The sequence below is a fragment of the Rattus norvegicus genome, chromosome 7 (genome assembly GCF_021556685.1).
Source record: "Rattus norvegicus strain SHRSP/BbbUtx chromosome 7, alternate assembly SHRSP_T2T, whole genome shotgun sequence".
NCBI lineage: Eukaryota > Metazoa > Chordata > Mammalia > Rodentia > Muridae > Rattus > Rattus norvegicus.
In genome coordinates, this window is record NC_141540.1 from 99196102 (window position 1) to 99259614 (window position 63513).

Consider the following 63513-nt stretch of genomic DNA (forward strand, 5'->3'; position numbering starts at 1 on the left):
GTACAAGTGTGGTCACCAACAACACATGATGTCACTTCTTAGAATTTATACTCTAGAACTGGGGAGATGACTCCCCGGATAAAATGCTCTCTGTGTGAGCATGAGAAGCTGAGTTGAGCCCCCAGAACTCGTGTGAAATAGCAAGTGTGCTGGTGTGCATCTCTGGTCCCTGCACTGGGGGAGTGGTGACAGGTATATCCCAGGGCCAGTAGAGCCAAATCAGAGAGTTCCAAGCTCAAGGAGACGAAGAAAAGATAGAGAAGAAATGAAGGAAAATATCCTGCCATTAACCTCTGGCTTCCACACACTCAGCAGGTGTACAAACACTTGCATATCTATGTGTGCATGCGCATACACACGCACACACACAAGCTTATACATCAGCGGTGTGGAACAACCAGTCTCCTTTATTGCTGATGGGCATAAAAAGTGGTTCAGACTTTGCAAGACAATGCAGCAGTTTCTTACAAAGTCAGAAAGACACCTACCATGGGGTTGGGGCAAGGCCCTGGGTTCAGTCCTCAGCTCCGGGAAAAAAAAACCAAACACACCTACCATGGAACTTAGAAATATTGTCCTAGATGTTTACCCAATTGATATAAACTTGGTTTATATGAAATTCTGCATACAATTATTTATAGCGGTTTTATCATGAACCTATCAAGTGAGACCCCAACAGTCCTTTCTCTGGGAAGTGGATAAACAAACTACGGGACTAGACAATGGCTACCAATGCACAGGATAGGTGATCACAATGCATCATGCTAAACAAAAGAAGCCAGAAGCCATTTTCGGAGATCTAACCCTGTGTGCTTCTAATTATATGACATCTAGGGACAAGCAAAATGTTTTAGAGACAGACAAGTGGTAGGTGGTTTCTCGGGGCTGAGGGAGAGGAAGCTGTGACTTTGGAAGGCTTTAGTGGTGATGAGAACATTGTTTGGTTGTGGTCTCAACCTGGCAGCTGTACATTCATGGGGATAAACTTTAGTGCATGTGAATGATACCTTAATTTTTAGAAAGCCCCTTGGTGCTCGCTAAGGAAAACTAGGAGAGCGTGTGGTCTTTACGCATGTCAGGAACCTCAAGCAAGGGGCCTAGAGTCAAAGGTGAGAAACAAAGAGTCCCAAGACCTTGCAGTGGGGCATGCTGGGAAGGCCTCTGGGGTTTTGTAAGATACTCAAGATAGGACCAATGGAGACTAACCTGGAGGGAGAGGCCTCACTGTAAAGCAGCTGAAGAAGGTTTTGTGGGTGAATGGGGCTTGGGGCACCTGGCAGAGTCCTCAGACACTTCTTTTTCCCACCTCCTGCCTGGCCCCCAGCAGATACACGTTGGAGAACCTCACCCAGCCCTGCCTTCACTGTTCTGATTTTATGCTGAAAGAATAGATTGGTGTTGACAGGGAACGATGTGCTTGTCTAATTAATATGCCAAGTAATTTTCAATTTAGTGTCACGTCTCGGGTCACTGGGTAACAAGACTGTATGCTTCTCTCACTGCTACAGGCCTTGATGTGATGTGGCAGGGGAGGTGCTGTTCCCCCAGGGCTCAGCCACAGCCTCTAGATGTTTCCCACCCAGTACGCAAGCAAGCCCTGGTCCCCATGAGAGTGTCTTCTATCCGCACCACCCAGCTTCTCAGTCTGGGGTTCTTAACCACGTGCTGTTCCAATAGACATTGACTTCCTGCCTACTTTGCACTAATCCCCAACTTGGATAGAAACTTGGGGTGCTAAGAAACTGAGACATGCCTTGCTTGCCCCTACTGCCACTACAAATTTATCAGGCTCCTAGAGAGGATTCTCACTTGAACTAGTAATTACAAAACCAGGTGTGGTTAAGATTGTGCTGACATAGGAGGGTCACTGTGGGTTTAAACCAGCGTGAATCACATGGTGAGTTCCAAGCCAGCCTGGACTAAAGATCGAGACCCTGTCTCAAACACACATGGGCACACACACACACAATCTAGCAGTTAGAGAATCAGGTTGCAGAGAGGATCAAGAGCCTCAGAGAAAAACCCAGTCCACCCTCTGCTTCTGAATGCTTGAGGAATTTAATTAATCTCCCTGTGCCTCAGTTTCTCAGTTTCTTTCTCTGAAAACCATCTCTGCTCCTGTCTTATTGCCCCAATAGTCTGTCGTGTAGATTGCCTCATGTTCTAGGATCTCTCTTGATGTTTCCAGCTGAATTCTCTGGTCCCCTGTAAGCTACACTTGGGAATTACTTCCCAGCTCACTCAGAAAGAACTCAGTGATCAATTAGTAATGTCTGCCAGGGGTACAGGGACAGTGGGTAGGGTGATGAGTGGTACCAACATTCACGTCTTCTGACTCTTCTAAAGGATTTGACTAGAATATCTGGAATCTGTGAAGGCCAACTGGGGACAGGTCTCTAAAGAGGTAAGTTCCACTCGATGATTCTTCTCAGCATTTATTAAGAGCTGCTTTCTGAGGAGACAGTGGGGAGTGGGGAGGGAAATGGTCCCTATAGGTTACAAAGAGCTACCCCTCTCTCAAGGGAGGCATGCAATCATTTATCAAGCAAACACAGAATCATGTCCAGGTAAAAGTAATGCCGCATACTTTCTTTCTGCCCTACTCACTCTCTGGAGCTGAGGAGAGAGTCTACAGAGCTTGAAGAGTAAAAATGGAAGCAGAAAAGTGGGGTCCACAGAGAAAGTGTGTGGGCTTTGGAATCCCAGTGCCTGGGCTTTGCCACTTTCTAGTTGTTCGACCTTGGGCAAACTATTCAGTCTTCCTGGTCCTCGGTTTCCTTTGTTCTGAGGTTCAGCAATTCATCTAGCCCTCAGTATTAGAGAGCTGGTTTGCCTTAGTGTTCCAGGATTGCCGAGTGTGGAAGAGATCACATGAACCATTTTAGATGGTCTCTAGTTGGGGAGGCACAAAATACCCGTTGGCATGGATAGTGAAACCCATGGGTACTCCCTCTGCCCAGGGTCTGTCTCACTAGAAGGGGAGTGGACTTGGGCAATGCAAAAAAAAAATCAGAGAATGGTGAGAATGAACCAAGCGGGACCCAGGAATCAGGAAGAGGGAGGAGGCTATGGGAGAGGGGAACAGGTCCACTTTCAGGAGCAAGAAGGGAGAGGGCAGAGAGCCAAGGAGGGATTAGTGGGTTTGTCCTTGGGGGACAGGAACTGAGGGAGGAGAGAGGATAGAACAAGGGGAGGCTTGCCTGAGATTGTGAATTTGGTTCCTTGGTTGTCTGTCCTAAGAGGAAAAACATTCCTTTTTAAATTGCTTTTCTGAAGTGCACTCTGATTTAAGCAATGTGACTTGTCCTGCTGGGCCAAGTCTCCAGGGTCACTTTTCTAAGGTCCTAAAAGCCTTAATCTGCCTTCCTTTGGAGAGTAGCAATGGCCCAGAGGCATCAACTCTTCCCATATTCTGGCTCCTTGACAGCATACAATTGAAGTTTCCTGGCACAGGTCCTTAGCAGGGATTGCCAGTTCCTGGCTTTTGTCCCCTGGTGTCATCCCTCCCATAGTTATAGCTTCCTACAACCACCTGCTGTTTTGTCACCTCATGCACTTAGTGGGCTCTTAGGCAGGCCAGCTGCTGGGGTAAACCCTGGCATGAGAGGCCCTCCATCCCGTCCATCGCTGCTGGGGTAAACCCTGGCATGAGAGGCCCTCCATCGCTGCTGGAAGGTTGGAAGGTAAAGCACCTCCAATGTTGGAAAGCTGAGGTGTGACTCTATCCTATCACACAGTTCTCCGAGAACTGAGCCCCTGTGTGTCCTATCATGTCCATGACCAAGACAAGTGCCACTCCATGCTGTTCAACTCCCCCTGACCCACTCAACATTTGCTCTCTGGAGTCCCCTTCCAAGATGCCTGTTATCCTCTCATCTTAGCCTATTTCCTGCAGAGCCCAATTCAAGCCAGTCAGGCTCCCACATGTTCTATCCCACAGCAGGCTGGGATCTGGTCTGGAGAGAAAGCATAGGTTACTCCCTCAGAGGTCACAGAGTTCATTCATAGAGGGTGCCCCTCCTTCAGCCCCGAGATGGATCCCGTAGGTTCCCAGGCCATCAAACAGTAGCTCGACCAGCGGCCACACTCCCCAAAGGTTGGCATGATCCCCTGACCTGGAAACTCTTTTCAGACTGGACAAATAGGTCAATGGCAAATACTATATAGACACTCTTTCAGGGGATGGGGAGGGAGTGTGCAAGAAAAGGAGGGGTTCCTGGGGAAGTTTTTGTTGGCCTTATATGAACCCAACAGAGTTTGAGCCAAGGAGCACAAAGCCCAGAGCACAGTCCTCCTTGGTCCTGTCTATCCCTTGGGCTGGTTCTGTGGGGCTAGAGGGGTGGATCCTCACTGTTACAAAGGCCCGAGGGCTTCCAGGCCCTCCGCGTTGTGCAACCAGGTGGGAAAGCCGGCTCAGCCTGAGGCTGAAGCAGAGGAAATATCCCATGGTTGACTGTGCCAAGGCGTTGACTGATGAGCCCTCTGACTTGCGGGCAGGGTGGTGGCTTTCAGAGATAAACCAATCCCTGGGCTGCAGGTGAGGATCCCTATGAAGCATTGTTGGGGCAGTAAGAATCATTTTTCCAAGTAGGCAAGAGGGGAAGACAGGACTCTGCAAGCCAGTATGGGAAGCCCATAGCGTCTTCCTAGGAATACTGGGAGCCCGATTCCTCCCTGGCATTGTCTGCATTCTCCCTACATCTGGAAGAGCTCCAGGATTGGCCACCCCTCCACGACTGAGAGACGCGGCAGCATGAGCCGGTCAAGGCATGTGGGCAAGATCCGGAAACGTCTGGAAGATGTCAAGAACCAGTGGATCCGGCCAGCCAGAGCTGATTTTAGTGATAATGAGAGCGCCCGGCTGGCCACAGATGCCCTCTTGGATGGGGGTCCAGAGGCTTATTGGCGCGCTCTCAGCCAGGAAGGAGAGGTAGACTTCCTGTCCTCGGCAGAGGCCCAGTACATTCAGGATCAGGCCAAGGAGCCCCCCGGTGCCCCAGATCTTGCAGGAGGGACCGAGTCAGGACCCAGAGGACTGGACTCCTGCTCTTTACAATCAGGTACCTACTTCCCTGTGGCTTCGGAAGGCAGTGAACCTGCTCTGCTACACACCTGGACCTTGGCTGAGAAGCCCTACATGAAGGAAAAGTCCACCGCCACTGTCTACTTCCAGATGGACAAACACAACAACATCAGAGACTTGGTCCGCCGCTGCATCTCCCGGGCCAGCCAGGTACCCACGCAGAGCTGGCGTCTTGCTGGATGGAGCGGGGCTGGTTGAACAGGGCTAGGGGCAGTACTGCATCCTGTTCTCATAGGCTTGCCCTGGAGCACAGACCCCCTGATCCCTGTAACAACCTGGGTCCTAAGCCACTAACACCTATCCCTGGCACTCTAGGCTCTCCTGTGGGAAGAATAAACCCCTTCCAGTGCTCCCCAACCCCTTTCCTACTGCTTGCTACTCAACCCCGAGTCCCCTGCAGATTTGAGGCTCTGGCCTCTGGCTTCACAACTTTGTAGACTCTGCCTGGTCCCTCCACCACCCCTGCTTTTTTTTACTTGGATTCATGCTACCCTTTCTTTTGTGCTTCCAAATGAAGGGGTGTGGGGGACTTCATTGGGATATATCCTTGTCCCTTTGTCCTTCGACCTCTATTTAGATACAGCTGCCCACAGGTGACCCCGTAACCCCTGTATCAGGCAGCTCTATCTAAGCAGAAAACGAGGTAAGGAGGGATTCAGAGAAAGTCCCCCCTCTCCCGGGAGTGCCCATGCAAAGTCCTTCAGGACGTGGGCCCAGATGACAGGACTTCAGACATCCCATCGAGGCAGATGGGTCAGGAGTACACGGGTCTGCTGTGGTTGCCAGTGTCAACTGGGGGCTGGGTAGACAGGGTCACTCTCTGCTATCTCTTCTTTCCCTGGTGCACAGAGTTGAGCCTACCTACCCCTCCTTCCTGAAACTGCAGAGGGGCAAGGGAGAGAGTGAACGCCAAGGAGGAGAGAAATCTGTCATTCAGGGTTGGGGGTGTGGCTCTGTGGTAGAGGGTTTGTTTAGCATAGAAGAGTTCAATCCCCAGTATGGGGGGTGGGGGGGTCAATAAAGATCTCTCTCTCTCTCTCTCTCTCTCTCTCTCTCTCTCTCTCTCTCTTTCTCTCTCTGTGTGTGTGTGTCTGTCTGTCTGTCCATCTGTCTGTCTGTTTCATAAAGCACACATTAATGTTTGTGCTCACTCCTAGCTATCATGGTCCTGGGGTCATGACTGGATCCCCTCCCAGGGTCCCAACATTGTATGCCTTTTTTTTTATTGGATAGTTTACGTATTTACATTTCAAAGGTTATCCCCTTTCCCAATCCCCCTCCTCTCCCATTCTCCCTCCCCCTTCTTTTATGAGGATGCTCCTCCTTCCACCCACCCACTCCTACCTCAACACCCTGGCATTCCCCTACACTGGGGAAAAGAGCCTTCACAGGACCAAGGGCTTCTCCTCCATTTGATGCCAGACAATGCCGTTCTCTGCTACATATGTGACTGGAGCCATGGGTACCCTCCATGTGTACTCATTGGTTGGTGGTTTAGTCCCTGGGAGCTCTGGGGGGTCTGGTTGGTTGGTACTATTATTCTTCCTGTGGGGTTGCAAACCTCTTCAGCTCCTTCAGTCCTTTAACTCCTCCATTGGGGTCCCCATGCTCTGTCTGATGGTTAGCAGTAAGCATCCTCATCTGTATCTGTAAGGCTCCGGCAGAGCCTCTCAGGAGACATCCATATTGGGCTCAATTTTAAAGTTCTGGGGAAAGCCACCAAGGCTGGGGACCTGAAGGGTTGTAAAGAATCAGAGTTCTGAAAATTTAAATAGAAATAGAAAATTTAATAGAAATGGTGGCTCATTGGGTGGAGCCACTGTGTGGCAGGTCTGCTCGGGAACTATTTCATGACATGATGAAATCACGCCTTGACAGAAGGGCCCAGGCAGGCCGTCAGGAGGGCTAACCTGTGACACCTCAGGCAAGTGCCATGCCGAGCTGAGATTCCTTTTGGGGTACTGCTAAGTGTACTAGTGCTGCTCTCTTGAGGGTGGGGCCGGTGCCCTGGGAATCCTCAGCCAGAGCCCGGACTCCAGGACCAGTGCAACACCCTGGGAAGTAGCTAAGGTTAGCTGGGAAGCCCAGCTCCCTGTCTGGTCTCCCTTCTTCCTTCTCCCCCCTTGGCAGGGTATCCCCACCCAAGTCCTACTGAGGTTCTTTGTAGGACATAGCATGGTATGGATTTTAGGACACTGGAACATCAGAAGGTGTCACCTAAAAGTGTGGACTTCTGGTTCCATTTAGCAGGTAGGAAGACCTGGGTCCTTTGTAGCAAGTTATGGTGACCTCTTTGGCTAGGCCACCTCTGCCACAATCCCCTAAATCTCCCTGTTGGCCTGAGCCGACTGAAGCTTCATCCATTTTTATTGCCTACCAGATACCTACAGGCTGACTTTGCTATATCCTTCAGACACGCAAAGTTCGTATGAGAGCACATGCTGCCAATAACACACACACACACACACACACACACACACACACACACACACACACACACGAGAGAGAGAGAGAGAGAGAGAGAGAGAGAGACAGACAGACAGACAGACAGACAGACAGACAGACAGACAGAGACAGAGAGACAAGCAGGCAGGCAGAGACATAGACAAAAAGGTTGTCCCCACAGAGATGATGGCAGAGATGGATCCAGTCACATCTGTCGTGGAGGTAGGTGATAAGAAGGGGGAAAGCTAGAGCTCCCCCATCTTCTATAAGGGCAGACCCTGAAAGGAAAGGGAGGCAGGCTCAGGAGCAGCTTGGCAAGTCCTCTCTAGAGTGTTCCCCACCCTAAGAAGCAGGATCCACCCTCCTTCCCTTCAAGCTGAATTCCCTCACTCCACCCAGCCCAGGATAGCAAAGCAAAATGGAGCTCCCCCTGCCTTGGGGAAGCCTCTGTCTGCTGCCTCCCTCTATAGGAGGGATTGGAATGTGCTGCTGTGTGGGTCAAGCTTCAGGTGGGGCAAAGCTCAGTACCTAGAAGACTGTGACTAAGGCTGGCTGCTGCCTCTCAGTTGACAGTCAGAGGCTGAGTAAGTATTTTCCAGGTAGAGAAGGAAAGGAGAATTCCAGGTCGAGAGAAGCCAAGTGCAAAGGTCAGGTTGGTCAGAGGAGGGCATGTATCCTGGAGGTGGGGAGATCCATTGGGACCCCAAGGCATCACAAGGTCAAGGATAGAGGCTGTAAGGCCAGCGACTGTGTGTGCCTTTACATTGGATGTAAGAGTAAGACTAGCATTTCCCCAACTGGGTCACAAGACCCTGAGGGTCCCGGAGACTTCCTAGTGATTCTGTGAGGCTCTGCTTTTTCTGAGCACTTATCTGCATGGGAAGAAGACATTCTCTTTGTTCCCCCTGATGTAGGATCTCATGTAGTTCCTGATCATCCTGCCTCTGCCTCTCAAGTGCTGGGATTACAGACATGCACCACCACACCCAGTTTAGGCACTGCCAGGAATTGAACATGGGGCTCCCTGCATACTAGGCGGTCTATCATTGGAACTACGTCTTAGTCCCCTAACCCTGGTTCAAAGATTGTTTTCTATGCTTCCATTCACAGTGTGATGCCTCGACTGATGTGGAAGATAAGAGAAACTGCTGTGCTCTGTGCAGGCAAACGTAGATTAGCAAAAATGTAAAGCGTCAGGTTTGGGGGCTGCTTAGAATGTGGGAGGTCCTGGGTTTTGTCCCCAGCACAGTACACAAACATACAACACATGAGGAACAAGGTCATGCTACCTACTACAGCTTTTGAAAATAGTTATTTCCTGGAACCTATTGTTTTATGGTATTTATTTTATAATGGGATTGATTACTAATAATTTAAAATAGCAAAAAGCCATTTTTTTTCAGATTTAGTTTCTCATCTCAGTAGGTATACTATCCATACACAAAAATTCTTGATGATCATTGATAATTGTTAAGAGTGCAACAGGATGCTGTGTGTGTGTGTGTGTGTGTGTGTGTGTGTGTGAAGTTTACTAGTCAAATTCAGGGCCAGTAGGGAAACAGAACTGAAATGTTTTTAATTCTAGAATATTCCTTCTTTACCCTTCTTCCCTTGGGTTGTCACTGTTGTACACAGACAGACAGACAGACAAAAAAGACAATCAAGAGTCCTTGTGGGTGTGGAGCAGAATGTTGAGGGCATGGGTTTCCTGGTTGGGGCGTAGGTAGCTCTGACCACATCCCCGTCCTGTGGGTGTGGAAATCTGTCTGCACCCCCAGCTTCACCCTGGGAAACTGGGGACTGATGTTGAGGAAGTCACGTGAGACAAACCTGGGCTGACAGTAGGTGTTCATTGAACCTTTGCTGTTGTTACTGTTTGGTGGCTTAGAACAACAGGAATGTATTCTCATGGGCTGGGGATTTAGCTCAGTGGTAGAGCGCTTACCTAGGAAGCGCAAGGCCCTGGGTTCGGTCCCCAGCTCCGAAAAAAAAAAAAAAAAAAAAAAAAAAAAAAGGAATGTATTCTCAGACAGTTCTGGAAGCCAAAAAGATGGCATGGTGGTACTTGCTGGGCCTTACTGTCTCCAAACTCCAGGAAAGAATCCTTGTTGCCATCTCCCAGCCTCTGGAGGCTCAGGCCTCTTGGCTACCCAACTCTAATCTCTCTCTCTGTCTCTATATGGTCTCTCCCTCTTCTCCTTGCTTCTCCCCTCTGCTGTCTTTTGTTTTGGTGCAGGGTGTATGCATCCCAGGCTGTTCCAGAACCCATGATCTTCCTACCTCGGCTGAGATTCTGGTCTTGCACCATGGAAATCCACTTTCTCTGTTACCCCTTGTCATTGGATCCAGGGCCCACTGAGTAATCTGGGAAGAATTCACCTTCAGGTCTCTCACTTAATTCCATCTTCAAAGACTTTTTCCCAAATGAAGTCTCCTTTACAGTTTAGGCTATGACCATATATTTTTGGTGGGAGGAATTGCAGTCTCTACTCTTTAAGATTACCACACTACACTCTTTTTTTTTTCTTTTTTCTTTTTTTCAGAGCTGGGGACTGAACCCAGGGCCTTGTGCTTGCTAGGCAAGCGCTTTACCACTGAGCTAAATCCCCAACCCCCACACTACACTCTTTAAAATGACACCTCCCCACCCCAGCCACCACGAAGGGAGCTTAAGAAGAGTAACTCAAGGCAATTACTGGCCTTAGATTAACCCAGCTGGAAGCCCATCCCAACAAGAAGCAAATGAAATAGACCCAAATGTTGTGTACCAATCTCAGCAAGCATCTATAACCTATAAATCAAAATGTTTTATTTATTTATTTTTTTGTTCTTTTTTTTCGGAGCTGGGGATCGAACCCAGGGCCTTGCGCTTCCTAGGCAAGCGCTCTACCACTGAGCTAAATCCCCAACCCCAAAATGTTTTATTTTTATAAACCTGTCACCAATACTATCTCAGAGAAACAGCTCTGCTACTCTGGAAAGGGCATGGTGTCTTCTGTCTAGGCCTTGGAAGGGAAGTACTATCTCACAACAGAGAAAAAAGACCCTGGACATTTGAGTGTTTATAAATTTAGTTTACACACTTTCGGCTGTGTGACAACCAATCATAGTTCTAATGGAGTATGGGCCCTGATTGCTCAAGAGTAACTTCTCCATCGTCCCCTCCCTTGCACAGATATCCCCATCAGCAAAGTAGTCAACCTACACAGGGCCCAAGCACCTCCTTGGCCCACCCATGAGATGAGGTGTTCTCTTCCCTTGCTACCTCCCAGTTGTTAGCGCTTTCAAAACAAACAGAGCAAAAAGACATTGTCACAGGGCATACTGACACAGGCTTGTAATCCCAGCACTTGGAGGCTGAAGTGGAAAGACTGCAAGTCAATGCTTGCTTTGGCTGCACAGTGAGACTCAAAGCAAAATGAAACAAAGTGCCCACGCTCCCACAGCAAAATGAAACAAAGTGCCCATGCTCGCACATGGACTTATTATTCCTAAGACAATGAAACAATGTTGCTATATCTGTGCTGAGAGAAAAGAGTCTCAAAAGTTCTACAACCTCCCCCAAACTCCCCACCATCTGGTGGTGATCAGGTGTCCAAGCTTCTGAGCCTGTGAGGGACTTTTCACTGGCAAACAGCAACATCTAATGCTGAAGAAGAAACTCTACCGCCCCTCCTGTCATGACTACTATCTGTGGCGGTTACAAGGGAGATGACATTTGGGTTATTTTGCTTTTTTTTTCTTTTCTTTTTTAAAATGGTTTTATTATTGTTATTATTATTATTATTATTATTATTATTATTATTATTAATTTGAGTGCACATTAGCTGTCTTCAGACACACCAGAAGAGGGCATCGGATCCCATTACAGATGGTTGTGAGCTACCATGTGGTTGCTGGGAATTGAACTCAGGACCTCTGGAAGAGCAGTCAGTGCTCTTAACCACTGAGCCATGTCTCCAGCGCCCCCCACCCTTTTTTTCTTTTCATTTCACTTGTTACTAACACACATTTGTTGCATGCCACCAGGTCTTGCAATTTTAACACAATCATCATAATGATCTTTTAAAATGGCTTCCTGATAATGGAATTGTCAATATACCACAACTTAGGTATTCGGAAGGGGAATCAATAAATCCAAGCAAACTGAAAGAGATTTGTTGACATCCTTTGTGGGAAGGTCAGAAGTAGCTTGGCACAGGGGTGGAGCCCTGTAATCCCAGCACTCAGGGGGCTTCAGGTACAGCTGAACCCAGGCGTTCAGGTACGGCTGCTGAGGATCCACGCCCACCGCCTGGTCCTGCTTTCTCCAGGGTGGCTTAACCTTTGTGCATGCTTTCCACAAGGAGCAGCACACTGGATCTGTAGCTCATCAACTACTAACTAAACAACTAGGTGGAGTACCAATGGACAAACAAACATGTCTCCTTTTCTCAAGAGTTCCAACAAATGACCTGGAGCAGTCCTCATTAGAACAAGATGGATGCTGTAACCATCTCTGGACCAGTCTCTGAGGCCAGGGAGGGATGCAGTGCTCCCATTGCTCTGGCCTTGGTCTCCTGCTGAGGATCCATTCAAATCTAATTGGAGTGCTGTTGACAGAAAAAGAAGGCATGGAGATTGGGTGGGCCCGCACTCCTCCTCACGCCTCCTCTTTGTAGGGTACCTCAGCCAAGTGCTGAGGAGACTGCCGACACAGAGGCTGCTAGGACACCAAGACTCTGCCATCCTACTGGGGCAACTCGTTCATCTAATGTGAACATGGTTCTTCTACATGGTTGTTGTTGTGTATGAGGACTCCAGGGCCAGGGTGGGGAGGCATTAGGGGACAGTGTGATGGCTCAGCCACCAAACCTGAGAATTTGAGTTCAATCCCTGAGAGCCACAGAGTGGCAGGAGAGAACCAGCTCCACACATTGCCCTCTGACCTCTACATTCACACAAAGGCACAAGCTACCTGTCTCTGTGCTCTCTCTCTCTCTCTCTCTCTCTCTCTCTCTCTCTCTCTCTCTCTTCTGTGTGTGTGTGTGTGTGTGTGTGTGTGTGTGTGAGAGAGAGAGAGAGAGAGAGAGAGAGAGAGAGAGAGAGAGAGAAACAAATAAAATTTAAAAGATTAAGAACACTCAAAAAACTAGTCTCGGGGTTGGGGATTTAGCTCAGTGGCAGAGCGCTTGCCTAGCAAGCACAAGGCCCTGGGTTCGGTCCCCAGCTCCGAAAAAAAGAAAAAGAAAAAGAAAAAACAAAAAAACTAGTCTCATGTGCCTTCTACCTCCAAATGCCCAGGGACACCATTCCGTTTTCTTTCTCTCCTCTGAGCCTGCTAAGCTGCCTGTTTGTTTTGCTTTTTTGCACTTCTCACTCCAACTCGCCACAGAGGCAAAGACATGCCTAGTCTGGTACAGTGGGGCCAAGACAGGAGCAGGCCCTCCCCTTTGTCTCTTCCTTCCCCTTCCTCTAACCCTGCCCTCTCAGACCCTCCTCTATCCTACCCAATCCCCTCCCTCCAGCTCAGCCATTTAGAAGTTTCAGCTGCAATCTGGTCGAGCTGCTCTGACTTCTTTGGTAACGGAGTCCTCTCTCCTGACCCAGGTCCTGGCCATCCTGATGGATGTGTTCACGGATGTGGAGATCTTTTGTGACATTCTAGAGGCAGCCAACAAGCGTGGGGTATTTGTCTGTGTGCTTCTGGATCAGGGAGGTGTGAAGCTCTTCCAGGAGATGTGTGACAAAATCCAGATCTCTGATATTCATCTCAAGGTAGGAGTTCGGTGACAGCTCTAAGGGTGTTCTGTATCCATCAGATAGGACAGTGGTAGCTATGCCCTAACTCAATATCTCAAAGAAGTCACCTCTTGCTCAAATTCCCATATAGGCCAACCAGCCCTCTTCCACCTTATGCTATGCTATACAGAGTCCATGGCTTATGAAACAGTAGTGATGAAGAAAGAGGGAGAGAGAATCCTGAAGGTTATTGTTAGACTCTGACCCGGAGGAGATTTCCACTATTTCCACCCATAATCCTTTGACCTTGATGAATGGATGTATAGGCCTCTGAAGTTTTAGAGTGCTGCCAATAAGCAGGCTACCTCTTCCTTTCCTTTGATCACTTTTGGGAACAAAGTTGATAGACCTGACGTCACAGAGCTACTCAATGGAGCAGTAACGTGTGCTTTGAGGGCAGGATGGTGGTGGTACCTGCTTTTTATCCCACCACTTGGGAGGCAGAGGCAAGCACATCTCTGTGACTTCAAGTCCAGCCTGGTCTACACAGTGAGGTCCAGGACGGCCAGAGCAAATACTGAGACCTCGTCTTTAAAAAACAAAAACAAAGCAAAAAGAGAGAAAGATGTGTTTTGAGCACCCTGACCCTAAGAAGTTGGTGCTCTTAGTTTTAACTGGATCCTCCCTGAACATGTGTACTCAAGCACACACATTTCCCTCTTCTGGTGGGAAGAAAAGAAGCACAGACATGGGAATTTAATTAGTCACACAAACTTGAGAGCATTGAGTTGAGGTCAAGAGTTTCATTCATGCTTGGGTCTAGCTGAACAGCTGATGTGTGACCCTGGGTTCCTCTGACATCTCCCCTCCAGCTCAGACCCATCATCAGCTTCCAAAAAAGCCATCCCTTCCACACTGATGGGAGGCAGATAGGTTCAGGAGTCCCTCCTGATGCCCCTGTCTACAGCCAGTCCCTCGAGGTCTGCCTAGAATTCTCTGGGTCTCTATTTCTCCACAAAGGGTCATTATAATAGACTGAGAGCATTGGAGCAGGCCTTGCCTTCATGGGCCACACCTACAGAGCAGTGGATGTATACTCTTGCCACCAAGATGTTAGGAGGGGCTTCTGGAAGAACCGGAGTATCCTTCCCAGAGCTGGGTGACCATGGACAGGCAGTACTAGGATCCTGGCCATATTCCACAGTCCTTGGCTATAAAACTAAAGTAAATCTCCACACATCCCTGATTTGTCATTTCTACTGTCTTCCATGGGAGCCATCTGAGGCATGGTCACCAGATGCTGCCAAGGAGACCAAGATATAAACAGAGTTGGTATTGGGGTTGTGAACACCTTTTCTCTAAATGGTCCAGAATCCATGGGGCCTTCACACCCCTATCTCCTCTTGTTATACTTGGCCAGCTCTCTGATCAGCTTACAGTAAAGAATTCCTGTCACTAAAGCTACCTACAGACTTGCTTCTCTGTAATGCAGACCCTTTGTGGCCCATGAGGCCTAGACAAGGGTCTTATTGGACCATCAAATCCTTGTCTTTCTTTTATTTGCTGCTTTATTTTTGTTGGAATTCTACTTTTTTCCCTCATTACCATCTATTGCCAGAGCAATGGAAAAAAACTTGAAAAACTAAGCCAACAAAAAATGTAAATGATACAAAATCTCTCCAAGCTTAGATAAAGTCTTGGTGAACATCCTTCCAATTTCCTATGCAAATTGTCTCTGTGTGTTTGGGCTGCTGTGGCAGACTGTCATAGACCAGGTGGCTTATAAACAACTGAGATTTCTCACAGTTCTGGAGACAGAGAGATCAAAGATAAAAATATCTGCAAAGTCAGTGTTTGGTGAGTTGCTCTGCCTTGTGTGTAAATGACGGTACTTCACATGGCATACAGAATGAGGGAGCTCTATTACATAGGGCCCCCTAGGGGCTGGGGATTTAGCTCAGTGGTAGAGCGCTTACCTAGGAAGTGCAAGGCCCTGGGTTCGGTCCCCAGCTCCGAAAAAAAAGAATCAAAAAACAAAAAAACAAAAAACAAAAAAACAAAAAACAAAAAAACATAGGGCCCCCTAATCCCTTTATGAGACCCCACCCTCATGAGCTGATTACCTCCCAAAGCCCAGCCTCCCAGAACCACTGCACTGGAGACTATGTCTCAACATAGAGTTGGGGGTACATGTTCAGTCGTAGCCCGCACGTTTATCAGTAAATGTGCAGTTAGTAAATGATGCCTTCACTTTGCCTCCCACAGAACATCTCCATCAGGAGTGTGGAGGGGGAGGTGTACTGTGCCAAGTCAGGCAGGAAATTTTCGGGCCAAATCCAAGAGAAGTTCATCATCTCAGACTGGAGGTTTGTCTTATCCGGATCATACAGGTGAGTACTGGTTTCATCTGATACTGAAATTGGACATAGACTTCATTTTTACTCTCCCAGGTCTCTTAGGGATAGTTATAAGACAGTAGGTTTGTTTTGTTGTGTGTGGGCATGACCCACTTTGCTTTTAACTTTTTTATTTTGTATATGTGAGTACACATGCATGTGTACAGTTGGAGGAATATGTTATGGAGGTCAGAGGCTGTTGTGTCTTCTTCCTGGCTCTCCGCCTTAGCTTTTGAGACAGGCTCTCTCGCTGAACCCAGTAGTCAGTCATGGTTGCAGTAGCTGGCCAGTGAGTTCCAGGGATCTTTCTGCCTCCACCCTCCCTGGGTTGGTTTACCCACACATGTGACCACGCCTGGCTTTTTCACAGGGGTGCAAGGGATGCTAAGTAAGTTCCTCATAGTAGGCTGCTTACTAACTGAGCCTTTCCCTTCCAAACTTTTATTGTTTTAATACAGCTGATTTACCAAAATGTATTCACACACAGTTTACCTACTTAATGCGCAGTTCCCTTGGCTTATTTACATCATTGTTTAATCGTCAACATAGTCAATTGTCAATTGTCACCATAAGAAACCCCATTCCTACTGGCGGCCACTCCCAGATCTACTTACCCAGAACCAGTTAAGAACTGGTTCACTGGGTAACCACAAATCTACTTCCTGTCTCAATGGGTTAGCCTCCTGTAGACTGTTTGTGTGAATAGAGCTATAGATGTGGTCTCCTGAGACTGGCTTCTTTCCCTGAGCGTAGTGTCTCAATGGCACGCGGTATGGGCATACCACATTTTGTTTATCCACTCTGCAGGGGATGCAGTGAATTTGGGTCGTTCCCACTTTTCCAACTTTGTGAGTAATTCAGGTGTACCGGTTTTTTTGTGGAGTTATTTTTAATTCTCTTGAGTGTGTTCCTAAAGATGCTGGGTATTAACTTGAGGTTTCTATCTGTGGTGAACTGATAGAGATCTGTGGTGAAGTAGCTGTCTCACGTGTGTTTCTCCAGTGTCTGAAGGCCCCAGTTTCTCTGATCTTGGACAATGCCTGTTATTGGTTGTCCCTCTGTTCCAGTCACCCTGGACATACACACTCTCTCTTTGTTGTTTGGTTTGAGTTTTCCTGTGGGCTGAGAATGTGGTCTGCCCCCTCTGTGCTTGTGGACCCTTTGCATGTCTTCTTTAGGGGTTCCATTAGTTTTAAAAACACGTCAAGACTTGGACACTAAATATCTGGCTATCCCTTTAATTCAATGATGCTGAAGAATCAGAGATTCCATTTTGCAGTCAGGGGGAGGCCACCGCTGAGGGGCCTGCTGAACCCTCACTCAGGGAAGGATAAGTGAGCAGAAAGGGAAATGGTGGAAGAATACGTAGAAAATGAGCTTTCTTTGGCTTGTTTACGCATGTTAGTACATCTTACTTTTCATGACATTGATATCACTAGTGTCTGCATAATGTCTCACTCTACTTGTGGAGCTATAACAAAAATACTGTCAAGTTGGGTAGTTTATTAATAAATCAATTTATGTCTCACAGTCTTGAAGGCTAGGAAGTCCAGAGTCAAACTGGTAACCAATATAGTGTCTGACAAGGGCTCTCAGACTATTGTCTTTTTATTAGTAGCCTTTGGTACCTAGCATCTAGGCAAAACCAAAAATGTCAGAAATAAATCTTTACTGAGGAGACTGTGGATTACCATCCCAAACATGTCTCCTATCTCATCTTCAGCCAGCAGATTATAGGGGAAAAAGAACAAAATCTATCATTCTAAATTAGTTCTTTGTCAGGTGGTCTAGCCCTCTGTCCGGGGGTCTGCCCCTCTGTCAGGTGGTCTGCCCCTCTGTTGGGTGGTCTAGCCCTCTGTTGGGTTGTCCAGCCCTCTGTCAGGTGGTCCAGTCCTCTGTCAGGTAGTCTAGCCCTCTGTTGGGTGGTCCAGCCCTCTGTCAGGTAGTCTAGCCCTCTGTTGGATGGTCCAGCCCTCTGTCAGGTGGTCCAGTCCTCTGTTGGGTGGTCCAGCCCTCTGTCAGATGGTCCAGTCCTCTGTTGGGTGGTCCAGCCCTCTGTCAGGTAGTCTAGCCCTCTGCCAGGTGGTCCAGCCCTCTGTACAGTGGCCTGCCCCTGTCAGGTACAGCGTACCTGAGGTTCTGTTTCTCCTCATTAGGATTTCTCTCTGTATAGTGGGAGGGAAGGCTCCCATTCATCAAGGCCACTGAGTTTTGCATTCAGCTTGGGCCTGATGTTTGATACATAGAAAGTTAGCTCAGAGTATCGGGATGTGGGTGCTAAGCCACATGTAGATCCCTTCCTACAGATTGAAGTACAAATGCATGTTTATAATTGAATTTTAAGAAAGAAATAAAAAGGAAAGGAAAGGAAAGGACATGACTGCTCCTAGGTATGGTGGAGAAGAAATTTTATTATAGATATGTGACATGACATAGGCAGTCAGGGACATCCGGCAGAGTCCTGAGTGGACATGTCCAGATTGAGTTGGGCTATGTGGGAAGGGGAGATCAGAGAACCAAGTGCCAAAAATAAAAGAAGGGTGGGTATCCAAAATGTCTGGATTATAGAGGGAAGAGCCTCTGGGGGAAGGGCAGCCCAGCCCCTGGGCTGGAGAGTTCAGGGAGAGCACAGGGAGTGACAGCCATACCCTGTAACAGGTAGGGAGTGAGGGATGCTGGGAAGACTTGAAGGACAGGTCCACTTTGATATGTTAAGTAGACACCTCAGCCCTTAGTCTCAGGTTTGAAACTCAACAACAATATATACTATAAAATGCCTCTAGCATTTTTCCTAGGAAAAGCTGTACTCACTCCCCTCAGTAAAAGCGATGCACGTTTGTCCCTTTTGTAAGAATTACTTTTCTTTTTCTTTATTTATTATATATAAGTACACTGTAGCTGTCTTCAGACACACCAGAAGAGGGCATCAGATCTCATTACAGATGGTTGTGAGACACCATGTGGTTGCTGGGAATTGAACTCAGGACCTGTGGAAGAGCAGTCAGTGCTCTTAACCACTAAGCCATCTCTCCAGCCCAAGAGTTACTTTTCTTTATTGTGTGTGTAACGCTTGACAAGGCAATTTCAGAGTGGGAAAGGATTTGTTTAGGCTCATGGACATGGGGAGGCTACAGTTCATCATGGTGGGGAAGGCATGGTGACTGGAGTTTCATGTAAGGCACCAGAAACTTACAGCATAGTCCTTTTTGTCTTGGTGGGTACATTCATCAACCCTTTTGATGCTAGGACCAAATAAGTTTAAAGTGAGCAAAGGTTTATTCCGGCTCATGGTACATACATCCCCCATGGTGGGGAAGGGACAGCTGCAGAGGCTTGAGGCACCTGCGTGCATAGTCAGGAGACGGGAAGTATGAGTGCTGGTACCCAGCTTGCTTTCTCCTTTATCTGTAATACAGGACCCAGCCCACAATTCTACCACCTACAGTTAAGGTGGATCTTCCCATCTCAATTAGCCTAACTTAGCTAATACCTCACAGGCTTGCACAGGCTTGTCTCCTATATGATTCTCGATTCTATCAATATTAATACAATATTAATCTCCACAGTGGATCTGGAAGAGGAGAGGATGGTCAGGTTAGATGCAGGTTGGGCTGTAATTCCTAATTAATGGCCTCCATCCCAGCAACCCACTTCCTAGCTTGGCCCCACTGTCTAAAGGTTCTACAACCTCCCAAACATGTGCCATGGTCTGGGAACCAAAGGTCAAACAGATAAGCCCCTGGAAGGCATTTCAGATTCAAACCATGACAGGCACTTAACCTCATTCATGAGGGGTCCACTCTCTAAAGCTCTACCCCAAAATAGCATCTCATTAAGGACAAGGATCGTTTAACTTGTGGATTTTGGAGAGACCAACACTGAGCTCTGACACAAACATCCTTTTCCCAGATCATTTGTATATTTTTACAGCAAAATATCAGAGGCGATATCACTGGCTTTATAGAGAGAAAAGTTTTCTTTAGGTTACAGTTTGGAAAGACCAGCCCCGCCTCTGGTGAAGTCACATTTGTGGTAGGACTGTGAATAGAAGCCAGTGCTCACACCGAAAAAAAAAAAAAAAAAAAAATATATATATATATATATATATATATCGTGGAAAGTTGGGGTCACACTGCTTTTTATTATTTAGCGTGTGTATATGGGTCTTTTGCTTGTATGCATGTCTGTGCACCATGGGGTGCCTGGTGCCCACAGAAGCCTGGGAGGACATCAGATCCCCTGAAGTGGAGTTTAAAGATGGTTGAGCCACTACGTGGTCCTCTGGAAAAGCAGCCGGTGCCGTCTCTCCAGCTGCTCACAGTGCCTTTTAAAATTGTTCCCAAAAAACCCACAGTTCCTAATTAAATCCAGCCCCCTAAAATTTGACCACTGCCCTATGCTCTCAGTCAAGGCCCTTAATGCATGGGCTTTGCCAGACACTACCCCTATCCAAACCACAGAGCCAGCGTCTTCAAACTGTTAGGTTTTGACAGTTGCTCTTGACACAAGAGCATGTCTGAAGGAGTCTGTGGCTCAGTGGCTCTCAACCTTCCTAATGGTATGGTCCTTTAATAACCACCACCTCGTGTTGGGGTGATTTAAATTTGTTACTACTACTTCATAGCTGTAATTTTACTGCTGTTATAGATCACGATGTGAATATCTGATATGCAGGATATCTGACATTCCAACCCAAAGGGGTCATGACCCACAGGGTGAGGACTTCTGTCCTAGTTAGCCCCTTTCCCCCATTCCTGTTATTATTATATTAAAATTCACACAACTTAAAATTAATCATTTTGAAATGTTCAATTCAGTGGCAGTTAGCACATTCACAACCCTGTACAACCATCACTGTTTAGTTATGAAACGTTTTCATCACCCCCAAAAAGAAATTCTTAAAAAGTCACTCTCAATCCCCCTCTCCCCTACCCTAAGGACCCCAGTCTGTCTTCTGATGAGTTTACTTATCATAAGCACTATATCCACGGAGTTATGCACGTGGTATTTTATGACTGGATCCTGTTACTTAACTTAGCGTTTTTGAGATTCATGCCAGCTATGATGTGCATCAGTAGTTTTATTCCTTTTACAGCTAAATAGTATTCCCCTGTATGGAGGTAACACAGATTGCTCAACCGTATATCCATTTACAGGGATTTTCCCAGTCCCCAACTTCTGACAATATAAGATCTGGGAGTCTCATTCTCCAGCATTTTCCTTTGCTTCTATGGAGAGAGAAGAGGCGATTACAGCCAACGGCTGGACGAGCTGACGGTTGCTCTAACCCGAGAGATTTGCCTGTTAGAACCCATCAGTGCTTTCCTTCCACAGGACCACGGAGTAGTTAACGTATTACAAGGACCGTGAAGAAAATGGCTTCCAAAGCCGCGTATTCCCCCAGGGGATCCCGTGCTGGATCAGAGACCAGGCTGAAGCTTGGGCACCAGCGAAGGCTCTCACTTTCCAGAAAGTTCCGATTACCTGTCTCTCGCTGCTGAATCACAGGGAAACCCCTGAACTAGACCACTCTGTGGGTAGAAAGAAAGGTTTATTGGGAAATCAAACTGTCAGGGCTATCTTTCATGGGCAGGGAGAACAACGAAAGGCAGTCAGAACCTTGCCTTTTTAAGGAGACCGGTTGCAGCTGACCAGGCAGGGGTGTGTGAGGGAGGGAACAGCCTGGGAGTTAGAGTCGCAGGAAGTGGGGTCGCAAGGCGGAAGAACCTGGGAACTCATGGGGACTTCGATCTGTTATGAGCTTGTCTGAGTTAATCTGGGGTGGGTGCTCATTGCTGGAGGTTGTAGGCTGTAGGAGACAAGGGACGTGATGGCTTTCCCTGACAAACAGAAACCAGCTTCTCAAGGTTCCTGGGGAACACTGAGTTTAGATTATATTCATCCCCTCGCAGTGAGTCCAGTCTAAGTGGAGGCCAGACTGTCAGGGCTTGCTACTGTCCGCAGAATGGTGTGGGGACCTTCTTTGGCTTCTCTGTGCTTCCTAAGTCTTGTTTTATCTCTTCTGTAAGACGCCAATACTGTTAACAAAAGAGGCAGAAAGAAACTAAAAACTTTCCTCTCACTAGCGAAAACTGTAAATGAATTCGCCTCCCTTTGTTAATTCTTGTCTCCCGGTTTTCTGTGACCACAAGGCGCAGATCTTAGATTCCAAACACTGTTAACAGTTTCTGGGGAGCTGGGCTGGAGTGTGAAGTCCAGGCTGGCCAGCCAAGTTTGCAGTTGGAGTACTGGGAAATTCCTAGCAGCTGGAGGGATCCCGACATTTTCTCTCTCTTGGTTCAGTGTTGGCTGCATATACATTTTATATATATATATATATATATATATATATAGAGAGAGAGAGAGAGAGAGAGAGAGAGAGACAGACAGACAGAGAGAGACAGAGAGAGACAGAGAGAGAGACAGAGAGACAGAGAGAGAAACAGAGAGACAGAGACAGAGAGAGAGACAGAGAGAGAGACACAGAGACACAGACACAGAGACACAGACACAGACGAAGACAGACAGAGAGATAAAGAGTCACAGAGACAGACAAGGAAGAGAAAGATGCGTCTCACTGATAAACTGGTTAGGGAAAAGACTCTTCTTTTATCAACTCATTCTTTCATCTGGAAAGGAAAATCTCTGGTTTGTGGTGCATAAACTCTCACCGTTCGTGCTTCCTGTGCAGTCGCCACTCATTTGTAAAGAGGTTTGAGAGAACCGAGGGTCATTTGGAGCCCTTATCATTCAGGACCCTCTTTCATTTCATTTGGAAATTGTGGAGTAAGGATTTCACACCTGGGCCTCTGTAAGCCATTTGGTTCTACATATGTTTTATCCGCTGTTGTGGCATAAAGATTGCATATTTGGAGCAGTGTGGAAGTCACCCTTGGATGGTCGGGTATTAATTTGAGCTATTTTCCACTTTGATTCTATAAACTCTGCTTGAGTAAGTGGCTGGGGAGGGATCTGGCGAGCGCTGACTGCTTCAGTTGCAGACACATATCCATTAGACAAAGGCTTGACCTGCCCTTTGAATTCCTAAGAGTCACTTAATGCCGGGGGACGTTTTCTTTTTACATTTCTTTTCTGAGCTCCATCATTGGCAAGCTGAATTTATGTAATTGCATGTGTTATTTTGTGTGTTGTTCTGATATGCCTTTCGCTGTAGTGGTGATTTAGTTAAGAAGGGTTAAAAGTTCTAGTGCCTTGGAAGCAGCTCTATTAGAAGGGAGAATCTGTTGGTGCTCTCTCTGACTGTTCTGGGTGACTCCAAATGACTAGGGCTACAAAGAGGTGTCAGGATGTCTGATCCCAGGGTACCCCTGGGGTGTCATAAGGAATCATGTCATGAGTGTCCTGGAAGGAAGGAACTTCAGTCTCTCATATCAGGGTAACAAGGGCTGGTCTACTACTCTAAACCCTTAAGTGTTAAGGATTTCAGAAGTCACACAAAGAGGGGTCTTCAGTGTATTAATGACACTCTAGGAAGGAGTCCCCACAAAGCAGCATAGTCCACTGACCCAAAATACTTCCCTACCAAGTGCTTCAGCCATCCTGAAACTCTAACCAAACAAGTCTAGAGACAGCAAAACTTAATGTAATGCTGTCATTGCTGGAAATACTAAGTGGCCTCCTCCTGCTGCCACACTTGCTTTTCTTTAGTCTTAAGCTTACTAAAGTTGCTATTCTTGGTGGATCTAATTTAAACATGTTTTTGCATCTATATGGAGTCACTCTTGCATAATTTTTAGACTGCAGTTAAAAATTACATAAGCTATTCCCTCTGAGTGGCTGTCTATGGTTTCTCTCCATTTCTTCTGTCCTCTCTTCTAAACACCAGTTATTCAAGGCTAGAGTTGTCACAAGGAAGAGAGAGGGTCAAGGGACATTGTCCTTTGGAAATGTGCTGAGGTAATGAATGGAGATAGAAAGATGGATGATAGATAAATGATAGATAGATAGATAGATTGATTGATAGATGATTGATAGAAGATAGATAGATAGATAGATAGATAGATAGATAGATAGATAGATAGACAGATAGACGTGCATAGACATATAGGTAGACAGATGCAGTATAGACAGACAGACAAAACGGACAAATGTTCTTGTGAAGCAGCTATGAGAATTGAAACCAAAGAACTGAGCAGAACTGGGCCGTGCCCTCCAGCATCAGAGGATACACAAGCTGTGGATCTTTAACTTCTCAGCTGTGGACCGTTTCACCATCTAATCTCCAATTTGGCTCTGTTTTCGCTTCTAAACTAGGTCAGCATAATCTTATGTCACATCTTCCCTCAAAAGAATAAGAACTTGAGCTTGTTAGCGCATGTTCCTGCCCAGAACACTCCTCTGTCGGCTTCCTCTTCCAGGCAAAATGAAACCGTGCTCCATTAGGTTGCCGGGCAGATCAAGTAAATGACAAGGGCAGATACTTAGCTGGCATGGGATAGAGACACAAAAACATCTCTTTAAGACGTTGGTATTAGGGCTGGTGTGATGGCTCAGCAGGTAAAGGCACGTCTAGCATAAGCCCAATGACCTCAGTTCCATTTCTGAAACCCACAGTGGAAGGAAAGAACGAACCCCTGAGGGTTGGTCTCTGGTCTCCACACATGTGCTGAGGCATGCGAGGATACACACTAACACACATCCCACAACTACCATCACCATGCCCTCCCCCACATTTTGTTTTTTTTTTTATATGGCATTAATGCTAGAAATGGTGGCTGTAATCCAAGTATCCAGAGTGTTGAGGCAGGAGAATTGCTGTGAGTTCTGGGCAGTCTTGGCTACAGAGTGAAACCCCGTCTCAAAAACAAAAACGAATTGGCATTGTGTGGATTCTCATGTATTGTGCTAACTACAACTCCAGGCAGGGTTTGTCGAACAGGAAGTTCAGTTTCCCAGCCCAACACAGCTAGGTCTCCTATACAGGGTGCTCTGACCTCCCCAAGGATGGGTTGTAGTGAATAAGTAAAAACCGCCATTATGAGCACCTTAGTTTAATGACTTGAGCATCATTATCTCAGGAGCCGAGGCTCCTTTCTATATACATGATCCCTTCTGCGGGGCTTATGGGGGAAGTGCCAGGAAGTGTGGGCAGGTTCCCCAAGACAGTGTGCGCCTGTCAGCACTGGGCACGTGTCCGCTGGAACCACACCAAGAGCACTTTCTTAGGGGCAGTCTGGGGAAGGAACCTGTTTGGGCCGGAGAGAAGAGGGCGGGGTGAGAAGCATGGCAAACGTGGGGTCAGAGGCAGTCTACGTGAACCAGGCATGTTGCTCTCTACACTGGTTGGGGTCGCAAGCATGGGGAGGGTGTGCAGAGTCAGAGTCCAGGGGAGGTTATTTTGGTTTGGGGTACTGAGGACTGAACCCAGGGTGTCATGCATACTAGGCAAATGCTACCACTGAGCTGCAGCTTCTCTTTTTGACTTTTTGTCTTGATACACAATCGAAATTGCCCAGTCTGGCCTTGAACAATCTACCCTCCTTCCTCAGCCTCCCAAGGAGCTGGGATTTTATAGGCCTGTGACGACATAAGTAAGATTTTTAACAAACACTGAAAAACTCGAAAACACCTTTGTTTAGCTTTGGAATTTTGGGGTTTTCTCCTCGAGGTGAACATTTATGGTTTATAACCCAGCAGTTCTGCTCCTGGGCATATATCCAAGAGACTTTGGTTCACGTGTATGTGGCAGGCACACAGGAGAATGTTAAAGTAGTTCTGCTGGTGACCGGAACAAGCCAGCACTCCCTCATCAGTGACATGACCAGTGGAATATTATATAGTCAAGAAAAAGTACAAAAGAAGTAACAATGGAGCCTGGCAGTGGTGCCATACATTTTAATCCCAGCATTTGGGAGGCAGAGGTAGGTGGATCTCTGAGTTCAAGGTCACCCTGGTCTACAGCCAGGGCTACAAAGAGAAACCTATCTCAAAAACCAACCAACCAAACAAACAAACCAATAATGTGGACACATCGTAGCAATGTAAAATTCAAAGAAAAATCTAAAAGATTCCATATATGTTTTTAACAAACTAAAATTAAAATATTTACTTAAATAGAAGAGTAAAGTACTTTCTAACCATAAAGTGGGAAGGCAGGGATTGGTGGTATGGTTTGAATCTAAAATGTTCCCCCACGGCTTGTGTTTCCGGACTGATTCCCCACCGTAGGAGGGCTGAGGAGCCTGGGGGGTGGGGCCCGGATGAGGTGTGCCTTTCGCAGGTCTCTCCCCTCCGTCCTTCAGCATCAACAGCTCCACCACTTGTTCCAGCTGCCTCGAATACTGCCGTGCCTTCCCCATGACAGGCTAAAATCTTGTTTGTCTCCAATGGACGTTTTGGTCCTAGCAATGAAGGAGTATCTAACACACATGCTGTAGTCACAGAACACATTACACTGACTTTTCCTAATTCAGGACCCTAGGACGAGGCTAGGCTGGTGAGATGGCTCAGTGGGTAAAGGTACTTGTGCAAGCCTAATGCATCAAGTTCTATCCCCAAACCAACCAGGAAGGAGAGAACCTACTCCTGAAGTCAGTCCTCTGACCTCTACATAGGCACCGTGGCAGGCCTCTGCCCATGCACATAAATGGATCATGCACACGTGAACAATAACGATTCACAAACAAGATTTTTAAGGAGGCTGGCTTTAATTTCAGGCCATGCTCATAACATTATGTAAGCCAGAAAAACAAGTAGATCCATGCATTAAATAGGTCATGGAGAGAGAGACCAGGAAGGAGAGTGGGTAGCTACTAGACAAAGATTATGAAGCCTGCCTTCAGGGCCCAATCCCAGCAAACAGGAGTCATCACTTCTTCCCCTGGGTTTAGTGAGGGAAGTATGAGCAAAGTCGAGTGATACACAGATGCACTGTGTGTGTGTGTGTGTGTGTGTGTGTGTGTGTGTGTGTACACATGCTCTCATACATACACGCTCAAGAGCATGTGCACAGGAGATGAAGGATCATGAATGGCCCAAGACAATGAACAGTTCTTAACCTGTGGGTCATGACCCCTTTGGAAGTCAAATGACCCTTTCACAGGGGTCACCTAAGACCATTGGAAAACAGTTATTTACATTAAACAGTAGCAAAATTACAGTATGAGATAGCAATTAAAATAATTTAAGGGTTGGAGGTCACCACAACATGAAGAACTGTATTAAAGGGTTCCAGCATGAGGATGGTTGAGAACCACTGGCCTCAGAAATTCCTAGGGTGTTATTGTCCTTGTTTTGTGGAACATGCTATACACCTATGTGTCTCGAACGTGTCTGATTCCAAACAACACTGCAAGATTGGTTTCTCAGTCTAAGCCAAGCCTGTTCGCTTCCTTCCTTGCCTCCTGGCTGGTCCTGAGCTCAGCCTCAGAAGCTCGCTTCTCCTGCCTGTGGGTGCTCTTGGGTGGGAGGAGAGATTTAAACAAAGCACCCCAATTGTTCCACAGATTATCCCAGCCTGTGTGGGCCTGTCCTGACTCACAGTGTAGGGAGCCGCACCCGGGGTCTGGGGCCAGGACTGAACTACAAAGCAGGCAGGCAGGCAGAGAGGGCTGGAAGCTGGAGGCCTCTCTCATCAGCTCTGGCATTGCCCACACTTTGGGGACGCTGGCTTTTTCTGGCCATCCCCCTGCACTGCTCTACCCTAGGGATGGCCCATTTGTGTAAGTAGCCCAGGATCCCTAGCTCCTCTTGCCCCCAGCTTCTGAGGGGTGTTTTCCATCCAAGAAAATAGTTGGTAAAGTAAGAGAATCACAACAACAAGGCATAAATGCCTTAAGTATATTGTTTTCTCTTAACATCTTAAATTGGATGTCAGGACCTGTCCTTGAAGGCATTCAGCGTTTGAGGGGCTTTCTTTCATAAATTGGAGCTATAGGTACTCAGGTCCCCTTGGGCTCGCTCACCCTGTACCCCATTTTGCATGGCTCAACAAGTAAAATGGGCTAAGTCCTCCTTCAAGAGCACTATTTACTCATTCATTCACTCATTTTTATTATTTACTTATTTTGTGGGATCTTATTGTATAGCCCAGGCTGGTTTGGAAGACATCGTGATCCTCCTGCCTCAACTTCCAGAGCACTGAGATAAAAGGCCAGTGCCACTGCTCTGAGCCTGAAGGACAGTTTAGATTTTCACAGAAACACAGCAGGACCACCCAACCTCAGCCACCTTTCTGCCTGTTTGGGGAGGTGTTCTCAGTAACTATTGGCAGGAGGCAGGTACCCCGTCTTATAGGTGGGGACACTGAAGACCCCTCGCTCCAACACGGGCTCCCATCAGGTGACTCCTCTGAGGAGAGCAGAGGCAGAAAGGACTCAGTCCACACTTAGCCATTTTCTGACCCTTGAGGTGTGTGTGTGTCTTTGTCTGTCTGCCTATTTGTCTGTGTGTCCTTCTGTCTGCCTTCCTGTGTCTCTCTGTGTGTATGTGTGTGTATCCGTCTATCTGCCTATGTGTCCGTGTGAGTGTTTGTGAGTGTGTCTGCCTATGTGTATGCATGCACAAAGTGGATGGGCGGGTGCATTGTCAGAGTGAGGAACCTCGAAGCCTAAGATTTACTCTGTCCACTGAAAGGCTCCTCTGCAAGTATGTCCTGGTCGCAGTGCTGCCATTTACAAAGGGGAGCCAAAGCTTTGCAGGGTTAATGAAACCAGTTATCAGGGCTTCTGCCGGGATGAAATGTCCCTGCTTGTGCAGAGGAACAGTAGCCCTGGTGAGCGGCTCTGAGGGTCGTGCAAAGGCTGATCCTGTGGTCCTTCCCTGTCTCCTCTCCCCCTCCAGCTTCTCTTGGCTCTGTGGACACGTGCACAGGAACATCCTCTCCAAGTTCACGGGCCAGGCGGTGGAGCTGTTTGATGAGGAATTTCGACGCCTCTACGCCTCCTCCAAGCCCCTGATGGGTCTGAAGTCCCCGAGGCTGGTCGCCCCACTCCAATCCAGCAAGGGCCCAGAAGCCCCCAATGGCCGCCTCAGTGGCAGCAGTGACTCTGCCAGTGACCGCACCTCCTCCAACCCCTTCAGCAGCCTGTCGACTGGCAGCAACACCCACAACCGGAGTCTATCCACGTCTTCAGGGCCGGGCAGTCCCCTGGCCCCCATCCCACCCGTGGTTCCAAGGCTGCAGCCCTATCACAGTACCCGGAGAGCCGTGGCCCCACAGGATCTCTTGGTCCCCATGAGACCCCATAAGGGAGCACCAGCTCCCTACAGCAGCCTCATGGCCTACAGGCCCACCCGGCTGCAGCTGCAGGAGCTCGGCCTGGTGCCCAGGGTGACTCAACCCTGGAGGCCTTTTCTACAGGCCTTACCTCATTTTTGAAGGGGCCTTTCTCCTCACTGAGCACTGCTGAATTTTCTGGCTCAGAGGCCATACCTTAAGGACCAATATGATCGAGCCTGATTCCCTGTGAGCTAAAGCACTGGGGGGTGGGGGTGGGGGTGGGGTGGGTTATTGCCTACCTTTGAACGTAGGCCATTCTAGATGATTCCGGCAGGGGAGAGACCTCAATGCCAAGATGCGGAACCCCTATCTTCCAAAGGCCATTCTGGATTCGATATTGATGTCTCCACAATGTACAAATGACCAGATGCAGCCTAAGTTTTATAAACAGGCTCCACTCCCTCAGAGATTCAGAAAGGAAAGATTCAGGAACAAGTGTAAGAATATTCTGGCTGTTTCTGGTAGGAAATTCTCCTCCTCTGTTAAGTGTCTTAAAACTGGGGTTCCCCGGACCTGTATGTTCCCCAGAAACTGTATGTGATTGTGTGGGGTCACCTGAAGCTGCTGCCTACAGGGATGGGACAGCCTGAGGAGGCTGAAGTAATCCCACAGGCACGTTAGCAGACTCTGGCTGTTGCTTAAGAGAAGCCTGGTCTATCCCGGAAGTCGGAGCTGGCTCCAGAGACCTGAGTTGTCATGGCTGAGAATGGCCTTCAGCAAAGCCCAGGGCAGCCAGCCACCTGCTGCAGCTCTGTGGCCTCTTCTTGCCCTGCTGATGCCCTGTGAAATAAATGTGGAACCCTCACAAGCCTTTCATTGGCTCCTTCCTAGAGAATGTGACAGCTACTCCTCTGTGGGAATAGCTGGAGGGAGGGCAGAAGACAGGGCAGACAGATATGCTCTGGGCTAGCCCAGGCAAAAGAAGGGGGTGCCTAGAACCTGGGACACACACACACACACACACACACACACACACACACACACACACACACCAATCACGCTTCATGCTAGCTTTAACCCATCACAACAAAAGCCGGACTGAGGAGCACGGAGGAGTGGAGCCCTTCCTCCTGTCCTGTTTCTGAGAGCTATCCAACCCATCCATCCCTCTGTTCAAATTTACCCGGCTTTCCTGGCTCAGGTAAGGCCACCCCAGCTTCCATTTCCCCTTTACTTTCCTCTCTCTCAAACACTTAAAAAAAAACACTCATATTTGGATCCTGATTTTTCTTAAAAAATAACGTGTGTGTGTGTGTGTGTGTGTGTGTGTGTGTGTGTGTGTGTGTTATAGTGCATGTGTGGAGGTCAAAGGACAACGTGTGCGGCTTTCAGGTCTCTTCTTCCACCATGTGGGGCCCTGGGATCAAAACCAGGCTGTCAGGGTTGGTGGTAAGTTGCCCTATTCTCTGAACCACTGGGCCAGGCAGCCCAGGTTGTTACCCTGCCGACACATGAATGGTGGTGGAATTATTAGGGCTGGCTAAGTTCTAAATTGGATTTCACAGTAGGCTGAGAAAGTTGAAAACAGAGAAAGCTCCCAGGGTTATAAAAACTGCCAAAGTCTTCATTCTGAGGTGGCCTATGTATGCCTGAATGAACTCAACATTGGAGAAGGAAGAGCCAACCAGTTCCCGGCCACTCCCAGCCAGTGGCTTCCCTGAGCCCTGTTGCTATGCTAGGCTATTAAAAATGGGCAGTGGTGGTAAGTGCCTTCAATCCCAACACTCTGGAGACAGAGGCAGGCAGATCTCTGAGTTGAGGCCAGCCTGGTCTACAGAGCAAGTTCCAGGACAATAGCCAGGGCTACACAGAGAAACTCTTGCCTTGAAAAACCAATATATGCATGTTTAAGACAGCATATATATGTATATACCTGGGTGCGTATATATATTACATATGCACACACATACCCAGGCAACAATATATATGATTATATATAATCATTATATATATGATTTATGTGTATATATATATACACACCCAGGTGAAATATGATTATAATATATATAAATATAATCCATATATATAAATGGGCATCACTGCCCATTTTTAATAGCCTAGGATAGCGACAGGGCTCAGGGAAGCCACTGTCTGGGAGTGGCTAGGAACTGGCTGGCTCTTCCCCAGTGTGTGTGTGTGTGTGTGTGTGTATAATATATATTTTTTTTCATATATATAATATATATGATTTATACTTTATTGAGCCCTCGTAGTTTGGTGACAGTCAAGTGGCTGGGAGGTAGGACAGCAATGCTCTGATTAGCAGCATGTAAGACTCACCTCCAGGCAAATCCTGTGGTTTGCAACCAGAAAGATCTAGCAGGTTGAGGCCCTCCTCTGCCAGCCACACTTCAGCAGCAACCACAATCCACAAAATTCCCCCATTCGCACTATTGCCTTGCAATGGATCTATAGTATGAAGTTAGAATAAGCCTGTCATTTAAGCCACTGGGATGCGGAGAGTTTCCCTTTTACATCATGGCTCAGCTTAACCTGATTGATATGACCTGTAAATCCCACTGGCTTGATACAGCAACATCCTTTGGGGTGAGCAGCTCTTTCTGGGGACCCAACTCCCGCCACAGCCCAGCCAAGTTTTCAGCACCTGGCCGTGGATGGTGGAAAATCAGATGAAGTCTCGCCAAGCCTGTCCTTGTAAGTGGGCTGCTGGAGCTCTAGTTCCTGGCCACCAGAAACAGAGAGACAATCTGAGTATTTAAGCACTATTCCGAGAGCCTGAGATCCGATTAGGCAGCGGCTTAACAACTAGGAAAATAACAGCCTTAGCACACCCTCTCCAATCAGCCAGCTTCAGGGGAGACGGTTCAGGAAATCAGTCTTGCCCCCTTGGTGCAGTAGGCAGCCATGCTTTGTAAAGAATCTTTTTAGTTACTCTTTGACAGTTTCAAACATGTACGCATGCAGCTTGATCATCTGCACCCAGCTCCCAGCTCCCACTGAGTCCGCCTGGCACTGGGAGGTTGGCTATTCTTGCTGGCTTGATCTTATACAGGTCGTGTGCGGGTAGTCATAGCAACGGTAAGTTCATGGGTGAACTACTGGTCATGCCATGTCCAAAGGACAGTATTTCACAGCACTTCTTCCTAACTTCCAGCTCTTAAATTCATTCTTCTTCCATAATATTGCAGTGTGTGTGTGTGTGTGTGTGTGTGTGTGTGTGTGTGTGTGTGTATGCAAATGTCCCATTTAGGGCTGAGCACTCAACAGTAATTTATTCTCAGTACTTTGAAAAGTCAGAAGTCTCTGCATTTACTGATGACCGCTGCAGAGAGAGATTGAGGGTAGCTATGATTGATTGATTGATGAATATAAACATCGACAGTTGGAACACAGTTTGACAATATGGCCACTTAACAATACAACAGTAGGTTTTCCCTAAGCCTTAGGACCTATGGTCTCTCCAGTCATTGACTTTTGACAAGATTTATGGTGCCAGGCATGAATCAATTCCCATGGAGCAGGGTTCAAATCCAATCCAAAGCAGTTGGGTACCTCCTACACATCTGTGCCTCTATTGCATCAGTGAGCGCATCCTTAGTAGGGTGCAGGGTTGGCCACAGGTATAGCATCGATATCTTTTTTCTCCCTCATCACCTACAACCTGCACAATACCTTTCAGCTCCACGAAAGCAAGCCAGCAGGGAGGAAATCTTCAGGTAAGTTCCAGCTTAATTCATCTGCCCTAAAAACCAAGTATGTTGTCCCCTCAGCACTAAGGTCTTACCATCTAGTTCTTGTGGGCAATGGCATTAAAGCTATGCCTTGGGGGGAGCTCTGGGGACTCTCTGACCAATAGCTTCTAGGGAAGTAACCCACTCCCGGCATTGGGATTTTCTCACATTTCTGAGGCTGGTGCCTGAATCCCTCTCTTAACCCCAAGTCCCACACTCCTGCAGTTCTGAATACAGTCAGTGTTTGCTGGTACCAATCCCATCTGTACTACCGTAGGAGCCGAGTTAACTCAGAACACGTGGGGCACTAACAGTGTGTACACGCTAAGGTATTAATAGCGTGTATGTGCAGCTTTCGTTCTATTGTATGGAATGTGAATGCATTTTTATAGTTCAGAGTACAAAGGCTCACCGACCCATTCCCCACCCCTATTGTTTCTATGCTAATTTTAGTTCCCCTCGGAGTTATAATTACCTGTGGCTTTCCCTCACTCAGGCCTGCTAGCAGGAGCAGTCCTTGACTGGTAGTCACTACTACAGAGTGGACTTTAACAATGGCATCTGAACACCCTCGGTGGGTACATCTCTCTGCTCTGTGGAGCTTTAGGAAGGACCTGCCCATGAAGGTCACCAGAAAGACCTGAAGAATATGGCAGGAGTTTTGCATTGTAGAGGGTCCAAGAGAGAGAAGGGGGTGCTTCAACCAAGCGAAGGTCCACACTGACTACACATGGTGACTGCTAATCACCATATGCTTCTAGAACCGCCCCCCTCTCTCTCTGGCCCATTGCAATCATTGGTTTGCACACGACACTGTGTATTGTTCCATCCACACTGTAAGAGCCCAGAGACCAACAGTGTCTCTACAGGCCCCAGCAGACTGGTAGCAATGCTCTGCTTAGACAACATGTGTTAGCCACGGCCCCTCAGTTGAGTGCTTGTGAGAAGCTTCATTCCTGCAAGGCAGATGGCCATTGTGACACCCCAAGGCTGCTTCAACGAGACAAGCAAAGGAGCTCCCACCTTCATGTGGCTTGACAGCTTGCCCTGCTGGCCTGTCATCCGAGTGTCAAAGCAGCTTCTTCAGATACTTCGTTTTCTGGACTTCATCCAAGAAGCTGTTGGACACAGAGAAACTGAGAAACTGCCAGTCACTTTCTCAGCTTCTTCCTCGAGAGAGTCTGCGTGTCAAAAAAACTGTTATTAGGAATGTAAACACTGCAGACATTTGAGCTAGCAAGCAGAGATTCAACCCCTCTTCACTGTTGTTCAATGTATTCCAAGGCAGATGTGGTTGATTCTTCTAAGAGCACCCAGCCATCCTTCCTCTGCAGAGCTGGTGAAGGTAGCTGGGTAATACTTCAGAGTGGGCTGGACAGAAGTCACGAGGAGACAACCATAGGATGGTGGTTCCATGTGTGCACAGGGCTGAGGGGTGACCCCTTCGATGTCTTCTCCAAGATGTGAGAGGAAGTCGCTGCCTTCTACATTCATAGCCCTGGCTTGGGAACAGATTTCTGGATGTCCCCACTGAAATAGGTGAGATCAAGTCTCCCGCCTCCCCTGAGCAGCACCACCCAGGCCTCTCTCCCTTGGCTTCCCAGGAGTGCAGAGAAAGAAGCTGAGCAAACTTTGGGGCCAAGGGAGATGCTACACTCCGAGCCAAAAGGGCAGGTGAAGACCAAAGAGGGTGTGAGTATGTCCTCTCAGGGGACAGGCCAGGCCTAGAACCACTGTGCCACAAATACTATGCACCAGGTGCCTCAGCATGTCCTCTCAGGGGACAGGCCAGGCCTAGAACCACTGTGCCACTGTGCCACAAATACTATGCACCAGGTGCCTCAGCAGAGAGCAATTTCTATTCTTACAGTTCTGAGTCACAGATCAAGCTACCACCATTGCTCTGGTGGTCTCTCTTCTTTGCTCACAGAAGGCCCCTACCCTGCACCTGCGGTGACTGAAAGGTGCAGAGGAGACTGGTAAAGCACATCTCTGGGTATCTCTGAGAGGGCTTTTCCTCCCACGGTTGGTTCCCTGAGGGCCATGATCAACCAGTGATTGACTTCACTGAAGGAAGTATGGCACCAGGAGAGCCCTGGGTCGTTCCCAGCATGCTCTCTGCTTTCTGTCCACTTGCAGATTAAGATGTGAGCCCTTAGCTTCTGTTTCAGTTACCGTGGCTGCTGCTCCTTTCTTTCTGCCCTTTGGAGCCATAAGCCCCAAATAAACTTTCTTTTATAAGTTATCTTGGTCACGGTGTCTAATTACAGCCACAGCAGAGTAATTAACATAGGGGTGTGTCTTTGAAGGAGCCTTTCTCTCTCTCTCTCTCTCTCTCTCTCTCTCTCTCTCTCTCCCCCCCTTCCCTCTCCCTCTCTCCCCCTTTCCCTCCCTCTCTTCCTTTCCCTCCCCCCACCCCCATCCTGACTGCTGTTCTACCATATCTTTCTATTGTGATGTTTGATGTTTTTTACCTCATACACTGCCAGCTCACTGTTCACTGTCACCTCATACACTGCCAGCTCACTGTTCACTGTCACCTCTAAAATCCAAAACACCGTCTTTCTCCCTTAAAGTTTTTTTTTTTATAGGAGTTTTGTCATTCACAACTACAAAAAAAAAAAAAAGAAAAAAGAAAAAAGAAAAAAAAACCCACAAGATGACTCCGGCATGCACGTCCCTGGACGCCCTTGTATTCTAGTGGAAGTGGAGATTGGAGTGGGAGTTTAGGGAGTTGAGGTGGGAGTGAGATACGGGGCGAGCTTAAATGGTTTCTTTTATGTGTTGACATGACTAGACTGTGGGTTGCCCAGATAACTGGGAAGACATCATTCTGGGTCTCTGGGTGGGATCAGCTGCTGGACTTGGGAAACCAGACTTCCCTTCTTAGTGTGGGTGGCTCCGTCTAGTCAGCTGAAGCCAAATGCAGTAAAAAGATCCTCCCTTCCACGGTCAGGAAAGAATTCCTCTGGTCTGGTGGCCTTCAACCTAAAGCACTATTTTTTTTTAACCTGACTTAAAATGGTTCTCTGGCCTTGAGCCTGTGGCCAACATCCAGGAAGTACGCCGCCGCCGCTGCTCTTGGAGAAGCATCCAGAAGCTCTTGGGACTTGCCAGCCTGCATTTTCACATGATCCAGTGTTTTCATCAGCTACTCCTTATTTGTCTCTTCCTTCCCATCTCCTTCTCTTCCCCTTCTCTCTTCTTGGTTCCATTTCTGTGAAGAATCTTGAGTAATACAGATTTTGATACTGTGAATTTAAAGGTCTTGCTTCTAGACACACTCTAAGGTATGAGGGGTCAGGCCCTACTATGGGAATGTAGGGTAGACTCAGTCCCCAACTTAGTCCCTAACGAGCAGGCCTTTTGTGGAGGTTCTGGTGCCAGAGGCTTACCCACCCCAAGGTGCTTTTCCTACCTTTGCCCCTTGGCTCCCTCCCATCCCCACTGCCCAGAACCTGGACTGATACGAGTCCCCTCCCTTTTTCCAGCCCGGCACAGGGAAATCTGAGAGTTGAGTCACCTCAGCCAGGTCTCTGAACACAGCATTTCCTGATCTGAACTGTGTCTCACTCTGCATGGTGGCACCTGCCTGTAATATGAAATGATATGATATATATGATATGATATGATCCCAGTTCTAGAGAAGCTATGGCAGAAAGATCAAGCTAACCAGCCTGGGTTGTACACCAAGTTACAAGCCAGCTTAGGCCTTATAGCAAAGCACTATCCAAAACAAAATAAAAAATTATCTCCACCAGCAGTGGAAGGGTTACTTCTGGCAGCTAACCTCAAATATGCAGTGGCCCTGAAGTTAAAGGAAAGACCCAGGGCTGTTCTAAATATGAATCATCTCTTCCTCATCTGGGTCAGGGACACTTCTGCCAAGAGGCAGAGAGCCAAGAGTACCATTCTGGGAGTCTCCATTGTCACCGTATACAGACACATGTAGGAAATCATCTCCTTCCCGAATGTTCCTTCCACATTCTGCAATGGGTAAGTCTGCAGGTCTGGGCCTGGGAGGTCAGGTTTAACTGCTGCTGTACAGGACCTGAAGCATGTGTCAATCTCCAGGAGTCAGCAACATATTCCTGACTCAAAGAGCTGGTATGTTGGCACCAAGATCCCAGAACTGCTGTGCTCATGTTCCCTGAACTTTCTTAGCTTGAGGAAGAAGGGCAGGGAGACAGAGCTGGGGCTGAGGAAACACAGGTGTTGAGGTATAAAAGTGAGAAGCCATCGACAGATTAGGCAGGAAGACCCTGCCAGTGGACATGGGCCTGGGAAAGAGTCTGGTCTGCTCTTTCAAATGGAAGGCAGCACCAATACCATACCATAGCCTCAGGGGATGAGGCCACCCATCCTACGAGGAAGAAAGAATAAGGAAAAAACAGTATCTTCTACCCTCCTCCGCCCTCCAATTCCCCCGTTCTCCCCTCCAGCCCTGCCCCCCAACTCCTGCAATTTTCCAAGTGCTGGCAATTGGGGAAGATTGAATTGAGCTGCCATTCACTGGCCTGTCATTTGGCCCACTCAGGGCAGTCCCATTAGATTTGTTGGGTCTGAAACACCTACGTCTGATTCAGCCAGAAGATGGAATCAGGGAAAGAGAAAGCAGTCACATGCACACGAGGCTGCCCCTGATTTAATGAGTGTGCAACCCCGCAGCAGCAGAGCCTCATGGGGTTTTGCGTTCCCTCTTTGCTTCTTTGCTAGTTCGTTTGCTTTCCTATCAGGCCCCAAAGCCCTGGAAAGCTGGGTGCAAATAAACTACTTTCTGAGATTACGTCTTTCGAGAAGGTTCCTGTTTAAAACCGTCTCTCTGTAAACACTAGCTTGTATTCATTTGCTAGCGGTGTATGTATGACCCGCGGCTTCTCCAGAGCAAAGCTCATCTTTTATAAAGTTCATGCTGCACGGGGGTTGGAGACATCTGAGACACTGGTGGCTTGGTTCTGCAGGAACTGGCTTCTGAGTTACAGGCCCTCCGTACCTCAAGTAGCCTTTTCCAGGGACTGACCCTTTAGAGGAAGGGCAGCCATGGGGAAGGGCTGAAATGAGGACATCACCAAGAACAAAAGGTCTATTACAGCTTATTGGCATTGCCAAGGTAACAGGATCTGGAACCCACCTAGGCTAGGAGACAAATTCCTGGGTGTAACTGAGGAGCTTTTCAAGAGAGGTGTAACTGAAACTCGAGTTCAACGTTCCTGCACCATCCCATGACCTGAGGTCAGAGCCAGCAGAAAGGAATGAGCTAAGCACACGTTCATCTCCCTCTGCTTCCTGACTGAGGTGCAACATAATCAGCTGCCCCAACCCCAGTTACCACGTCTCCCATCACGATGGACTGTGCTCGCAAACTGTGAGGCAAAATAAACCCTTCTGTTTTTTTTCTTTTTTTATTAACTTGAGTATTTCTTATTTACATTTCGAGTGTTATTCCCTTTCCCGGTTTCCGGGCAAACATCCCCCTCCCCCCTCCCCTTCCTTATGGGTGTTCCCCTCCCAACCCTCCCCCCATTGCCGCCCTCCCCCCATAGTCTAGTTCACTGGGGGTTCAGTCTTAGCAGGACCCAGGGCTTCCCCTTCCACTGGTGATCTTACTAGAATATTCATTGCTACCTATGAGGTCAGAGACCAGGGTCAGTCTTTGGGTAATGGCTTAGTCCCTGGAAGAAACCCTTCTTTTTTTAGATTGCTTCCTTTCTGTTACTGCAACAAGAGAAGTAACCAATCCAGCGTCCGGCCCTTGCTATAGAGCAGACAGCCACACCTGTGTCACCATACGCTCACTTCCCAGTGATTCACTCATTGGCAAGTAGAGATGTGTGAACACACACAGCAGGGAAGCCTCTTCCCAAGCAGAGTCATTACCCAGCCCATTACCTTCCCGCCTGTGCTAGAAATGACCAGGGAGCCCTGCCCTCCCGATGGCCCTCCTGCCCTCAGGGAGAGCTGAGGCTTTGGACTTCAGTGATCCTGGTTCTCACATCAACACTTCACTGACTGGAAGGTGAGGTGCGAGTGAGTTATATGCAAGATGTGGAAAACACCAGGCCATCAGGTGTGGGTGGAAGTCAGGAGGGAGACCAGAGATCTGAAAGAACGAACGCCCACAAGGAGCTAGGATGCAGCTGCAGCCCAGGGCTGGGGGAGAACAGGGAGGTTTCCAGGAAACTCAGGTATACAGTGCAAAGGGGTTTGGCCTCAGAAAGAGAAGAGGCAGGCAGGCACGTTAGCTTTTAGGAAAACCAGAAACACCAGCAATTATTAACAAGCCAACATTTAGCAGGGACCCGTGCATTAGCTATCTGATGAAGATGGGGTGGGGGGGTGTCCACAGAAAGTTAACAAAAAAGAAATGTGGACGGGAGAGTTCCAGATGGCCACAGCTACACTGGCAGGCATGGCAAGCCATGTTGGTTTATGTCCCTGAGAGTGATCCACTGCTAGACCACAAACTCCAGCCCACATCTCCTTAGAATCACAGTGAGCAGGAAGTAATGTGAGCTCAGTGAGTGATGGCTGACTGGTGCTCCATCGCTGATGGAGTCTAAAACCACAGCGCCTGTCAACTGTAGTCTTGTTTCCCATTTGAGAAACTAAACTTGCACTTGCTGGTCAAACTGACCAACTCCCTGAGAGTCCTCAGACTGAGCACAGTCAGCCCCTTTCTGTCTGGGGAAGGGCAGTGGAAGGACGGAAGAGAAATCCTGAGGGCTGCACCCTTTGTCAAGGGCTAGAATTATCTCTCCATGAAAGTCTAAATAAAAACAACACAGGGTGAGGTTGGCCTTATTACATCCACTAGAAAAGAGCAATTCTACCCTGGGTAACTCCTTGAGTAAGAGAATGGACCTCTGTACATGCAGACAACGTTAGGGACCGTGGTAAATGTGGCTAAAGGAGACACAGAGATGGGTTGCCTCTGGCTCCTGTGTCTTTTGAGCAAATGCTTGTTCCAGACATCTTTCAGGATGTCTGCAGAGCAAGAGCAGAAGTGTGAGAGGCAGGCACACGACCATTCTAGCAACCCGGACTTCCTAAAGCCAGGGCTCCTCTCCACAGGGCAGGCTGGATATGTAAGTTACAGGAGACAGTGACGCACATTCGGTGTGACGGGATGCATCATGTGTGCCCGCACATGCAGCCAGCCTCCTTCTGACCTGGAGACAAAAGCAGCTCGTCCGCTGGCTGGGCCCTGAGTGATGGCTTCCGGTCTGACTCAAGTGTCCTGTCTTCTGCCACACACAGGAAGTTAGTAAGCAGGATAGCACCTGACTGCAGGTCTTGACACGCCCGCTGGACTCTTAACACTGCAGCATTCTTGGTGGCTCCTAGCAGGTGCGCTTGAGCAAAGGTTCTTGCTCATAGTAACTGTTTTCAAAGGACCAGAAAATCTTAAAAAGTCTTTTGCTAAGGCTCAAATATAAGATATGCTCCCTGTTGACTATCCAAGACTGTTCATGTCCTGGTCCCCAGCTGGAGGGTAGCATATGGGGACAGTGGGGACCTTAGGTGGTGGTCTAGCTGGAGGAAGTCCCCTCAGGCATGTCCCAGAGGGCTGTATTGTTCCAGGCCCTTCTCTGTCCCCCTCTGCTTCCTGGCCACTGAGACTGAGCCTTGTCCTCTGAAACCATCAGTCAACTTCAACCCTTAGAGCAGTTGGACAGCAGCAGCAATAGAACCTAGCACAGCCCCTTCATGTACTTTCCCAGCAGGTGCCCGCTACCGAGGCAGAGGCCTACAAAGACAGCATTGAGGGCACCGAAGACACAAAAACAAACAGCAAAATCCACAACAGCTGAAATTTCTTGGGAGACATTTCTATAAACAACGTAAAGACTCCTCTTTGCTTTAGTTTTCCATGATTGCACAGACTGTGTAAGTAAACAAGGATACTCAGTTCTGGATGGTTTCCTAAGCCATGATCTGAATGTCCACATGCGACTGCTTTTCCAAGGGGCTGAAATGGTCTCTGACCTTTCTGAACCACTTGTCTTCAAATTCTTTGGAGGACGCAGCCACCGAGGCAGTCAGGGCTGCGGGGCCCACACACTGCACCTCCGGATGAAGCTCCTCTTTTATCCTTTCTGGTACAATATCTTCCCCCATAGCCTGTATCGGGACAAGAAGAAGAAAAAACAAAACATTACTCCAGTCAGAGGTGGAAGACAGATTATTCACCAGCTGTAAAGCCTTTTACACTAAAGCCCTGGGGAAGGTGCAGAGCAGGGTGAGAAGCCCTGTTTTCATTATCTGGGATGCCACCAGCTTTGTTTCTGTTCTCATCCCGAGTCCTAAGGTGGCAGCTGTCCCGCCTGGGCTCCGAGGAGCACTGAATCAACCTTTCTATGCCAAAGACTGTTCTGATGACAGTGTAGCTGTGGGCTTCTCCCTCCTGGTGAGAGGCTAGGGCTGAAGAGGTAGGAGCAGAGCTCGATCAGAGTAAGATGTGAGACACAAATCCACACTGTCCAGAAGTCCAAAGACAGCAAAGATCCAACCCTCCACAACCAAGGGTCTCTCAGGGCCATAGCACATCCCCCTAGAGGCACAACACTGCCCCCTCCTGGTCACAATCACAACTGCAGCAACACAGACTCAATCCTGGAATTTGATGAGACCACTCAAAATTAAGTTCCAGGAAGCCTTTATGTAACCTCAGTAAGTGGTCCTTCGGTAATGAGTAACAGCAGTGGGGAAAGTGAAGTCCTAACAAGCTTTCACAGCATGAGAATTTACACTTAGACAGCAGGGAACAAGGTACTAATTTAGGCTCCTCTGACCTTGACATCTAATGTGGCCATGAAAACTATAAGCACAAAGAATGGCTCTTTGTGTGTGTGCACACATGTGTGGTGTATGCTTGTGTGCGCATGTGTGTGTGGACCTATGTGCCCTTGCTTGTGCATAGCAAATCCAAAGGAGGAATTCTTGAGTCACTTCCTGCCTGATTTCCCCGAGGCGGCTTCTTGCTGCTGACTGTTTGGCTAGGCTGGCCAGCCAGCAGCTCACAGGACCTACCATCTCTGTCCCAGTGCTAGGGGTCCAGGCATTTGCTCCCATGCCTGGCTTCTATGTGGAGGCTGGGGATTAGAACAGGTCCGCATGTTGTGCTTGCAGTGTAAGAGCTCTTATCCACCCGCCTCCCCAGCCCCAGATCACAGTCAGCGAGTGCTGGTCTCTAACTCATTAGTTCTGAGATGCTACACCTTTGCATTCAGTGTTCTAAAATCGTGAACTGACATGGCACATGCAAATGGCATCATAATGACATGTCTCACAAGGGATGGCTTTTCAGGATTGAGGAAAATTGGTTTTCAGCTATAGAAAGAGTGGAGAGAGGAGAGGACACTTCTCACGGCTGGTCTACACTGCCTGTTGCCCTAACCTCAGGCAGCTGCAACCTCTCTAAGCCTCAATTCCAGCCCTGCCTATCTTCCCCATCTCTGGCTATTAGGAGAGGAAGGAAGCTACATAAAACGCCTGCTCAGAGGGGGACAATTGCCCATTAGTCTAAAGGTCAGCACCATGGCTGACTCGGAGTACACTGATTACTTAGCATGTACAAGGTCCTGGGCTCAATCTCCAGCAAAAAACTTATTACTCAGTCAACTCCACATTGAAACAAGTAAAATGGGCATGTTACTTAGGATGCTCTGTGAGGAAGCTAATTAACTGACGAGAACAAGAAAGCAGGTATGGGCAGGTGAATGATGGAGGACCACTTTGGTGACTTGGGAAACCCAGAGGCACACAGCAGGGGGAAACAGAGGGACTTGAGCATGAGATGAGATCTGGTGTTATTTTGCTATGGGAATAGCACAAAGTCCCTGTGATGCTGCCCCACATAAATCTGAGGGGATACATACCTCTTCCATCAACAGCAAAGTATCTTCCCTAAAGCTGAACTCCTTCACTTTCTGTGCAATTTCCTGCTGAGTCCTCAAGTTCTTCTCCAAAGCGAATGATGTTTGCTGGGACTGGGCGAGCTGAAGCAAGAGCCTGAGGAAACAGAAATCTCAGTATGAGAGGCTCTGCTACAGGGGCCTGTGCCACAGGGCAGCAGGGAGCACGAGCCCATCCAGAGCCAGGTACTAAGCTGCTTCGAGTCCTGCTGGCCTCACTGGAGCCATCCCTGAGTTCCAACGGTTCTGAACAAGCTGCCTTCCTTTACAACTGAGAAAGGACAGGGACTCAGAGGGCCAAGACAGCTATCGAATCAGGGTAGCAGACTACAGTGAGCCTGTGTCAAAAGTGGAAAGGCAGGCAGGCGGTTGAAAGCAAACACAATTCACTCACTGACAAGAAGTTCAAAGCCACTCCAGCCACACAGGCTGTTCCTGGGATGCTGGCATCTGCTGTCTCCACAGAGCCTGGACCTCAAGTTCTGCTTAGCTTTGCTGGCACATGTGAGTACTAAACAGGGCCAAGCCTCGAACAACCACTTCACAACTCCTTACTATGAATGTCCCCAGTGATCCTAACCTGGTGTCTCCACTCATTCTTCTCACCTGAGTTCAGCCCTCTTTCCCTGATGAGGGGTTCTAGCTGGATGCTCCACAGACATCAAGATCTCAGCACATCAAGCGGGAGTCACTCATTCCTTGTATCCTGAATCTGCCCTGCCCATCCACTGGTATCCTCCACCTCAGCAAATAGCACCCAATCTGACCCTGCACCTAGGGCATACTTCAGAGTCTGCTCCTCTTCTTTCTCCTCCTCCTCTTTCTCCTCCTTTCCCTTCCTCCTCCTCCTCTTCTTCCTTCTCCCTCCCCCTCCCCCATCCTCCCCATAACTCAGCTGGTCACCATCTACTCCACACTGTGATGACAACATTCTCCACTTTTACTGCAGTGCACTACTGCAGGTCAGACCCCATCCCTGGGGATCATCATTTCTCCACTGCAGGCCACAGCTCCAAATGGCTTCTTCTAGTCCACCTTCCCCCTCTGAATTACAGCTCAGATCACAGTCCAATTCAAAGGTTATGAATATTCTCTGGGCCTCCAAGGAACGGATCGAATCTTTAAGACACCTAAGCCATGGCGGCAGCACAGGGCCGTATTCAGCACTGGGAAGGCTGAAGACAGAGGCACAAAAGTTCCAGGCCAGCCTTGGCTACACAGTGAGCACTGCCTCAAAATCAACCCACAAGCAAAAATGATAAAGTCTCAAGCTAATAGGAAACCAGACACAATGAAACTGCTCTTAGCCGTCATTTACCAATTGCTTGTTGCAGACCATGCAGCTTCAGTGGGTGCCTGAGATGACTTGAATTCCACATCCTCGGGCAGTAGGCATTTCCCCATTCCTCCATCAAGTAAGATAAAGACTTGGAGCTCAGAGTCCACAATCTGTGCAAGGCCAGACAGCTGGCCACGAGACCAGTCCAGGTCCATGAGCTCGGCATCAGCCATTAATCAGAGTCCTCCAGAGCCAGATCTGACTCACGCCCTCCTAGTCCCCTTGCCAGGACTGCGGCTCACAGCTCCCTTGAGCTTCTCCCACATTGCAGCTCCTGCCACTTGAGCTGCTCTGACTGAGAATGGGCCCCAAGGCTCACAGGGAGGCATTATTTCAAAGGATTAGGGCCTGTGGCCTTGCTGGAGTAGGTGTGACCACTCATTAGGAACTGTTGGAAATGTCACTGGGAGTGGGCTTTGAGGTTTCAGAAGTCTAAGTCAGGCCCGTGCCTGTCTCTTCCTGCTGCCTGCCAAGAATTCTCAGCTACCCCTCCAGCCCCATGTTCCCTGCCGTGAGGATAATGGACTGTAAGCCAGTTTGCCTTTGTAAGGGTTGCCTTGGTGGAGATAATCTTTTCACAGCAATAAAAACCCTACCCAGGACAGCACCAGACCATGCGACTGCTCTATGCCTTTTGGTCAAGCTGTCTCTCAGTATGTCACCAACACAAGAGCACACCTTCCTCACCTGACAAACAGCGAACCAGTGAGCAAGGCAACAAAGAGCGAGGGACTGCACAGACATAGGACGTTGGGGTCATAAACAGATCTCAATGTGCAGCCCAGAAAACCGCACGGAACGCTATGAAGGAGCACCAGTACTCGGTGTCCCTAGGGGACTCAGCAGGAGCACAGCCCCGGAAAGGCTGGGCTCTTCGCTTTGGTGGGCTCCACGATGTTCTGCTCACACTGGGACACAGCCCTCAGCAGCTGGGTGCCAGTCCCTGGCTACATGTATTTTCCTCTACACAGTGACTGTCGCAAGGATAAGAGTCTCGGTTTTGGTTTTTTATGATCCTTGCACGGAGCAAGTGTCTGGCATCTGTGAATAAAAGCAACACAGTCTCTAGGCATGGTGGCACACACCTTTGATTCCAGCCCTCAGGAGGCAGAGGCAGGTGGCTCTTTATGAACCAGAGGCCAGCCTGGTCTGCATAGTGAGCATAAGCCTCCTGCATCAGGTCCCCAAGTGCTGAGATTCCAGGCCTCTACCAACAGCATCGTGAACGTTTTAATATTCGTTCGTGTCCCGTTGTGGTTTAGCACTCATTTCCCAGATGGCTGAGTTTTCTCGTATTAACAGGACATTAGAAATCCATTCCTTAATCACTGTGACTGGAACAGTGACAAACATGGAGGTACAAGTATGTCTGTGGCATGCTGGCTCGGACTGCTTCAGGCATGTGCCCGGGGGTGCACGGCTGGGTCATATTTTTCGTTTTTGGTTTGGAGTGTGTTTGTTTGTTTGAGGCAGGGTTTCTCTGCACAGCCCTGGCTGTGCAGGTCAACTCTCTGTTGACCAGGCTGGCCTCAGGCTCACAGAGTCTATCTGCTTCTGCCTCTCAGGTGCTGGGATTGAAGCAGTACACAGCAGGCCCCCGCTTCACACTGATATCTGGGTGGCTGCACTGGTCTCAGTTCTCACCAGCCATGTATGGGATTCCTTCACCCCTACATACCATGTATGCTAACTTTAAATTTTATTTAAAGGAATCTGTCCTCCCTTGAAAAATAACATAAAATAAGCAGTCTTTCCCCAGGCTCGTCTGTGTGCTGACACACGCTCTCTCTGCTTACCTGGCGCGGATCAGAGCGGCACATGCTTTCCTCTGGGCCTCCGTCTGTGCTGCTGCCCTCCGTGCTGCCAGGCAATTCTGCATATCCTGCTGAGTATCACAGCCACTTGCTTCCACGGAGAACACTGCACTGTCAGGTGAGGGTGCAGGGAATGGCAGACAGCCTGTTCCCGAGTGTACAGAGGAGGCCCTGACAGCCTTGTCACTTGAAGCAGAACTCTTCTGTCCCTGAGGTGACTCACCCAATGCTGGCAGGTCTGGCCCTGGACTCAGGTATGCCTCTGCCAGTTTACACCAGCTCCAAGGGTTGAGAGGGTGCAGAGAAATCAGCTTCTGCAGGTAGAGAATGGTCTTCTCCAAGCTCTGCCTTCGGGAAAAGATAGCCAGGTGGAGGGAGAGTGCCGAGGTCAGATGCTCTGTGTTGGTTGCTTTGCTTTCCTGAGGAAAAGAAAAAGCAAGAAACCTCAGCTACAAAATGTTTTCATATAAAGGTGGGAGCAACCAAAGGCCCAGGTTGTATATGTTATAAACCAGAAGCATTTGTAAGTGCTACATGGGTCACGTGAACGTAATCCCTCTGCAGATTTCCTGTTTTGAACCATATCCACGCGAAAGCTATGGCTGGAGCCCACGTACACAGAGGTGCACAGGGGTTTCCTTCTGATCAGAAAACCTTTCGCTGTCTCCCTGGGAGTCATTACCTCTTGCCTTAACGGCATGTGGCTAATACCTTGTGGGTTAGGAGAAAGGGTTCACTTTTCCAAAGTTAGTCTACAGAGAGCAGATGGCAGAGTGAAATTACCTTTAACCTGATGTGAAATCTAAGGAAAGCCCAGCTGCCCAGGTCACACTCCTGCAGAACTAAACCGAGGGTCAAGTGCACCCGAAGTTACCAGTGGAAGTGGATGCCCACTGAGTTCCCACAACAGTCCTGTACCAAGTGGAAAAACATCAAATAATTCCACGTCACTTATTTGGTGATTCCATTCCTACCTGAGCACTGAGCACACCTGGTTTTACTGTTTCTGCTGCTTAAGGTTTAGCCTTCCAGAAAGACCATACAAGAGCCCTGGATTCGATTCCGAGTACAGCGCAGTGTCATGTCTGCCACAGGCATGGCTGTGGATCAGCGAAATCTCTAAAGTCAGGCCAGGCCTTTTGGAGGTAGCTCCGTGTGTAAAGACACTTGCTGCAAGCTGGATGACCTGTGTTCCATCCCTGGAACCCATGTGACGGCAGGAGAACTGACTCCCACCACTGTCTGCTGACCTCACTCACCTCTACCTGCCACAATGCTCTGCCCTACGTATCCCACCCCACCACGTAAACAATGTGTTTAAAACATTGTTTTAATTATGCCTTTTATCTAATAAGATCATGTCTGGATTATCCCTAGAAGCTACTCTTCTGTGGTCTATAATCCACTGGGAATGCAGGTGCATGTCAAGTGTGACGCAGGTGCTGCACAACTGTAATCCCTCCCCACTCCTGCTTTAAAGAAAAAGAAAAACTGGGTATGTGCGTACATCATGTAGCCTTGACAGATGGCCTTGAACTTGTGACGCTCCTAGCAGACTTCCCTCTGCTAAAGTTGCAGACATGCAGCAGAATGCTGGCCTCTAGACTATGACTCTGATAATATGAATAATAATCTAAAGTTGATAGCTATGCTAAGCTAATAAACAAGGGTTTGAGAGCATAGTTAGTATGTCCCTCTTTGGACATCAAAATCCATTTCAATCTGTTTCAGGGATTTTTCCCAGTACTGCAATAACAAAACAATGGAGACTAGAGATGATTCAGTGATTAACAGCATTTGTTGCTCTTGCAGAGGTCTCAGATCTGGTTCCCAGCACCCACACTGGGCAACTCACAACAGCTCCAGGGAGATCCCGTAACTCTGCGCTCCTAGCACCTGCCCATACCCACACTTAGCCCCACACACATATATACACATAATTAAAAATTAAAATACATCTTTGAAAAATCTAGAACAAAATCACTCAATCCTTATCTCTCTGGGTATATATCCCTCATAAAAGTAAAACTTCTGAAAATAAGATTTCTAGGCAATAATTCTCATCTTAGCACAGGAAAACTATTCCAAGAAAATAATCACACGTAGTGCTGTATGCTTTCATTTCAGTAACTACACTGCTGATTGTTTCTTTCTGTAATCCCAGCCCACCAATTCTGCTTCTAGCAGGAAGGTTTGTTTTCCTGTCCTTGTACTGGACAGTGTATGAGAACAAGCAACAGAGCCACTCACCAGGTCCACTGCTATCTCCAGGGCCTCCTCATGCCTCCCAAGGTGAGCCAGACACCGAGCCTGGCCTTCTTGGACATCCCTTTTCATGGCAAAATTGGTAGATGGCAGCTGTTTGGAGATACTGGAGTACTCCTGCAGAGCTTTCTGGCAATTATTAAAAAGAAAGAAGGGAAGGCATGAAGGGGGTGGGGAAAGGAAAGGACCCAGTACAGAGATGACCTTTTCCTATGCAGTAAGTGGTAGTATAACCGGCCCCTCCATTAACCTACGGGAGACCTAACTGTTTAACCAGTACTGTGATATTTTTCTAAAAGGTAGAGACAGAATGGCGGCAGGTTATAAAGTCCAACTATGGAAAGTATCACAGTATTAGAACATTCTAGAGGCAAACAGAACAGGCTTTGAGTCCTGGTTTTTCTGAGACTTTGAGGCGTGTGTGTGCACACGCATAGGGCGTGCTATGTAGATTAATTAGGCTGGTCTTGAACTCACAGAGAACCACCTGGCTCTGCCTCCACCTCCCAACTGTTGGGATTAAGGCCCAACTATATACCTTATTAATATTTACCCAAAAATGACATGACTTGTATATGAAACAATCTGGCATCTAATTGTTCACCCTTCCCTTTTCTTGCATGTGTTGGGGTATTCTGCTCCTGTGACATGTTGGAGATTCACAAGTGAGTGGATACAAAACCCAGGAAAGCAGACCTACAGGGACCCTCAAAGCATGCTTTGGTTGGAATTATGAAAAAAAAACAAAATGTAATACGGACCCTGTAGAAAAGGCCTAGACTTAGGAGTCTAAGATTATCTATAGGCACCACCATAGACTAGATCCATCCCACAAAGCACGCTGCTAACCTGACGCACATTGCTCTCTACATGTGCTATTGGTGACAAGAGCCCAGCTAGAGCAGCAGCGTCTGACTCGTGTTGACTCCCACCTCGTATTCCTGTCGTCTGTACGCCAGGTCCCCTCTGAATTTCTTGAGAGTGAGAACTTCAATATCGTTGCTACTTTCCGTCTCTTCATAAAACCACTAGAAATCAAGAAGATAGCATTTACGGTGGAGAGTGAAGGTATGCTCTTCCACATCATGGTCAAAGGCACTTTCCCATGATGCACCCTTCTAAACGTCAAGGACACACGTCATCAGGATGAGACTCAAGGCAAAGCGGAATGGCTACATTTTGTTTTTTAAAACAGTGTCTCATTGCACACCCTCCAAGTGCTGAGACTACAGACCCGTGTGGTCACATCAGACTAATTGATACATGTTTGAATGTGCAGTAAATGTGTGTGCGCCTGTGCCTGTGTGACGTGAGGGCCAGAGATCAACGCCAGCTGTCTCTATCAGCCGCCATCTTGTTTTCTAAGACATGGTCTCTCACTGAACCTGAAGCTTACCAGAACGGCTACCTGCAAGCTCCCAGGTACCCAGGTTTTACATGAGTGCTAGGAGTCTGAACTCAGGTCCTCATGCTGGGCACCAAGCATTTCACCCACTGAGCCACTGCCCCAGCCACCAAGGACAACCTTAACGATGGCCCAGATTTTTAAAAAAACATTTTAGGGGTTGGGGATTTAGCTCAGTGGTAGAGCACTTGCCTAGCAAGCGCAAGGCCCTGGGTTCGGTCCCCAGCTCCGAAAAAAAGAATAAAAAAAATTTTTTTAAAAATATAATGTATGTAGGCACATCCATGCTACTGTGCACATGTGGAAGTCAGACCATAAACTGCTGGTTGGTTCTCTCCTTCTACCCTTTCGGTTCTGGTGACAGAACACAGGTCATCAAACTCTGCCGCAGGTGACTTTGCCTGCTGAACCATCTCTGATGGACCACTTTTATTAAAATGATCACAATTAGTCAGTGAGATGGCTCGGTGGGTAAAGGCACCTGTCACTAAGTTGGACAACCTGACTTTGCTCTATGGGCCCCGTGTGGCGGAAGGAAAGAATCAACACCTGCAATTTGTCCCCATGACACAGTGTCATGGCTCTTACCAACACACACACATAAATGAATGTGTTTTTTAAAAAAAAATTGTAATGATCATAAGTAAAAACATGTCAATAACAAATTTGTTTAAACAAAAATAAAAGCACCCGTCTTCAACCACAGCGAAGTTACTGGAAATGAGAGTCACCTGATGCAGTTCCAGTGCCTCTGAGGCGATATCTGCTTTCTTTTAGAGCAATTGGGAGTGAAGAGGGACTGACAATGCTATGCACAAGATGTAGGAGTCTGTGATCATGGCGATGGTGCTACTGTGAGAATGCTACAAAGGCACACAGAGCACACAGAGCACACAGAGCACACAGAGCACAGGAAATTTTAACTGGAGGCAGGCTTCTGTGCATCCCAGACAAAGATTTGGAGGATCTGAAGGAAGGCTTCCCTCTTCTGACTTAAACCCGCTGGACATAAAGTGAGATTGAGATATAACTATCAAGAAAGAATACAAAAAAAAGGATGAAAAGTTTTCTGCATGCCCGTTTCCAGCCCCAAAGAACCATCTCCTACTCTTTTTTTCAATAAAACCTGCTGTGGCTGAAGAAAGTCTCTCTAAATTCGGCGGACTCAGTCCATTTAACATTGTAATGGCCTGACTGTATTTTGAGAAATAGACTTCACTGAGTATCAAGGCTCTTCCCAAGCTTGCTAAGTTAATATCTCTCCTTCTGAGCCATAACAGTAGGGAAAATTATTCTATTCTTCAAACACGTGTCACTCAAGACGAGGTATCTGAGCCATCGTTAGGTTCGGCACTCTGCAACCAACTAGTCACATAACTAGCCATCCCAACGTCTTAACAATAACATATAAACATCTATTCAGTTTTCATTATCTAACTAGGAAATGATGAAACAAAGTTAGCTTGAAACCATTTTATTCTTCTAGGCAGCCAACAGGCCTGCAAGGATGCTACTGTGGACTTCTGCAAGGCTGGGGGCAGCGGCGGGGTTTATTATACTAGCCCCGGCCGGCCTGCAGGAGAGACAACCGGAGGCTCGAAGAGTGAGGTGGCTTGCTAGCCTCAGACTGCAGGGCGGCTGGACAGTGACAGTGGCGGACCTTGCTGCAGCCGGTTCGGGTGAGGAGTGGCAAGAGGACAGCCGTCTCACCTGCGGCTCGCAGAGCTTGGCGCCATAGGAGGAGGGCGGCTCAGGCTGGCGCTCCGGCTTCTGCTCGAACACCGAATCCTCAAATTCGCCGCCCAGCACCCAGCATCCGGTCTCCATCGCGCGAGCGTGAAACCGGGCCTCGAAACGAGGCTATGCCTAGAGCGACGCCCATCACCCAGCCTCCAAACCGCGCGACGGCAGCCAGGCACCGAGACTAAGTAGAGTCTAGAGCGGCACCGGCGCGCGACCAACACGGAAGCGGTGCGTTGTCTGCCGGAGCGTTGCATTCTGGGAGTGGTAGTCTTTCAGCGGCTGCGCAAACTGGATTTCGTGATGGATCAGAAATTCTTACTTGACTCCAGGGCCACCTGAACCTCCCAACAAAGGTTTTGACTTCTCTGTGTCAGAAGCTGGATAGAGTACTTTTCCCCTGAATACCTCGAAAAGTCGGGGTCTGTGGGGTTAACTTCGTAAGTACCAGTCCACTGACAGTATTCTCATCCCCATTTTATTTTGCATTTTACTTCTTCATTTTCTTTCCCAATAATAACTGCGAGAAGAGCACAGTTATTCCTGTTTTATAAAATTGTGCTTGAAGAAGTGGGGTAACTTGTTCAAAAGCCCAGAGTCTCTGAAGAAGAGACCAGAACTATTTATGCATTTATAAAAAAAACTAGACGTAGAAATTTAAAGGCTTAATCAAGACTAGCAGAATAATTTTGAGACTTTTCAAGTAATGTTTTAACTCTAGAAAGTAAAGGTCATGGACAAAACACTGGCTTTGTTATACAGCACTAATTAGAAGCTGGTAATTAAGCTTTTCATTTTTCCTCACACTTGCTCCTCTTCCACCAGTTGTTTCTTGGGTTTTTTCTTCTGCTCTATTTTCTACTCTACGATTCATACAGGGCAACCTAAACCACCTCCCCACGTTTCAAAATTTATCTGCTCATGACTCACTCACAAAATGTGGAACCTAGCTGTGGATTAAGTAGCCTCACTGGAAGACACCAGCCTGGGAGCCTCCAGGCAGTAGCTGTTATGGGATTCACCCAGGGGAAGTCCATTTTTAATATTTGGGGGTTTTGTTTTGTCATCAGAAATGCAATACTTATTGAAAAAATTAGGATATTATAGAAAAGTATAAAAAATCCATGCTATCACCAAGAAAAAATTATGTCCTAAGAAGGAATATATTTGCCCTAATTCCAGTACGCTCTGTCTTAGCAGGCAGCAGCACAGCACAGTACTGAAGGACTGCGAGAGCCACACGCATCTGGCTTTGTGATCCTTGGTTCACTAGCTGTGCAACCCAGTATATGAGATGGGTATTGATTAAAATAAGGCACATGAAGCTTGCAAGGTGAAGGGGGCAACGTGGGGCTATTCAAAATCAGCTCCGGGAGCAGAGTAAGAGCAGAGCAAAGGCAGGCAAGGGGGAGGGCTTCTAGCTTTTTCTTTATGAAAGATATTTGGTCCCCGAATTTCCTCCCTCCTGCTCTGAGGCCTGCTAGCTCTAGCCTCCTGCCTGACAGCTGAGCTGGAGCATGTGCTAAAATGGCAGCAGGTTGTTTTAGCGCTGCATGTGGGTAAGTGGGCGTTCTTTGCCCTTTGGACTCAAGATTCCTGGGCTCGGTCGTTTCCAACCTTTTGCCAAAAGAGCCTCCTTGCTTACTTTACTCCCACAATCATGGCGTATTTGTCTACAAAGAGAAATTATTGAGTAATAATTGCTTCCCTTTCGTTTGAAAAGTTGAGCCTAAATCTTACATAACAACCAAGCCAGGCTTGTCCCCAGCTTGCGTCTAACAGCATTGCCTCCTGTGCTAGAACTCCAGCTGAAAGTGAGAATGTAGCTATTAGGACCCCAGGAAGCATGATGGATAGCAAACTGTAGTTAGAATTAGGACCTTTAAAAAAATCCCCTATTGCAGTTGAGGGCCTGGGAATCAGAGCGGCAAAGCACAGCCTCACTTAATAAGCCTCAAGACCGTAAACCAATAAAGTGAGAGGGCTTTAGACACTGAAACAGTTAAATTTACTCTGTAAGCTTAGAAATTACAGGTATTAGGGCAGTGGTTCTCACTTGCCTGATGCTGAAGCCCTTTAATACATTTCCTCATGCTGTGGCGACCCCAATCATAAAATTATTAATATAATTTTGCTACTGTTATGAACTGTAATGTAAATATTTTTGGAGATACAGATTTGCCAAAGGTTGTTACCCACAGGTTGAGAACCACTGTGTTAAAAGGATTTCTGCAACTATCAAACTGAGTGGTTGTGATTTTTAAATGGTTGCGATTTTTAAAAATCTGTTTCTATAGCTCGAAAGCTATAAAAATCATAATTTTTATTGAGGTGCCCATTTGAGTTGCCCATCACAAGGCAGCAGCCACCTTCTCAGGCAACATTTCTTGCTGCTGCTCCCCCATTGTGACATTCCCACACACTGTAGACAGCGGTAAGGAGGTTAGAGACTGTCTTCTTCAGGCGTGTAAACCTAGCTCCCAGATAGGCCTTGGCCAGAGCAGCTTAATCAATGCCTGTTCAATGGATGGGTGATTGTAAAGGACTGGCATCCAGAAAGGTAAGCAGAGTACTTTCCAGCCGTGGCTCGCACATTGGTGTCCTGCCTGTGATCTGGGGACAGTAGAGCCAATGTAGCCAATGTTTCCCTGTGAAAGTGTCTCCCCAGGCGAGACCATGAGCCTACCCTCCCTGCAGCCCATGACCTTAAATGAACCCTGCTCCCTAGCCAGTCTGCCCTCAGTTTCTCCCTCCTCTTTTTTTTTTTTTTTTTTTTTTTGGTTCTTCTTTTCGGAGCTGGGGACCGAACCCAGGGCCTTGAGCTTCCTAGGTAAGCGCTCTACCACTGAGCTAAATCCCCAGCCCCTCTCCCTCCTCTTGTAATCCCCCTTGTCCTGACCAAGTACCACTTATCAGGAAGCCACCATATCCCCCGTGTCTTTTATCTATCTGACTGAGTCCCAGAATTCTTTGCTTTTTTTTTTCTTTTTTTCGGCAGAATTCTTTGCTAACCTCCCCTCCCCTTAACCTGGTTCCCATGGCTCTAGGTTCACACACCACCATGTCCAGGACACTTTGCATTTCCAGAGGCTGGGGTTGAGGCTAAATATTTTTAGGGGTGTCTAATGTTCATGTGTCAGTCACAGTAGACCATGAGCTCATTTAAACCTGGACTGGGTCACTCACCTCTATGTGAGCAGTGTCTGGCATCCAGTCATCCCTGACTGCTGCTGAGTGAATTAATCTAAAATAGGCTTGCCACACCATATTCATTCGTGGATTCTCTGCCTCATTCTGTGTGTCTGAGGGCCAGTGCATGCAGCTCTGTGCTCATGTAGAGAACACACTAAAGTAGGGAAGACAGACGGTAAACATGGACACCATCGGGTTACTTAGTTACATATTTTGATACTGTGTTGCTGTCAAGGTTTGAACGTGAGATGTATCCCACAGCCCATCCTTTAAATGCTCAGTCCCCAGCTTGTCTGGGAGGCTCCAGAGCCTTTAGGAAGTTGGGACTGACTGGAGGAAGTAGTCCACTGAGGCAGGCCCCTCAACAGTGTATCTGCTTTAGATCCCTGCCCAACCTTTGCTCCCTGATCTCTTAAGATGTGAAAAACACATCCAGCCCAACTCTCAGACATGTATGGTATAATGCTGCCCTTGCCACAACAAACTGAAATCCCTCTGGGACCATGAGCCCAAATAACATATTGCTCCCTTGTTACTTGTTCTGCTCCACAGTGACCAGAAAGTAACTCAGTGACCAGAAAGTAACTAACAAGCTGGATGGGCAATGCGGAGTTACTAATCTAAAAGTGCCCTCTGTCATCCATGAAACCAAGTGATTCTCCTTTGAGCTACCTTGTTGGCTCTATAGAGATGTATAAATATTTTTTCCACTTTTCCATCTTCTTTCTTTAAAATTAAAAAAATACATTGATCTATTTATCTGAGTGGGGAGCAAATGCCACAGTGCACACATATAGCAATCAGAAGACAACTTACATTGTTAGTTCCTCCTCCTACCTCATGGCTCAAACGCAGGTAATCTGGCTTAGTTGCCAATGCTTTAATCCAATAAGCTGTCTTGCTGGCTTTTCTGTATGTTTCTTTTGCTAAAATCTGTCCCTTCTACTCTGGCATGAGTGCTATCCCATTAGTAGTCATGAGTAATTTGCCAACATACATTTCTCATACTCTGCAGTTTTTAATAGTTGTTCATTGATTCAACTAAAATCTGTATTTATCTGCTTTAAGAAAAGTCCTGTTGTCAGAATGGAGCATGCAGTGGTAAATTAGTTAAGATCCCAGAGAGATGGCTCAGCCAAGAAGAACATTCCATTCCCAGCACCCACATCAGGCAGCTCCAAGCTACCTGGAACTCTAGCTCCAGGGTGTCTGGTGCCCTTTTCTGGCCACTTCCATACCTACCCACACAGTGTGGATACTGACAAACACAAAAGGAAAAAATTATATTTTAAAAGATCCTGCGCTTACCTAGGAAGCGCAAGGCCCTGGGTTCGGTCCCCAGCTCCGAAAAAAAAAAAAAAAAAGAACCAAAAAAAAAAAAAAAAAAAAAGATCCTTGCTCTCGTGGAAGTTCTATTTCATAGGGAGACAAAGACTATTTAGTCCATGTGTACAGCCCTACCTTCTACATTGAGAAAATGCAAAGAAACCTCAGTACAAATTATTAGGTGTGTCTGTTCTAACGTGCCAGGGGGCTGCTGTAGGACTTATAAAATATCCATTTGCTTTGTATAACCTGGAATTTTGACTAAAAAGCAGTGGGCATTGTTTGAAAGCATTGCAAAACAAAAACAAACAAAAAATCTACCAACTTTCAAAGTCTTGGGTCATAACAAGTCAAAGACAAAGTCAAGATCAAAGCTTATCACAAAGCCTGAGAGGAAAGAACAGGAGAGATTCTTTGAAAATTAAAAAGTGCTTGTGCTTTGGGGAGAATTTAGAAAGCTATGCACATTCTCAGAGCAAGATGCATGTGCAGAAAAGACACAGGAAGATACTTAGCTGTTAGTTTGGATTGGTTCCTGGCTTAGTCCAGGCCTGGCTAGACGTCAGAGTGCTCCTTCATTTCTTCTTTTGTAATTTTAAAATAAATTTTATTTTAAGTATTACATAAAAACACATTGCCAAAAAAGTCCCCTTCCTGTTTTGTCTTTCTTGTTTCTCTCTTTCCCATAAGAAAGCTGGTAGATCTGATAGGTAAATTGGGCACAATTGCAATTTACCACATCATACAAGAATGACTTGTTTTTATACATCAGCAATGGCCAATTCAAAACAAAGTAATTCCAGAGGCTGGAGAAATGACTTACCAATTAGAATCATGTACTACTCCTCTAGAGGACCCAAGTCCAGTTACTAGCACCCATACTAATTAGTAGTGTTTAGCAGGCACCAGACACACATGTACACACACACACACACACACACACAAATAAAACTAATTAAAAGGGAAAGCAATTATATTAATATCAAGTTCTAACAGAATAAAATATATAGGAATAAATTTAGTCAATTGCACACTGAAAACTATGAAACATTCCTGAAAGAAATTACATAAGACCAAATACCCAGAATGACAAATACCCCCTTTATGGACAGGAAGTCAAATCATTAACATGTTACTGCTACCCAAAGAAATGTACAGAATCAGCATACTATCAAATGTTCAACTGTCTGTTTACAATGGAAAAGCCAATCCTCACATTCACATGGAATTGGAAAGGGTGCTAAACAGAATGGCAACCCCTAAACAAAAAAATTTATTTATTTGTCGGGGGGAAGGTCATGTACAAAGTGTTGGTATTCTGTCTAAGCTCCACCCCCACAGCTACCTGGGAACAGCCAGGTACACTCCGCCCCACAGTTGCCTGGCAACAGCCAGCTGTGCCTGACTATAAAGGGGGCTGTTTGCCCCCCTCCTCATTCTCTTTGTTCTCTTCTCTACCCTGCTCTTCCCCTCTTCCCTGTCCCTTTTTTCTACCTCCCAACCCCTTCCCTCCACATGCTATGGCCGGCCTTTCCTCTCCTCTCTTCTCTCATTAAACCTTTCAACTTGTAAGAATTGGTTCTCTCTTTGCACCATGTGGTCCTGGGGCTCAAACTCAGGTGGTCAGCACTGGCAGCAAGTTCCTTTATCCACTGAGCCATCTTGCAGGCCCCCAAAGAAAAGCTTTAAAAGCAGTTGTAAGACTCATAGTCTTGATTTCAAAACTCATTGCAAATCTACAAAACTCTAAATGATACTGATCTAGCTTAAGGACAGAAATATATACCAATAGGACAGAATTAAGAGTCCAGAAAATAAGCCTTCAAGAATATAACCAATTGCAGGGCAGTGGCGGTACACACCTTTAATCCCAGCATTTTGGAGGCAGAGGCAGGAGGATCTCTGTGAATTCCAGGCCAGTCTTGTGTACAGAGTAAGTTCCAAGACAGTCAGGGATACACAGAGAAACCCATCTCACAAAAAATAATTTTTGACCAGAGTACAAAGTTTGTTCAATGGGGGAAAATAGTTGCTTTTATAGGTGGTTCTAAAACAATTAGATTATCATCAAAAAATTAGAAGTAGTCAGGAAAATTAGATATCTGCATGTATAAGAATTAGATTATCTCTTACCCTGCAGGCATACACACACACACACACACACACACACACACACACACACACACACACAAGTTAAGATGTATCAGGGTCCTTAATGTGGGTCAGGGGAGATGGCTTCTTTGGTAGAATTCTTCCAAAGCATTAGTTCCTAAGTTTGACCTCCAGCACTAGACCTACATGGAAAAAGGAGAGGGTGCATGTAAGTTGTCCTTTGGCCTCATGTGCACTATAGCTTATGTGTGCATGCACTCACAAATTAAATATGTAGGAAAATTTTTGAAAAAAGATAAACATGGGAAAGTGATTTAGGAAGATGCCTACACACACAAACACATAAAAGTGCACACATACACACAAAGATACAATAAAACTCTGAGACTATAGACACAACTTCAAGACAGATGAATAGGCACAAACTTTCTGAAAAGAATTCCAGTAGCATCAGAGTGTGGTGGCACATGCCTTTAATCCCAGTACTCAGGATATAAGAGGCAGGTAGATCTCTGTGAGTTCCAGGCTAGCTGGGTCTACAAATTGAGTTCTAAGACAATCAGGGTTGTACAGAGAAACCTTGTCTCAAAAACAAACAACTCCAGTAGCTAAGGACATAATCTCAAGAACTGACAGATGGATTGCATGAAGATAAAAAAGCTTCCGCACAACACAAGCCAGCAGCAGAATTTGAGACAGTCCACAGAGAAAATCTTTGCCAACCAGACATCTGACAGAATCAGTACCTAGAATTTAAAGATTCTAAAAATGAAACAAACAACATCTTTATTCATCACATAAATATAAACATTGAGATTCCATTTCATCTTTGCTGAAAGGACCATTATCACTAAAACATGTGTTTAGTAGTTCAGTGGTTAGGAGCACTGGCTATCACGAAGATCCTGGGTTTGATTTGTAGCACCCATATGACAGCAAACAACTGTCTATAATTCCAGTTCCAGGATACTGGCCTCCAGGGGCACTAGTGATTTACACAGATGCAGGTAAGACACACACATCCGTATTTATTAACTTTGTGTTTTGTTTTGTTTCATGACCAGGCTTCTCTGAATAGCTCAGGCTGTCCTGAAACTCATTTATAGACCAGGCTGGCCTCCAACTCAAATCTGCCTGCTTCTGTCTCCTTAGTGCTGGGATTAAATGTGTGTGTCATCAAGCCCAGTTCACCCATACATTTAAGGAAAAAAAGATCAATTGAGGAAGATGCCTGCAGTGTACACATACATGAATAATTTTTCAAAAGGAAAACAGCATATGCTTGTGAGCATGTGGGGGGAAGGACTGCTGGTGGGACTATAAATCAGTGCAGGCACTCTGGATATCATTAAGAAAATTCCTTAAAACCCTGACCTGTGTAGTCTGCAGGATGGTCAATGGGTGCAAGTGTTTACTGAACACAGGAATGGCAACCCAAGCCATGTTCCCTGGATTCCACAAAAGTGGCAGGAAAGAACCAACTCCTATGAGGTGTCCTTTGACCTCCACACATACATGGCATGGCGCATGCCTGCATACGTACATGCATGGCAAATGCACACACACACACACACACACACACACACACACACACACACACACACACACACGGGGAGACAGGTTGATTTTTAAAGAAATATAATAAGTACCATAAATCATTCCTCGGTATAACCTAGAGAAATCTAAGTCAACATACCACAGAACACCAATGCTTATTGCTGTTCTGTTCACAATAGCCAAGTTATGCAGCCAGCCTAGATAGTCATCAACAGATAAACCATTAAAAATGTGACAGAGATACAGTTGAGCTTTATTGGGCTGTAGAAAAGAATGAAAATGAATGGAACATGTTAGGTAAAACAAGCTAGGCTCGAGCAAACATTGCATCTGTCTCTCATAAGTGAAATCTAATGCATAGATAGCATAAAAGTAGAGGGGGACTACAAGTGGGAAGGAAAAGATCTACTGGGAAAAGAAAGGGTATGAAATGTAGGTTTAAATATACATGTGGCATGAAAAGAGAAAATGGGCCATCTGTGGGAAGAGGTCCAGCAATAGTGGGAAAGAAGTATGAGTGCAGGACAGAACAAGATATAATGATATTATACTAAGGAAATGTCATAATAGGGCTAGCAAGAGGGTTCAGCTGGAAAAGGCACTTGCTGCTAAGTCTGATGACCATACTTCAAACACTGGGACCCACAGAGTAGAAGGAGAGAACTGACTCCCAAAAGGTATCCTCTATATAGGCACCAATGTGTGCACTAAACAAATAAACAATTAAGAAGAGATCATCACATTAAAGTCCATTGTTTTATAAGCTAAAGTTTGTAAAGAAAAATATGAAATTGGACATCTTATTCATATGATATATAAAACTTTTTTTTTTCGGAGCTGGGGACTGAACCCAGGGCCTTGCACTTGCTAGGCAAGCGCTCTACCACTGAGCTAAATGATATATAAAACTAACTAGAAATGATTTAAGAACCTAAATATAAGACCCCAAATCACAAAACACTTAAGAAAAATAGAAATTGGCACCTTTTAAATGTGATATTAAAAGCATAAGCTATAATAAAAAATGAAAATTAGACTCATAAAAATGTTAAATTTATGTATTACTAATAAAGTGAAAATACAACTAACACAATGGGAAAATTATAACCATTTTTCATAGTTCTCAGTGGTTATGTTCCACAAAAGCACACTGTGTGGCAGAGAGGCAGGCAAATGAGTTCCAGGATAGCTAGGACTACACAGAAAAACCCTGTCTCAAAAAACCAAAAAAGAAAGAGGGAGGGAGGAAGAGAAGGAGAGGGGGAGGGAGGGGAGGAAGGGAGGGAGGGGAGGAAGGGAGGGAGGGGAGGGAGGGGGAGGGAAGAAAGGAAAAGGAAATCCTGAATAGAGGCTGGAAGATGTACTGCTCTTTTAGAAAACCTGAGTTCAGTTCCAAGTATTCACAACTGCCTATAATTCCAGCTCCAGGAAATTTAATGTCCCTGACCTCCTAGGGCACCTGCACTCAGGTATACACCCCATATCAAGACATACACACATATATAAAAATCTAATAAAATAAATCTTGAAAATACTGAACAAGAAGATGGGATGATACATGCCTTTAATCCAGAACTTGAGAACAGGGCAAGGAGGATGAAGAACTCAGGTCTTCCTTAGCTACGTGGTTTCTGCCTGGGTTACATTAAGACAGTTTCAGACAACAAACCAGAAAAACACAATGCAAGCCTCTGGCCCTTTCATATTTTCATCAATTAATCCCTAAACTTGTTTATGCATTTCTGTTTACAGATACCTCAGTTAACATGCTCTGTCGATTAATTAGCACTGAATTAATGGCCAGCAGCATGGTAGCTCTACTGGAATAAGCTTAGCTAGCATGCATTTCCCCACAGGGCACAAGGCAGACTCACCACACTAGGCAGCAACCCAGCCTTACATTTAAAGCAAACAATGAAATCAGCAAGGGGGAAAGAAGCACAAAAATACTAACCATAACCAACAGTACACTATGAAGTGTTTCTTTGCATTAGGAGAGGTGAATGCCACCTAGTGGACCTCAGTTGGGAATGTGTTCGGACAGCACAGATGTTTTGCTATTCTGTGCACACAGACGAATAGCCACAAATGGGCATCAAGTATTGAATTGGGGTTTGCAAGTAAATTCTAATGAGTAGGAGCATTTGCATATACAGAATCCACAAATAATGAGGACTGACTATATTTACAAACTGTGTCTCAGATAAGACTGTAACACCAGATTATACAAAGAATTTCTAGAACTCAACAAATGAATAACCCAATTAAAAGCCAGGCAAATGACTTGAACGAACATTAACCAAGAAAGGTATACAAATGGTCATCACCATATGAAAAGATGATGTCATTATGAAAATGCCAATCAAAACCACAATGATATACTTCACATCCAAGATGGCTATCATTTTGTTCCCTACTTTATGTTAACTATACAATGCAATGGGAAAAGATGTGAGAAAATGGAACCCTTTTATGATGCTGGTGATATGTGAAATGCATAAGATTCTGTGGGAAGCATTTTGGCATTGTAAATGGGTTGATGGTTTCTCAGAAAGTTAACCAATTATGCCACCAGGGGTAGTGGTACAGTCCTGTAATTCTAGCACTCAGAATGAGGAAATAATAAGATTGTGGGTATTCCGAGCTTTTGGGCTAATATCCACTTATCAGTAAGTGCATACCATGTGTGTTCTTTTGTGACTTGGTTGCCTCAATTCAGAGACCACATGAAGCTCAAGAAAAAGGAAAACCAAAGTGTGGATGCTTCAGTCCTTCTTAGAAGGAGGAACAAAAATACTCACAGGAGGAAATATGGGGACAAAGTGTGTTGCAGAGACTGAAGGAAAGGCCATCCAGAGACTGCCCAATCTGGCGATCCATCCCATATACAGCCACCAAACCAAGACAACATTGCGTATGCCAAGAAGTGCTTGCTGACAGGAGCCTGATATGGATGTCTCCTGAGAGGCTCTGCCAGAGCATGACAAATACAGGGGCGGATGCTCACAGCCAACTACTGAACTGAGAACGGGTCCCCAGTGGAAGAGTTAAAGGACTGAAGGAACTGAAGGGGTTTGCAACCTCATAGGAAAGAACAACAATATCAACCAATCAGACCGTTCAGAGCTCTCAGGGACTAAATGACCATCCCAAGAGTACACAGGGACGGACCTATGGCTCCAGCCGCATATGTAGCAGAGGATAGGGCATCAATGGGAGGAAAGGCCTTTGATCCTGTCAAGGCTCGATGCCCCAGTGTAGGGGAATGCCAAGGCAGGGAGGTAGGAGGGGCAGCACCCTCATAGAAGCAGGGGGAGATCGCAGGTTTCTGGAGGGAAAACCCGGAAAGGGGATAACATTTGAAATGTAAATAAAAAAATCCAATAAAAGAAAAGAATGTTAAAAAAAAAAAAAGGATTGTGGGTTCAAAGCAAGCCTGAGTAATACAGTAAGTTGGATTACCAGTCTGGGATGGACTTAAATTTTTATCTTAAAAATATTAAACATAGAATTCATCATATAAATAAGAGTACTACTCCAAAATGTAATAACTAAAGAACTAAAAACAGGGACTCAAAAAGACTTACAGGCCAGAGTTAAGCATTGCAACATTAGTCACAAGAACCTGAAGAGGGAAACATCCCAAGTGTCCATCAACAGATGAGGGGATAGTCAAAAATTACTATGCGATGAACTATGATTCAGTCATCAAAAGGGAACATTATGATATACATTACAACATGGATGACCTTGAAAGCATTAGGCCAAGTGAAGTAAGGTAGACACAGAAGGAAAGCCTGGGGGTTGGGGATTTAGCTCAGTGGTAGAGCGCTTGCCTAGCAAGCACAAGGCCCTGGGTTCAGTCCTCAGCTCCAAAAAAAAAAAAAAGAAGAAGAAGAAGGAAAGCCTGTGTGTTTCCACTCACTTGAAATATCAAGAGGAGGCAAATTCATAGGCCAGGAAGTAGACCAGAGGTTACCAACAGTAAGGATATGGAGTTATTGCTTAATGGTTACAAATTTCTGTATGGGGTGATGAAAAAGTTTGGGAAATTACAGTGATGGTTGTGTAACACTGTGAATATAATTTAGTGCCATTAAACTGTACACTTAAAATTATAACAGCAACTACTATGCATATTTTACCACATTTAAAAAAAAACTGGCTCAATAGAAAAAAATCACTCAAAAGTGCTCATTATTGCTAACTTTTATTTTGTATTCAAAGACATAGTCAACCAGGAAAAAAGGCTCTTTCGCACTGTCAAATAAA

General features: G+C 46.8%; 2 protein-coding genes across 3 annotated transcripts; one reads left to right on the top strand and one right to left on the bottom strand.

Annotated features, from left to right (window-relative positions):
• Positions 1–4591: 4591 nt before the first annotated feature.
• Positions 4592–28984, top strand: Sack1a (scaffolding CK1 anchoring protein A). The gene is made up of 4 exons (NM_001130576.1): positions 4592–5233; positions 13118–13285; positions 15515–15639; positions 28447–28984. Exons 1-4 carry the CDS (start codon positions 4754–4756, stop codon positions 28982–28984), a joined length of 1311 nt encoding a protein of 436 aa, NP_001124048.1. The 5' UTR covers positions 4592–4753.
• Positions 28985–40374: 11390 nt separating this feature from the next.
• Positions 40375–51251, bottom strand: C7h8orf76 (similar to human chromosome 8 open reading frame 76). Of its 2 annotated transcripts, none has more exons than XM_087557377.1 (6): positions 51025–51251; positions 48759–48937; positions 47895–48038; positions 45627–46063; positions 42456–42588; positions 40375–40698 (listed from the first exon to the last, which is right to left on the bottom strand). In XM_087557377.1, the coding sequence occupies exons 3-6, from the start codon at positions 47979–47981 to the stop codon at positions 40501–40503; spliced, it is 855 nt and encodes a 284-aa protein (XP_087413503.1). In that variant the 5' UTR covers positions 47982–48038; positions 48759–48937; positions 51025–51251; the 3' UTR covers positions 40375–40500.
• Positions 51252–63513: the final 12262 nt, after the last annotated feature.

What these genes read in the sequence shown, in the direction of transcription:
- Sack1a (NM_001130576.1), top strand. Translation starts at nt 4,754, where the DNA reads ATGAGCCGGTCAAGGCATGTGGGCAAGATCCGGAAACGTCTGGAAGAT. An exon ending in GCATCTCCCGGGCCAGCCAG is followed by an intron (nt 5,234 to 13,117) that starts GTACCCACGCAG and finishes CTCCTGACCCAG; the next exon opens with GTCCTGGCCATCCTGATGGA. An exon ending in GTCTTATCCGGATCATACAG is followed by an intron (nt 15,640 to 28,446) that starts GTGAGTACTGGT and finishes CTCCCCCTCCAG; the next exon opens with CTTCTCTTGGCTCTGTGGAC.
- C7h8orf76 (XM_087557377.1), bottom strand. Translation starts at nt 47,981, where the DNA reads ATGAAAAGGGATGTCCAAGAAGGCCAGGCTCGGTGTCTGGCTCACCTT. An exon ending in TGGAGATAGCAGTGGACCTG is followed by an intron (nt 46,064 to 47,894) that starts GTGAGTGGCTCT and finishes TCTTTTCCTCAG; the next exon opens with GAAAGCAAAGCAACCAACAC. An exon ending in GCCGCTCTGATCCGCGCCAG is followed by an intron (nt 42,589 to 45,626) that starts GTAAGCAGAGAG and finishes CTGTTTCCTCAG; the next exon opens with GCTCTTGCTTCAGCTCGCCC.